This window comes from Oncorhynchus masou, chromosome 27 (genome assembly GCF_036934945.1).
Source record: "Oncorhynchus masou masou isolate Uvic2021 chromosome 27, UVic_Omas_1.1, whole genome shotgun sequence".
Lineage (NCBI taxonomy): Eukaryota > Metazoa > Chordata > Actinopteri > Salmoniformes > Salmonidae > Oncorhynchus > Oncorhynchus masou.
In genome coordinates this window covers 61,193,455-61,265,232 of record NC_088238.1, presented here as the reverse complement: position 1 = coordinate 61,265,232, position 71,778 = coordinate 61,193,455, and the positions used below count along the sequence as shown (strand labels likewise).

The 71,778-nt window shown below is 47.2% G+C and overlaps 1 protein-coding gene, 1 long non-coding RNA gene and 2 other non-coding genes across 5 annotated transcripts; 3 read left to right on the top strand and 1 right to left on the bottom strand.

Moving 5' to 3' along the window:
• The first annotated feature begins 12,356 nt into the window (after positions 1–12,356).
• On the top strand, positions 12,357–27,512 carry LOC135516472 (prospero homeobox protein 1-like). 2 transcript variants are annotated; one of them, XM_064940807.1, is made up of 5 exons: positions 12,357–12,739; positions 20,838–22,496; positions 22,681–22,788; positions 26,918–27,130; positions 27,328–27,512. In XM_064940807.1, the coding sequence occupies exons 2-5, from the start codon at positions 20,871–20,873 to the stop codon at positions 27,499–27,501; spliced, it is 2,121 nt and encodes a 706-aa protein (XP_064796879.1). In that variant the 5' UTR covers positions 12,357–12,739; positions 20,838–20,870; the 3' UTR covers positions 27,502–27,512. The 2 variants fall into 2 exon arrangements, with proteins under 2 accessions (XP_064796879.1, XP_064796880.1); XM_064940808.1 differs by lacking the exon at positions 12,357–12,739 and adding an exon at positions 19,101–19,325.
• A 13,636-nt stretch (positions 27,513–41,148) lies between these two features.
• LOC135516488 (uncharacterized) lies at positions 41,149–48,709 on the top strand. The gene is made up of 3 exons (XR_010451933.1): positions 41,149–41,621; positions 43,796–43,992; positions 48,578–48,709. It is a non-coding gene; the product is annotated as an uncharacterized LOC135516488 (long non-coding RNA).
• An 11,269-nt stretch (positions 48,710–59,978) lies between these two features.
• LOC135516601 (U6 spliceosomal RNA) lies at positions 59,979–60,086 on the top strand. The gene has a single exon (XR_010451948.1). It is a non-coding gene; the product is annotated as a U6 spliceosomal RNA (small nuclear RNA).
• Positions 60,087–68,462: 8,376 nt separating this feature from the next.
• Positions 68,463–68,570, bottom strand: LOC135516602 (U6 spliceosomal RNA). Its single transcript, XR_010451949.1, has one exon. It is a non-coding gene; the product is annotated as a U6 spliceosomal RNA (small nuclear RNA).
• Positions 68,571–71,778: the final 3,208 nt, after the last annotated feature.

The window sequence follows — 71,778 nt, the reverse complement described above, 5'->3', positions numbered from 1 at the left end:
GAGAACTACATTGATTTGGGGGTCACTTATATTGGGAGAAGTGCCTTTCCTCAGCCACAGAGTGTTATATGTGCTACAGTACCATCTCACAACTCGATGAAACCTTCACTCTTGGCGCAGACATTTAGAAACATAACATGCCCATTTGAAAAATAAGCCACGGGAGGTTTTTGAGTGAGAAATAGGACTACTTTCGAGTAGTAAGACATTTATAAAAGCAACAGACACCATTAATAAGAAGGGACTGGAAGTGTCTTATATGGTGAGCTACCGAGTGGCTCGGAAAGGCAAGCCCCATACTATTGTAGAGGACTGGCTGGGACAGGCAAGCCCCATACTATTGTAGAGGACTGGCTGGGACAGACACGCCCCATACTATTGTGGAGGACTGGCTAGGACAGGTAAGCCCCATACTATTGTAGAGGACTGGCTAGGACAGACAAGCCCCATACTATTGTAGAGGACTGGCTGGGACAGACACGCCCCATACTATTGTGGAGGACTGGCTAGGACAGGTAAGCCCCATACTATTGTAGAGGACTGGCTAGGACAGACAAGCCCCATACTATTGTAGAGGACTGGCTAGGACAGACAAGCCCCATACTATTGTAGAGGACTGGCTGGGACAGACAAGCCCCATACTATTGTAGAGGACTGGCTGGGACAGACAAGCCCCATACTATTGTAGAGGACTGGCTAGGACAGACAAGCCCCATACTATTGTAGAGGACTGGCTAGGACAGACAAGCCCCATACTATTGTAGAGGACTGGCTGGGATAGACAAGCCCCATACTATTGTTGAGGACTGGCTAGGACAGACAAGCCCCATACTATTGTAGAGGACTGGCTAGGACAGACAAGCCCTATACTATTGTAGAGGACTGGCTAGGACAGACAAGCCCCATACTATTGTAGAGGACTGGCTGGGACAGACAAGCCCCATACTATTGTAGAGGACTGGCTAGGACAGACAAGCCCCATACTATTGTAGAGGACTGGCTAGGACAGACAAGCCCCATACTATTGTAGAGGACTGGCTGGGACAGACAAGCCCCATACTATTGTGGAGGAGTGGCTAGGACAGGCAAGCCCCATACTATTGTAGAGGACTGGCTAGGACAGACAAGCCCCATACTATTGTAGAGGACTGGCTAGGACAGACAAGCCCCATACTATTGTAGAGGACTGGCTGGGACAGACAAGCCCCATACTATTGTGGAGGAGTGGCTAGGACAGGCAAGCCCCATACTATTGTAGAGGACTGGCTGGGACAGGCAAGCCCCATACTATTGTGGAGGACTGGCTAGGACAGACAAGCCCCATACTATTGTAGAGGACTGGCTGGGACAGACAAGCCCCATACTATTGTGGAGGAGTGGCTAGGACAGGCAAGCCCCATACTATTGTAGAGGACTGGCTGGGACAGGCAAGCCCCATACTATTGTGGAGGACTGGCTAGGACAGACAAGCCCCATACTATTGTAGAGGACTGGCTGGGACAGGCAAGCCCCATACTATTGTAGAGGACTGGCTGGGACAGGCAAGCCCCATACTATTGTAGAGGACTGGCTAGGACAGGCAAGCCCCATACTATTGTGGAGGACTGGCTAGGAGAGACAAGCCCCATACTATTGTAGAGGACTGGCTAGGACAGGCAAGCCCCATACTATTGTGGAGGACTGGCTAGGACAGGCAAGCCCCATACTATTGTAGAGGACTGGCTAGGAGAGGCAAGCCCCATACTATTGTAGAGGACTGGCTGGGACAGGCAAGCCCCATACTATTGTAGAGGACTGGCTGGGACAGGCAAGCCCCATACTATTGTAGAGGACTGGCTAGGACAGGCAAGCCCCATACTATTGTAGAGGACTGGCTGGGACAGGCAAGCCCCATACTATTGTAGAGGACTGGCTAGGACAGACAAGACCCATACATCCAGTCTTTCAGCATGACAATGATCCCAAACACACTGCCCGGGCAACGAAGGAGTGGCTTCGTAAGAAGCATTTCAAGGTCCTGGAGTGGCCTAGCCAGTCTCCAGATCTCAACCCCATAGAAAATCTTTGGAGGGAGTTGAAAGTCTGTGTTGCCCAGCAACAGCACCAAAACATCACTGCTCTAGAGGAGATCTGCATGGAGGAATGGGCCAAAATACCAGCAACAGTGTGTCAAAACCTTGTGAAGACTTACAGAAAACGTTTGACCTCTGTCATTGCCAACAAAGGGTATATAACAAAGTATTGAGATAAACTTTTGTTATTGACCAAATAAATTCATTTAAAAATCCTACAATGTGATTGAGGATTTTTTTTTCTCATTTTGTCTGTCATAGTTGAAGTGTACCAATGATGAAAATTACAGGCCTCTCTCATCTTTTTAAGTGGGAGAACTTGAACAATTGGTGGCTGACTAAATACTGTTTTGCCCCACTGTATATAATCTTAATTCCATTCCTTTACTTTAGATTTGTGTGAAATAGGTGTAACAGTATAGACTTTACGTCCGTCCCCTCGCCCCGACCCGGGCGCGAACCAGGGACGCTCTTCACACGTCAACAGTCACCCTCGAAGCATCGCTCCACAAAAGCCACGGCCCTTGCAGAGCAAGGGGAACCACTACTTCAAGGTCTCAGAGCAAGTGACGTCACAGATTGATACGCCACTAGCGAGCACCACCGCTAACTAGCTAGCTATTTCACATCGGCTACACTCACTCCCCTTTTGACCTCCTCCTCTTTCCGCAGCAATCAGTGATCCATGTCAACAGCATCAATGTAAATCAATGTCGTGAACTTGTTAGATATTACTGTACTGTTGGAACTAGAAGCACAAGCATTTCACTCCACTCGCAATAACATCTACTAACTATGTGTATGTGACCAATAACATCTGCTAACCATGTGACCAATAACATCTGCTAACCATGGGACCAATAACATCTGTTAACCATGTGTATGGGACCAATAACATCTGTTAACCATGTGACCAATAACATCTGCTAACCATGTGACCAATAACATCTGTTAACCATGGGACCAATAACATCTGTTAACCATGGGACCAATAACATCTGTTAACCATGGGACCAATAACATCTGTTAACCATGTGACCAATAACATCTGTTAACCATGTGACCAATAACATCTGTTAACCATGTGACCAATAACATCTGTTAACCATGTGACCAATAACATCTGCTAACCATGTGACCAATAACATCTGTTAACCATGTGACCAATAACATCTGTTAACCATGTGTATGGGACCAATAACATCTGTTAACCATGGGACCAATAACATCTGCTAACCATGTGTATGGGACCAATAACAATTTATTTGATTTGCACATGAATTACAGACACACAAACACTTGCCTAAGCGATACTTTACTGACTCTACTTTTACATATATGTAAAACTCACACATCCTGTAGGCAAACTCAACCCCAACTCACTCACAAATGCACTGTACACACAGATATGCGCACACACCTTCCAATGACCTATATGTGTTACCGGATCCCCCACCCCCTAACACACACACGTTGACACACACACACACACACCTCAGTGGTCTGTTCTGCTGTGAAATGAGGAATGAGCATAATGTTTTTCCTTCATACACACAGCGATTATTGGAAAAAAGCACTTGACACACGCACCCTCTGTTTCTATTCTCTCGACTTCCTCTCTCCCTCTCATCCCTCCCTCCCTCTCTCATCCCTCCCTCTCTCATCCCTCCCTCCCTCTCTCATCCCTCCCTCCCTCTCTCATCCCTCCCTCTCTTTTCCCCTTTATCCCTCTCTCATCCCTCCCTCCCTCTCTCATCCCTCCCTCCTCCCTCCCTCTCTCATCCCTCCCTCTCTCATCCCTCCCTCCCTCTCTCATCCCTCCCTCTCTCATCCCTCCCTCCCTCCCTCTCTCATCCCTCCCTCCCTCTCTCATCCCTCCCTCCTCCCTCCCTCTCTCCTCCCTCCCTCCCTCTCTCATCCCTCTCACCTACCTCCCTCTCTCATCCCTCCCTCCCTCTCTCATCCCTCCCTCCCTCTCTCTCATCCCTCCCTCCCTCTCTCATCCCTCCCTCCCTCTCTCCTCCCTCACTCTCTCATCCCTCTCTCCTCCCTCATCCCTCTCTCCTCCCTCCCTCTCTCCTCCCTCCCTCTCTCATCCCTCTCACCTACCTCCCTCTCTCATCCCTCCCTCCCCCTCTCATCCCTCCCTCCCTCTCTCATCCCTCCCTCCCTCTCTCCCCTCACTCTCTCATCCCTCTCTCCTCCCTCATCCCTCTCTCCTCCCTCCCTCTCTCCTCCCTCCCTCTCATCCCTCCCTCCCTCTCTCCCCTCCCTCACTCTCTCATCCCTCTCTCCTCCCTCATCCCTCTCTCCTCCCTCCCTCTCTCCCTCCCTCATCCCTCTCTCCTCCCTCCCTCTCTCTCCTCCCTCCCTCTCTCCTCCCCCCCTCATCCCTCTCTCCTCCCTCCCTCTCCCTCCCTCCCTCTCTCCCTCCCTCCCTCCCTCTCTCCTCCCTCACTCTCTCATCCCTCTCTCCTCCCTCATCCCTCTCTCCTCCCTCCCTCTCTCCTCCCTCCCTCTCTCATCCCTCCCTCCCTCTCTCCTCCCTCACTCTCTCATCCCTCTCTCCTCCCTCATCCCTCTCTCCTCCCTCCCTCTCTCCTCCCTCATCCCTCTCTCCTCCCTCCCTCTCTCCTCCCTCCCTCTCTCCTCCCTCATCCCTCTCTCCTCCTTCCCTCTCTCCTCCCTCCCTCTCTCATCCCTCCCTCCCTCTCTCCTCCCTCACTCTCTCATCCCTCTCTCCTCCCTCATCCCTCTCTCCTCCCTCCCTCTCTCCTCCCTCATCCCTCTCTCATCCCTCCCTCCCTCTCATCCCTCCCTCCCTCTCTCATCCCTCCCTCCCTCTCTCATCCCTCCCTCCCTCTCTCATCCCTCCCTCCCTCTCTCATCCCTCCCTCCCTCTCATCCCTCCCCCTCTCTCATCCCTCCCTCCCTCTCATCCCTCCCTCCCCCTCTCTCATCCCTCCCTCCCTCTCTCATCCCTCCCTCCCTCTCTCATCCCTCCCTCCCTCTCTCATCCCTCCCTCCCTCTCTCATCCCTCCCTCCCTCTCTCATCCCTCCCCTCTCCTCTCTCATCCCTCCCTCCCTCCCTCTCTCATCCCTCCCTCCCTCTCTCATCCCTCCCTCCCTCTCTCATCCCTCCCTCCCTCTCTCATCCCTCCCTCCCTCTCTCATCCCTCCCTCCCTCTCTCCTCCCTCATCCCTCTCTCATCCCTCCCTCCCTCTCTCCTCCCTCATCCCTCTCTCATCCCTCCCTCCCTCTCTCCTCCCTCATCCTCTCTCATCCCTCCCTCCCTCTCATCCCTCCCTCCCTCCCTCTCTCATCCCTCCCTCCCTCTCTCATCCCTCCCTCCCTCTCTCATCCCTCCCTCCTCCCTCCCTCCCTCTCTCATCCCTCCCTCTCTCATCCCTCCCTCCCTCTCTCATCCCTCCCTCTCTCATCCCTCCCTCCCTCTCTCATCCCTCCCTCCCTCTCTCATCCCTCCCTCCTCCCTCCCTCTCTCCTCCCTCCCTCCCTCTCTCATCCCTCTCACCTTCCTCCCTCTCTCATCCCTCCCTCCCTCTCTCATCCCTCCCTCCCTCTCTCATCCCTCCCTCCCTCTCTCATCCCTCTCCCTCCCTCTCTCCTCCCTCACTCTCTCATCCCTCTCTCCTCCCTCATCCCTCTCTCCTCCCTCCCTCTCTCCTCCCTCCCTCTCTCATCCCTCTCACCTACCTCCCTCTCTCATCCCTCCCTCCCTCTCTCATCCCTCCCTCCCTCTCCCATCCCTCCCTCCCTCTCTCCTCCCTCACTCTCTCATCCCTCTCTCCTCCCTCATCCCTCTCTCCTCCCTCCCTCTCTCCCCTCCCTCCCTCTCTCATCCCTCCCTCCCTCTCTCCTCCCTCACTCTCTCATCCCTCTCCTCCCTCATCCCTCTCTCCTCCCTCCCTCCCTCTCCCTCCCTCATCCCTCTCTCCCTCCCTCCCTCTCTCCTCCCTCCCTCTCTCCTCCCTCATCCCTCTCTCCTCCCTCCTCCCTCTCCCTCCCTCCCTCTCTCATCCCTCCCTCCCTCTCTCCTCCCTCACTCTCTCATCCCTCTCTCCTCCCTCATCCCTCTCTCCTCCCTCCCTCTCTCCTCCCTCCCTCTCTCATCCCTCCCTCCCTCTCCTCCCTCACTCTCTCATCCCTCTCTCCTCCCTCATCCCTCTCTCCTCCCTCCCTCTCTCCTCCCTCCCTCTCTCCTCCCTCCCTCTCTCCTCCCTCATCCCTCTCTCCTCCTTCCCTCTCTCCTCCCTCCCTCTCCCCTCCCTCCCTCTCCCCTCCCTCACTCTCTCATCCCTCTCTCCTCCCTCATCCCTCTCTCCTCCTCCCTCTCTCCCTCCTCATCCCTCTCTCATCCCTCCCTCCCTCTCTCATCCCTCCCTCCCTCTCTCATCCCATCCCTCCCTCTCTCTCATCCCTCCCTCCCTCTCTCATCCCTCCCTCCCTCTCTCATCCCTCCCTCCCTCTCTCATCCCTCCCTCCCTCTCTCATCCCTCTCTCCCTCTCTCATCCCTCCCTCCCTCTCTCATCCCTCCCTCCCTCTCTCATCCCTCCCTCCCTCTCTCATCCATCCCTCCCTCTCTCATCCCTCCCTCCCTCTCTCATCCCTCCCTCCCTCTCATCCCTCCCTCCCTCTCTCATCCCTCCCTCCCTCTCTCATCCCTCCCTCCCTCTCTCATCCCTCTCTCCCTCTCTCATCCCTCCCTCCCTCTCTCATCCCTCCCTCCCTCTCTCATCCCTCCCTCCCTCTCTCATCCCTCCCTCCCTCTCTCATCCCTCCCTCCCTCTCTCATCCCTCATCCCTCTCTCATCCCTCCCTCCCTCTCTCCTCCCTCATCCCTCTCTCATCCCTCCCTCCCTCTCTCCTCCCTCATCCCTCTCTCATCCCTCCCTCCCTCTCTCATCCCTCCCTCCCTCTCTCCTCCCCCTCATCCCTCTCTCATCCCTCCCTCCCTCTCTCATCCCTCCCTCCCTCTCTCATCCCTCCCTCCCTCTCTCATCCCTCCCTCCCTCTCTCCTCCCTCATCCCTCTCTCCTCCCTCCCTCTCTCCTCCCTCCCTCTCTCCTCCCTCATCCCTCTCTCCTCCTTCCCTCTCTCCTCCCTCCCTCTCTCATCCCTCCCTCCCTCCTCCTCCCTCACTCTCTCATCCCTCTCTCCTCCCTCATCCCTCTCCCCCTCCCTCCCTCTCCTCCCCCTCATCCCTCTCTCATCCCTCCCTCCCTCTCTCATCCCTCCCTCCTCTCTCATCCCTCCCTCCCTCTCTCATCCCTCCCTCCCTCTCTCATCCCCCTCCCTCCCTCTCTCATCCCTCTCTCCCTCTCTCATCCCTCCCTCCCTCTCTCATCCCTCCCTCCCTCTCTCATCCCTCTCTCCCTCTCTCATCCCTCCCTCCCTCTCTCATCCCTCCCTCCCTCCCTCTCTCATCCCTCCCTCCCTCTCTCATCCCTCCCTCCCTCTCTCATCCCTCTCTCCCTCTCTCATCCCTCCCTCCCTCTCTCATCCCTCCCTCCCTCTCTCATCCCTCCCTCCCTCTCTCATCCCTCCCTCCCTCTCTCCTCCCTCATCCCTCTCTCATCCCTCCCTCCCTCTCTCCTCCCTCATCCCTCTCTCATCCCTCCCTCCCTCTCTCCTCCCTCATCCCTCTCTCATCCCTCCCTCCCCTCTCTCATCCCTCCCTCCCTCTCTCCTCCCTCATCCCTCTCTCATCCCTCCCTCCCTCTCTCATCCCTCCCTCCCTCTCTCATCCCTCCCTCCCTCTCTCATCCCTCCCTCCCTCTCTCATCCCTCCCTCCTCCCTCCCTCTCTCATCCCTCCCTCTCTCATCCCTCCCTCCCTCTCTCATCCCTCCCTCTCTCATCCCTCCCCCTCCCTCTCTCATCCCTCCCTCCCTCTCTCATCCCTCCCTCCTCCCTCCCTCTCTCCTCCCTCCCTCCCTCTCTCATCCCTCTCACCTACCTCCCTCTCTCATCCCTCCCTCCCTCTCTCATCCCTCCCTCCCTCTCTCATCCCTCCCTCCCTCTCTCATCCCTCCCTCCCTCTCTCCTCCCTCACTCTCTCATCCCTCTCTCCTCCCTCATCCCTCTCTCCTCCCTCCCTCTCTCCTCCCTCCCTCTCTCATCCCTCTCACCTACCTCCCTCTCTCATCCCTCCCTCCCTCTCTCATCCCTCCCCCTCCCTCTCTCATCCCTCCCTCCCTCTCTCCTCCCTCACTCTCTCATCCCTCTCTCCTCCCTCATCCCTCTCTCCTCCCTCCCTCTCTCCTCCCTCCCTCTCTCATCCCTCCCTCCCTCTCTCCTCCCTCACTCTCTCATCCCTCTCTCCTCCCTCATCCCTCTCTCCTCCCTCCCTCTCTCCTCCCTCATCCCTCTCTCCTCCCTCCCTCTCTCCCTCCCTCCCTCTCCCTCCCTCATCCCTCTCTCCTCCCTCCCTCTCTCCTCCCTCCCTCTCTCATCCCTCCCTCCCTCTCTCCTCCCCCTCACTCTCTCATCCCTCTCTCCTCCCTCATCCCTCTCTCCTCCCTCCCTCTCTCCTCCCTCCCTCTCTCATCCCTCCCTCCCTCTCTCCTCCCTCACTCTCTCATCCCTCTCTCCTCCCTCATCCCTCTCTCCTCCCTCCCTCTCTCCTCCCTCATCCCTCTCTCCTCCCTCCCTCTCTCCTCCCTCCCTCTCTCCTCCCTCATCCCTCTCTCCTCCTTCCCTCTCTCCTCCCTCCCTCTCTCATCCCTCCCTCCCTCTCTCCTCCCTCACTCTCTCATCCCTCTCTCCTCCCTCATCCCTCTCTCCTCCCTCCCTCTCTCCTCCCTCATCCCTCTCTCATCCCTCCCTCCCTCTCTCATCCCTCCCTCCCTCTCTCATCCCTCCCTCCCTCTCTCATCCCTCCCTCCCTCTCTCATCCCTCCCTCCCTCTCTCATCCCTCCCTCCCTCTCTCATCCCTCTCTCCCTCTCTCATCCCTCCCTCCCTCTCTCATCCCTCCCTCCCTCTCTCATCCCTCCCTCCCTCCCTCTCTCATCCCTCCCTCCCTCTCTCATCCCTCCCTCCCTCTCTCATCCCTCCCTCCCTCTCTCATCCCTCTCTCCCTCTCTCATCCCTCCCTCCCTCTCTCATCCCTCCCTCCCTCTCTCATCCCTCCCTCCCTCTCTCATCCCTCCCTCCCTCTCTCATCCCTCCCTCCCTCTCTCATCCCTCCCTCCCTCTCTCCTCCCTCATCCCTCTCTCATCCCTCCCTCCCTCTCTCCTCCCTCATCCCTCTCTCATCCCTCCCTCCCTCTCTCCTCCCTCATCCCTCTCTCATCCCTCCCTCCCTCTCTCCTCTCTCATCCCTCCCTCCCTCTCTCATCCCTCCCTCCCTCTCTCATCCCTCCCTCCCTCTCTCATCCCTCCCTCCCTCTCTCATCCCTCCCTCCCTCTCTCATCCCTCCCTCCCTCTCTCATCCCTCCCTCCCTCTCTCATCCCTCCCTCCCTCTCTCATCCCTCCCTCTCTTTTCCCCTTTATCCCTCTCTGTCACCTTGCCTAAGGCTGTTTGAGTGCCCTCTCCTCCCTCCCTCCTCTCTCCCTCCTCCCTCACTCTCTCATCCCTCTCTCCTCCCTCATCCCTCTCTCCTCCCTCATCCCTCTCTCCTCCCTCCCTCTCTCCTCCCTCATCCCTCTCTCCTCCCTCCCTCTCTCCTCCCTCATCCCTCTCTCCTCCCTCCCTCTCTCTCTCATCCCTCCCTCTCTCTCTCATCCCGCTCTCTGGGATGCCCTATTTTTCCATTCCTGGCGCTGCTGTGTTTCCAGAGTGATATTGAAGTGTTAGATCATCAAACACACACACTGTGTTACACCATCAGTCATTGGATGAGCTGCTTGATGTTGGGCAAGTGGTTGACATGTTACAGACCTCAGAAAGAGGCAGCGCACACACACACACACAGAGAGAGCGAGAGAGAGAGACACACACACACAGAGAGAGCGAGAGACACACACAGAGAGAGCGAGAGAGAGAGACACACACACACAGAGCGAGAGAGAGAGACACACACACACAGAGCGAAAGAGAGACACACACAGAGAGAGCGAGAGAGAGAGACACACACACAGAGCGAGAGAGAGAGACACACACACACAGAGCGAAAGAGAGACACACACATACACACAAAGCGAGAGAGACACACGCAGAGAGAGAGAGAGACGCACAGAGAGAGACACACACACACAGAGAGAGAGAGAGACACACACAAAGAGAGAGAGACACACACACACAGAGCGAAAGAGAGACACACACATACACACAAAGCGAGAGAGACACACAGAGAGAGAGAGAGACACACACAAAGAGAGACACACACACACAGAGAGAGAGAGAGACACACACAAAGAGAGACACACACAGAGAGAGAGAGACACACACATACACACAAAGCGAGAGAGACACACACAGAGAGAGAGAGACACACACAAAGAGAGACACACACACAGAGAGAGAGAGAGAGACACACACACACAGAGAGAGAGACACACACACAGAGAGAGAGAGACACACACAAAGAGAGAGAGACACACAGAGAGAGAGACACACACACAGAGAGAGACACACACACAGAGAGAGAGAGAGACACACACAAAGAGAGAGAGACACACAGAGAGAGAGACACACACACAGAGAGAGACACACACACAGAGAGAGAGAGAGACACACACAAAGAGAGAGAGACACACAGAGAGAGAGACACACACACAGAGAGAGAGACACACACAAAGAGAGAGAGAGAGACACACACAAAGAGAGAGACACACACAGAGAGAGAGAGACACACACACAGAGAGAGAGACACACACAGAGAGAGAGACACACACAAAGAGAGAGAGAGAGACACACACAAAGAGAGAGAGACACACAGAGAGAGAGACACACACACAGAGAGAGACACACACAAAGAGAGAGAGACACACACACAGAGAGAGAGACACACACAAAGAGAGAGAGACACACACAGAGAGAGAGAGACACACACACAGAGAGAGAGACACACACACAGAGAGAGAGACACACACAAAGAGAGAGAGACACACACAAAGAGAGAGAGACACACACAGAGAGAGAGACACACACACAGAGAGAGAGACACAGAGATACACATCATCCTCCTCTCTGCTCTGTGCCAAAATATAATGTAACTAAGCTAGCTATCTGTGAAAGGGTTTATGGTCAGTTAAATACACTGGCTAAATAAATCTGTCCCCACACACAGAGGAAAAACACACTCTCTCTCACACACTTCATCATTTCTCTGCATACGCTGTTGTTAATCCAGACAAATGGCCCTCTCTCAGGCATCTTTTGTTACCGACATTGTTACCATAACAACCACAACCTTTTGTTTTTTTCTTTTTGGGGGGGGGGGGGGCTTACACTGAAGAGGAGAGATGGAGGATGGGAGGGATGAGGGACAGAGTGAGGCAGGTGTGTGTTACGGGCTACAGACGACAGTAGATGAACAGGTGAGATGATGATTGCTATTTGTTAGTGAGTCATTAACCCTTCTATCAACCACAAGGCCCTAAAAGCTGACAGGACCCTGGCATTAACCAAGCCAAGGTGACAATAAAACACATTGTCCATGTAGCCAATAAAGTTGTCCATATTTGCTGTCTGGGCCCTTCATGTGAATAAATGCTGTCTACAAATAAATCAATGTTTTTCTTCTAGAGATAACCCCCCAAAAAATAGTTAAAATTTGACTCCTTCAAGCGAGGCTATGAGTTTCGGCTGTCAGTCATTCGTTTTATCCCAAATTACACCCTATTTCCTTGACCGGGACCTAAAATCAGGGTGTCATTTGGGACTGATTAAAATCTGTCAAACTGTAGTCTAAACCAACTGTTTATAATGGTCGTTTTAAAGAGCCAATGAGAGACCGAGGGAATGTGAACTCTGCTCTGTGATAGGACAGGAGCCAGGATTCCACTACTGGGATATCTGCCCACGTGGAGAGTGAGTATGAAGTTTAGTTGCCCCAGTAACTAACTACCCCCTGGATATACCCTCAGTCCTACAGCCACAAATATATATATATATAAATAATCCCAGTGAATTTCAGTTTTGGCAAGTCGTTAGTTCATCCTATATCACGTAGCTATACTTTAGTCTACTTAATGGACAGAGAGAAAGAGGAGATAGGGAACAAGGCAAGTCGTTAGTTCATCCTATATCACGTAGCTATACTTTAGTCTACATAATGGACAGAGAGGAAGAGGAGATAGGGAACAAGGGGGTTAATGCCAGCCGTGCTGTGAAGTGGACAACAGCTCGCGAGCCCGCCCTCGCGCACCTTTTCAAAGCGTGTCACGGGGAGATACTGTATGTTAGGAAGCTAGAGATAGACAGAGAGATATAGGAATAACAGATGGAGAGAGGGACAGAGTTAGAAAGAGAGAGGGGGGTTGACAACGAGGAGCAGCAATAACAGGAAACACAGCGCGCAGGGCTTTGCTTTCCTACGGAGCGGATGCACTGACCAGAGCAAACAGAAGGGCACGAGAGGAGCGGTAGCAGACAGATAAACGGGAAGAGGAACACTAGAACACCTCAGAACTAACCGGTTCTAACATTCTCACAGAGAGAGAAGAGTCGGTTTCCGTGCGGGGTGTTATCCAATTGAGTGAGTTATTGTTTTAAGTCAATTCTACTTTTGGTTTGTCTACACTTGACTACTCCGTATGTCCTTTGCTGTGAGTGCACTGACCTGTGTGTGCGCGTGTCCGTCCATGTTTATGTAGCCTAGCCTATTATCAACTGCGACATACTGTACGTGCACCGATAATTAATGGAAGGCAGCTGCTCATTATGGAGGACTAAACCTGGCATAATTAGAAATGAATGAAAGCACACAAATAGATAAATACATAAATAAATGCTCATATAAACAGATGAATGAATGCAAACAGATGAATAATTAATAGCAGTTTATTTTTGTTATTTTAATTGATATGATTTGTTTCTGTATTTCTTCCTCCAATATGATAATGAGGGGGGCGTCAACCAAATATATGGAGCTGTTATCTAACACACCATTGGTTGATCAATGCCACAGTGCCGTTGCACTTGCCTGGGCTGCGTTCAGTATGACATAACGTTGTTCAACATTTAAAGATCATGTTTAACATTAGCACCTCCCACCCCCCCAAAAAAACAATCATGTGCAGAGCATACATGTATCAGTGTCACTATATTTTCCTGACATTAGAAATTGGAGATAAAATCTATTTTATGCTGCTGTGCCGAAACACGCACCGTGAAAACAAACAAATGGAACATTGTCCTTGCTTGACGTAGAATCGGGTGAACAACTTTGGAACACTGAGCCATTGACTGACTAGCTACACCAGGTAGCAGTGTTATGAGTGGGTTTCTTCTGACAATAAGACACCGGGCTACAGCCATATGGTTTTGAACCTAGAAGAAGACCGAGGGACGGGAGTAGGCGAGAAGGAGTCGGCCGGGATTGGTGAGAGGAATGTCCAGTTGGACAGAAAAGCACGGTAAGCTAATGTTACAAGCTAACTAGCTTGGCTACAACTGAAAGTTGAGTTGGCTGGCTAGCTAGTTGCATTTTACAGTCAGACTCTACATTTTACACTGAAGTAGCTAGCTAGCTGCGTTTTACAGTCACTCTACATTTTTACACTTAGGTAGCTAGCTAGCTAGCTGTGTTTTACAGTCACTCTACATTTTACACTTAGGTAGCTAGCTGCGTTTTACAGTCACTCTACATTTTTACACTTAGCTAGCTAGCTAGCTAGCTATCTAGCTGCGTTTTACAGTCACTCTACATTTTACTCTTAGGTAGCTAGATAGCTGTGTTTTACAGTCCCTCTACATTTTACACGTAAGTAGCTAGCTAGCTGCATTTTACAGTCACTCTACATTTTACACTTAGGTAGCTAGCTAGCTGCGTTTTACAGTCACTCTACATTTTTACACTTACGTAGCTAGCTAGCTGCGTTTTACAGTCACTCTACATTTTTACACTTAGGTAGCTAGCTAGCTGCGTTTTACAGTCCCTCTACATTTTTACACTTAGGTAGCTAGCTAGCTGCGTTTTACAGTCACTCTACATTTTACACTTCGCTAGCTAGTTAGCTAGCTAGATAATGAACTAAACTTCAAGTATCATAAAATATGACTATCTAGCTAGCTACGGTAGCTAAATGATCTGTCAGATGTAAAGCAAGCAGGATCGTGTCAGAAGCAATGCGTGTTGGCGAGCTCACGTTAGCGAGCTCACGTTAGCTAGTCGCGTTTTATTAGTCGTATGTACAGGGTACGCACGGTATTCGTGGTCCAATGATATGCTTACTTGCAGGTTCCTTCTCGACAATGCAACAACAATACTAAATAAAAGAGAAGAATTTGCACATAAAGTAAATGGCTCAGTAGAATATAATACATATTTTAGCCAAAGTATAATACAGGAAGGCACAATTTATAGTGTGTGTGTGTGTGTGTGTGTGTGTGTGTGTTTGTGTGTGTGTGTGTGTGTGTGGAGAATCAGAGCAGGTAGTCAGTCCAGTTCAACTGTTCAGCAAGTCTGATGGCTTGGAGACAGAAACGGTCTCTGAGCCTTTTGGTATCAGACCTCATGCTCCGATACCGTTTGCTCGACGGTAAAAGGAGAGAACAGCTCGTGGCTGTGGTCCTTGACGCTGTGCGCCTTCCTCAGGCACCGTTTCGAGGAGAGGTCCTGGATGGGTGGGAGCACCGTCCCAGTGACGTACTGGGCCCGCTGGAGGGGCCTTGCGGTCGTGGAAGGAGCAATTCCCGTACCAGGCCATGATGCAAATGCTCTCAATGCTGCAGCGGGAGTATTTGGAGAGGACCTGGGGTGGAATGCCAAATTTCTTCAGCCCCCTTAGGAAGTAGAGACGCTGTTGCAACCTCTTGACAAGACTGATGGTTGATCCATGACAAGTCCTCTGTGATGTGGACGCTGACAAACTTAAAACTCATCATTCTCTCTACTCCCATAGATGTGGATTGGAGCATGTCCCCCCTCTGCTTCCCGAAGTCAACAATCAACTCATGACACCACAATGCCAGTTCACTTACCTCCTCCCTATAGGCTGACTCGTAGTTGTTGGTTATCGGGCCTACAACCGTGGTGTCATCATGGAGACGAGATAATGGCGTTTGCGTCGTGCAAAACCCCACAGTCGTTGGAGAACAGGAAGTAGAGCAGAGGACTGAGGACACACCCCTGAGGGGCCCCTAAGGGAGTACAGCAGAGGTCTGAGGACACACCCCTGGGGGGCCCCTAAGGGAGTACAGCAGAGGACTGAGGACACATCCCTGGGGGGCACCTAAGGGAGTACAGCAGAGGACTGAGGACACACCCCTGGGGTGCACCTGTGTTAAGAGTCAGTGTGGAGGAGGTGTTGTTGCCAACCCTCTTTCAGATGTAACTCGGAGGTGTAGCCTACTTTCTGAATTAAAGCCATCGTGGATACCTCATTTAAGAGGGATGTAAATTAGGCTAGCTAGCTAGCTAGGCTAATTCTATACATCCATTTTTGAAGCAGTTGGGCTGCAAAATTAGGTCTCAGCGATCACAGGCATCGAAACTAGCAGCTAACCTAGCAGCTAACCTAGCAGTTAACCACAGTCAAATAAGGAAGATGCTGCCATGATGGAAGAGGTCCCTTATATGAAGCTAGCCACAATAAGGATTAGCCACAATAGTGGAATTTGCTGTTCGCCATAGCAATTGTTAGTGAGATGAGACGTGGTGCCATAATAAAAATAACAGCTTAGCAAACTATAGATTTAATGATTTCTTGGAGCCTGAAGGAGATGTATGGCTGCATCTAAGGCAGGAGATGTGTCTGCATCCAGGTTGAGGCTTGCTTCCAGCAGGAACACTCCCGTGTCAGTAAGTCATGATGTTATTGTTTTCTTTTACATTGCACCATAACAAGTTCCTCGGTGTCCACATCACTAAGGACCTATCATGGTCCAAACACACTTAAGCAGTGGTGAAGAGGGCACGACAACGCCTCTTTCCCCTTCAGGAGGCTAAAAATATTTGGTATTGGCCCCTCAGATCTTCAAAATGTTATACAGCTGCACCATTGAGAGCATCTTGACTGGCTGCATCACCGCCTGGTGTGGCACCTGCATGGCATCCGACCAGAAGGTGGCCCAAGTAATTTTTATCTTTGCATAGTTGGGAAAGGGCTTGTAAGTAAGCATTTCACTGTGACGTTTACGCCTGTTTTATTTGACGCATGACAAATAACATTTTATTTTATTTTTGATAGTAGGCAGGGGACCCTGTGCTAGTGGGAGGGCAGCTCTCTTTCTAGGAGACTCGACACCTCTATCCGTCACACTTCAGGTGCTAGATACAGACTGGTCCAAGGACACCCAGAGCCAGTCCCTGCGATCTCTCCAGAGCACTGTTAAATATGTTGTACTCCGAGTAAACCTCCTTCACTGTGGCGGCAGGTAGCCTAGTGGTTAGAGTGTTTGGGCCAGTAACCGCAAGGTTGCTAGATTGAATCCCAGAGCGTGACAAGGTAAATAATCTGTTGTTCTGCCCACTGAACAAGGCTGTTAAACCCACTGTTCCTAGGCTGTCATTGTATATAACAGTTTGTTTTTAACTGACTTGTCTAGTTAAATGAAAAAATTATTCACTGTGGCAGTCTGCCCGTGTGATGACAGTATATTATCCAGGGACAGTTGTTGGATTGTGTTTGATCCTCATGCTCTCTCCTCCCTGGACAAGTTTCTGAGACTTTTAGCAAAACCCAACATGTGTCCATCCCTCTGTCCCCAGGTGAGTCTGCTGGGCTGTGGGAACTTTAGAGCAACAAACCTACCACCCTGTTGTCAGCTAGCAACACATCAACAAAACCTACCACCCTGTTGTCAGCTAGCAACACATCAACAAAACCTATCACCCTGTTGTCAGCTAGCAACACATCAACAAAACCTACCACCCTGTTGTCAGCTAGCAACACATCAACAAAACCTACCACCCTGTTGTCAGCTAGCAACACATCAACAAAACCTACCACCCTGTTGTCAGCTAGCAACACATCAACAAAACCTACCACCCTGTTGTCAGCTAGCAACACATCAACAAACCTACCACCCTGTTGTCAGCTAGCAACACATCAACAAAACCTACCACCCTGTTGTCAGCTAGCAACACATCAACAAAACCTACCACCCTGTTGTCAGCTAGCAACACATCAACAAACCTACCACCCTGTTGTCAGCTAGCAACACATCAACAAAACCTACCACCCTGTTGTCAGCTAGCAACACATCAACAAAACCTACCACCCTGTTGTCAGCTAGCAACACATCAACAAACCTACCACCCTGTTGTCAGCTAGCAACACATCAACAAAATCTACCACCCTGTTGTCAGCTAGCAACACATCAACAAAACCTACCACCCTGTTGTCAGCTAGCAACACATCAACAAACCTACCACCCTGTTGTCAGCTAGCAACACATCAACAAAACCTACCACCCTGTTGTCAGCTAGCAACACATCAACAAAACCTACCACCCTGTTGTCAGCTAGCAACACATCAACAAACCTACCACCCTGTTGTCAGCTAGCAACACATCAACAAAACCTACCACCCTGTTGTCAGCTAGCAACACATCAACAAAACCTACCACCCTGTTGTCAGCTAGCAACACATCAACAAAACCTACCACCCTGTTGTCAGCTAGCAACACATCAACAAAACCTACCACCCTGTTGTCAGCTAGCAACACATTAACAAACCTACCACCCTGTTGTCAGCTAGCAACACATCAACAGACCTACCACCCTGTTGTCAGCTAGCAACACATCAACAGACCTACCACCCTGTTGTCAGCTAGCAACACATCAACAGACCTACCACCCTGTTGTCAGCTAGCAACACATCAACAGACCTACCACCCTGTTGTCAGCTAGCAACACATCAACAAACCTACCACCCTGTTGTCAGCTAGCAACACATCAACAAAATCTACCACCCTGTTGTCAGCTAGCAACACATCAACAAAACCTACCACCCTGTTGTCAGCTAGCAACACATCAACAGACCTACCACCCTGTTGTCAGCTAGCAACACATCAACAGACCTACCACCCTGTTGTCAGCTAGCAACACATCAACAAACCTACCACCCTGTTGTCAGCTAGCAACACATCAACAAAACCTACCACCCTGTTGTCAGCTAGCAACACATCAACAGACCTACCACCCTGTTGTCAGCTAGCAACACATCAACAGACCTACCACCCTGTTGTCAGCTAGCAACACATCAACAGACCTACCACCCTGTATCCACAGACTGTTTCGAGGAAGGATGCAACTATCACTGCTTTCAAAGGCCACAGTCAAGTTTTTTTGTATAAACAACGTTTTAAAAATGTTTTATTGTTAATTATAAAAACAAAATTCAAACTTTTGTGGTATAAGAGCTTGTGATTCAAAAGGTCTAAGGTAAATTTAAGTCTCATGTCAGGGGGTAAATTCCTTTTTATTCATGTATTTCTGACACAACACAGGCTTGTCAACTAAAATAGATATCCCAGACAAGACTGAAGAATGGTACAAGTCGACAAAGTGACGATAAGTCAGTGCTTGTGTCCGCAGCTGTTGGTACGAATTTGAGTGGTTACAATACCGCACATGCTGAGAGACTACTGCTGCAATCCCCAAGTAAGGCCCTTGTTTCCGGGTACCACTGAAGGCCACAGTCTTCAGCCAAGGCAGCTTGAACATGTCACACATCCAAGCCCATTTCACAGCATTCAGTGGCCTGATCCGTTGATTACCTTTCATCACCAAAGACGCGTCAGCATTTACTGCGCATGTTGCTGGACGATTCAATCTCTTTTTGTTAGTGTCATTGATGTATGGAAATTCAAAATACAACATTCAGTTCATAAGCTTTGACTGTAATACCTCTAAGGATCGGGGTAGGCAACCCGCAGGCACTTCATGTTTGTGTGTGTGTGTGTGTTGAATTCAGGAAATCACTGAACAAATCAATTAGCACAGTTGGGGCCTCCCGGGTGGCACAGTGGTGAAGGGCGCTGTACTGCAGCGCTAGCTGTGCCACCAGAGACTCTGGGATCGCGCCCAGGCTCCGTCGCAACCAGCCGCGACCAAGAGGTCCGTGGTGCGATGCACAATTGGCCCAACGTCGTCCGGGTTAGGGAGGGCTTGGCCGGTAGGGATAACAGATATTAGCATTGTAGCTGATATTAGCATTGTAGCTCATGTTAGCATTGTAGCTCATATTAGCATTGTAGCTCATATTAGCATTGTAGCTCATATTGCAGGACTTGGATTGTGGTGAAATCACCTCCCCAGTCAGTCCATTTGTACCTATTGGACATTAATATTGCAATGTACAGACTTTTATTACATTTATTACAATGTACATTACTTTTATTACATGTCTGTTGATGTGTTGCTAGCTGACAACAGGGTGGTAGGTCTGTTGATGTGTTGCTAGCTGACAACAGGGTGGTAGGTCTGTTGATGTTTTGCAAGCTGACATGTATAACCTTTTTATTTAACTAGGCAAGTCAGTTAAGAACAAATTCTTATTTACAATGACGACTTCTACCCCATTTTATGGACCCAATAGGTATTAGCCTAGTCAGTGACACCCAAACGAACACAACTGTGAAAAGAGAAATAATTTGAATAATTGATATTCACCTATTTTTAAACTGTTGGATTATATAGTTAATGTTGCAACGGAATTATAATAACCCCCTACCATGGTGACTGATGTGACCTGTTCGCTGTAGGGTTAAACTGCCACGCATTTAGTTGAATGAATTTATGGATTATAGCTAGACTAAAATCCTATTTAAAATGTCACTTTTCTCTTTTGTCTCTCTGTCTCTGTGTGTGTGTGTGTGTGTCTACTTGCCTGTCTCTTTCTGCCTGCCTGTCTCTCTGTGTGTCTGCCTGTCTCCCTGTGTGTCTGTCTGTCTCTCTGTCTCTCTGTCTGTGTGTCTACTTGCCTGTTTCTTTCTGCCTGCCTGTCTCTCTGTGTCTGTCTGTCTCTCTGTGTGTGTGTGTGTGTGTGTCTGCTTGCCTGTCTCTTTCTGTCTGCCTGTCTCTCTCTCTGTCTGTCTCTCTGTGTGTGTCTGCTTGCCTGTCTCTGTCTGCCTGTCTGTCTCTCTCTCTGTCTGTCTCTCTGTGTGTGTGTCTGCCTGCCTGTCTCTTTCTGCCTGCCTGTCTCTTTCTGCCTGCCTGTCCGGCATGTTATGTGATAGAAGTACAGTAAAATGCGTGTGTGTTGTTATCACTGTCGAGTAGGACTACTGCTTTCACACTGCTACCTCTCTACCTCCACTGTTGTCATCTCTCTCTGTCGTGTGTGTGTGTGTGGGGGGGGGGGCGCACTGTTGGGGTAAAACATCTGAATAAACAGTCAGATCTCCCTCGATAAATTCTAACTGTGTTCTAAATTCTAACTGTGTTCTAAATTCTAACTGTGTTCTAAATTCTAACTGTGTTCTAAATTCTAACTGTGTTCTAAATTCTAAATTCTAACTGTGTTCTAAATTCTAAATTCTAACTGTGTTATGGGTTTACTCAGTTTGTCACACCTGAGTGTTCCAGGTGCCTGACATTTGGTGTAAGGTACGGTCACAATGGGGTTCCTATCACTTTTAAACACAAACTTGATTTCTAACCAGTTTAATATTTTCTCTCTTTCCAGAAACAGTCATTGACGAGGGGAATAGAAGGTTCCATGGATTCCCCTTGTGATCTGTTTGGTCGTCCCTTTGACCTTTACCCTGACCCCTCCACCACCCTTGACCTCCCCAGACACCTCACACCCTCTGGAGGGGGGCACGGTGCACCCTACCCTGGAGCCAACCCCTCCTACCCCCTCATCCACCACCTGCTGCAGCCTGGTGGAGCCCCCATGAGGTCTGGGGGGGAATTACACCTAGACAGATATAACAGGGAAGAGGAAGGGATGGAGGAAGAAAAGGAGGGGATGGGTGGACGCTTGGTAGAGGTGGGGGGGAAGAGGCTGAGCGGTGACGCCCTAGTGGCGGACTGGAGTTATGACATGATGAGAGTGAAGCGATTGAGACTGGAGAGTCTAGTTAAAGGAGATGGAGAGATAGGCTTAGAGGAAGAAGAGGTGGAGAAAGGGAGGAGGAGTGCGGAGAGGGGGAACAGGGAGAAAGGGAGGAGAAGGGAGAGAGAGGAGCTGAAGGAACAGTTGGAAGAGGCGAGAGAAAGACTGAAGGCCTTGCAGGAGAAAGTATGGAAAGCATTCGGAGAGAGACCCGCTCAGGAGGAGAAGAGGTGGACCGGAGGAGAGCAGGAGGAGGATGGTGATGGAGAGACGGACAAAGAGGAGGAGGAGACAGCAGAAGAGGAGGTGGGAGAAATAGACGATCTCTCTCTTCCCTTCATCCCCTCTTCTCCCCATTTCCCAGGCATCGCTAAACGAGACCGAAAAGCAAGGGACCATGAGAAAAGGAGTGAAGAACAGAGGAACGCGAATGGAGGAGGCGGGGTGTTTTTGGAGGGGGTTCTGGAGAGGGTGGCAGTGTGGATGGGGTGCGGGGTGATGAGGGGGGAATGGGAGCGTTTTGGAGGGGAGCAGAAGTTTGCCCAAGCTTTGAAACAGGAACTGGGAAGCGCTGTAGCTCGAGTCGTCGATAGGGTCCTCCGTCTATACACCCAAAACGAACCTCTACCTCCCTCCATTCATCCTTTCACCCTGTCACCCAGAGAGGGAGGGAACGAGGGAGGAGGCAGAGGAGGAGTGTGGGCAGCCCTGAGAGAGAGGAGGGAGAGAGAACGGGGTGGAGGTTCACCTCCCCACTCGAACAGAGCTCCGCCCCCCCACCACCAGGAACAATCTGAAGCGTTGCCGTTGATTACCCGTCGCCCCGACAACCGCCGAAACCATCTTCTACCCCTCAACAACCACCCTAACAACCGAACTAAAAACCCTCTTCTCCCTCCTCAACCCTTCCCCCCTCTCTGCCAGCCTCACCCCCCTCACCACCACACCCACCCCGCCCTCCTCCCCCCCTCCTCTTGTCATAAGGACTCCTCCCCCTTCCTCCCGCCCTCCTCCTGCCCGCTCCCCCTCCCCCTCCTCCACTACACCATGCAGCAGCTCTTCACTCGTTCTCTCTCTCACCTTCATCCTCTCCACAAAGGGAACGTTATGAACCCTTTCCCCTGCCTCCTCACCCCATCCTCCTCTTCCTCTCGTCCCTCCTTCCCTCCCCTCGCTGTGATGGAGGGATTGGACCGGCTGGAACGTCATCATGAGAGGGAGGGAGGGATGAGAGGAGGAGGAAGGGACGGCGGGATGGATTCTGGGATGTATCTCGGCCCGGGTTCAATATCCTTTTTTTTGGAGGAGGAGTGAGAACGTGTGTGTGTGTGTGTGTGTGTGTGTGTGTGTGTGTGTGTGTGTGTGTGTGTGTGTGTGTGTGTGTGTGTGTGTGTGTGTGTGTGTGTGTGTGTGTGTGTGTGTGTGTGTGTGTGTGTGTGTAATCTCCGTGCTACTCCTTAACTGTGGTCACTTTCAGGAGGGTTTGTCCCCCTGTCATCTGAAGAAAGCCAAACTGATGTTCTTCTACGCTAGATACCCCAGCTCTAACACGCTCAAGACTTACTTCCCTGATGTCAAGGTATTACACACACACACACACACATGGACTCTACAAGACGTTGAAAGCGTTCCACAGGGATGCTGGCTCATGTTGACTTCAATGCTTCCCACAAGTTGTGTCAAGTTGGCTGGATGTCCTTTGGGTGTCGGACCATTCTTGATAAACACAGGAAACTGTGGAAAAACCCAGCAGCGTTGTAGTTCTTGACACAAACCATCGCGCCTTGCACCGCGTTCAAAGGCACTTAAATATTATGTCTTGCCCGTTCACCTTCTGAATGGCACACAGACACAATCCATGTCTCAATTGTCTCAAGGCTTAAAATCATTTGTTTAACACAGACTCAATCTTTTTTTGTTTCGAGGCTTAAAAGTCCTTCTTTAACCCGTTTCCCTTCATCTACACGGATTGAAGTGACGTCAAAAAGGGATCGTAGCTTTTCAGCTGGAATCACCTGGTCCGTCTGTCATTGGGGCGGCAGGTAGCCTAGTGGTTAGAGTGTAGAGGGGGCAGGTAGCCTAGTGGTTAGAGTGTAGAGGTGGCAGGGTAGTCTAGTGGTTAGAGTGTAGAGGGGGCAGGTAGCCTAGGTGGATAGAGTGTTAGAGGGGCCAGGTAGCCTAGTGGTTAGAGTGTAGAGGAGGCAGGTAGCCTAGTGGTTAGAGTGTAGAGGAGGCAGGGTAGTCTAGTGGTTAGAGTGTAGAGGGGGCAGGTAGCCTAGTGGTTAGAGTGTAGAGGGGGCAGGTAGCCTAGTGGTTAGAGTGTAGAGGGGCCAGCTAGCCTAGTGGTTAGAGTGTAGAGGAGGTAGGGTAGCCTAGTGGTTAGAGTGTAGAGGAGGTAGGGTAGCCTAGTGGTTAGAGTGTAGAGGCGGCAGGGTAGCCTAGTGGTTAGAGTGTAGAGGGGGCAGGTAGCCTAGTGGTTAGAGTGTAGAGGGGGCAGGTAGCCTAGTGGTTAGAGTGTAGAGGGGGCAGGTAGCCTAGTGGTTAGAGTGTAGAGGGAGCAGGGTAGCCTAGTGGTTAGAGTGTAGAGGTGGCAGGGTAGCCTAGTGGTTAGAGTGTAGAGGCGGCAGGGTAGCCTAGTGGTTAGAGTGTAGAGGCGGCAGGGTAGCCTAGTGGTTAGGGTGTTAGACTAGTAACCGAAAGGTTGCAAGTTCGAATCCCCGAGCTGACAAGGTACAAATCTGTCGTTCTGCCCCTGAACAGGCAGTTAACCCACTGTTCCTAGGCCGTCATTGAAAATAAGAATTAGTTCGTCACTAACTTGCCTGGTTAAATAAAGGTAAAATAAAGATAAAATGAAATGGAAAGAGCAGGTGTTCCTAATATTTTGTACGGTCAGTGAGCCCTTCCCTGATGTCAAGGTATTCAGTTTCAGTGCAGTATAATCAACTACAACTAAACTTTGATACAGTTGTATTGTATCAGTCTGTGATCTCTGGACATTCCTCTCTCTCTCTTTCTCTCTCCATTACACTCTCTCTCCCTCTCTCCATTACACTCTCTCTTTCTCTCTCCATTACACTCTCTCTCCATTACACTCTCTCTTTCTCTCTCCATTACACTCTCTCTCCATTACACTCTCTCTTTCTCTCTCCATTACACTCTCTCTCCATTACACTCTCTCTTTCTCTCTCCATTACTCACTCTCTCCATTACACTCTCTCTTTCTCTCTCCATTACACTCTCTCTCCATTACACTCTCTCTCCCTCTCTCCATTACTCTCTCTCTTTCTCTCTCCATTACTCTCTCTCTTTCTCTCTCCATTACTCTCTCTCTTTCTCTCTCCATTTTCTCTCTCTTTCTCTCTCCATTACTCTCTCTCTTTCTCTCTCTTTCTCTCTCCATTACTCTCTCTTTCTCTCTCCATTACTCTCTTTCTCTCCATTACTCTCTCCATTACTCTCTCTTTCTCTCTCTTTCTCTCTCCATTACTCTCTCTTTCTCTCTCGTTCTCTCTCCATTACTGTCTTTCTCTCCATTTCTCTCTCTCTTTCTCTCTCCATTACTCTCACTCTTTCTCTCTCCATTACTCTCTTTCTCTCCATTACTCTCTCTCTCTCTCTTTCTCTCTCCATTACTCTCTCTTTCTCTTTCTCTCTCCATTTCTCTCTTTCTCTCTCCATTACTCTCTCTCTCCATTACTCTCTCTCCTCATCTCTTTTTCTCTCTCCATTACTCTCTCTCTCTCTTTCTCTCTCCATTACTCTCTCTCTCTCCTCATCTCTTTTTCTCTCTCCATTACTCTCTCTCTCTCTTTCCATTACTCTCTTTCTCTTCATCTCTCTCTCTCCATTACTCTCTCTCCTCATCTCTCTTTCTCTCTCCATTACTCTCTCTCCATTACTCTCTTTCTCTCTCCATTTCTCTTTCTCCCTCCATTACTCTCTCTCTTTCTCTCTCCATTTCTCTCTCTTTCTCTCTCCATTTCTCTCTTTCTCTCTCCATTACTCTCTCTCTTTCTCTCTCCATTACTCTCTCTTTCTCTCTCCATTACTCTCTCTCTTTCTCTCTCCATTACTCTCTCTTTCTCTCTCCATTTCTCTCTTTCTCTCTCCATTACTCTCTCTCTTTCTCCATTACTCTCTCTTTCTCTCTCCATTACTCTCTCTTTCTCTCATCTCTCTCTTTCTCTCCATTTCTCTTTCTCTCTCCATTTCTCTCCATTTCTCTCTTTTTCTCTCCATTACTCTCTCTTTCTCTCTCCCTCCATTACTCTCTCTCTCCTCATCTCTCTTTCTCTCTTTCTCTCTCCATTACTCTCTCTCTTTCTCTCTCCATTTCTCTCTCTTTCTCTCTCCATTACTCTCTCTCTTTCTCTCTCCATTTCTCTCTTTTTCTCTCCATTACTCTCTCTCTTTCTCTCTCCCTCCATTACTCTCTCTCTCCTCATCTCTCTTTCTCTCTCTCCATTACTCTCTCTCCATTACTCTCTCTCTCTCTTTCTCTCTCCATTTCTCTCTCTTTCTCTCTCCATTTCTCTCTCTTTCTCTCTCCATTACTCTCACTCTTTCTCTCTCCATTTCTCTCTTTCTCTCTCCCTCCATTACTCTCTCTCTCCTCATCTCTCTTTCTCTCTCTCCATTACTCTCTCTCTCCTCATCTCTCTTTCTCTCTCTCCATTACTCTCTCTCCATTACTCTCTCTCTCTCTTTCTCTCTCCATTACTCTCTCTCTCCTCATCTCTTTTTCTCTCTCCATTACTCTCTTTCTCTTCATCTCTTTCTCTCTCCATTACTCTCTCTTTCTCTCTCTCCATTACTCTCTCTCTCCTCATCTCTCTTTCTCTCTCTCCATTACTCTCTCTCCATTACTCTCTCTTTCTCCTCATCTCTTTTTCTCTCTTTCCATTACTCTCTTTCTCTTCATCTCTTTCTCTCCATTACTCTCTCTCTTTCTCACTCCATTACTCTCTCTCTTTCTCTCTCTTTTTCTCTCTCCATTACTCTCTCTCTTTCTCTCTCCATTACTCTCTCTCTTCTCTCTCCATTACTCTCTCTCTCTCCTCATCTCTCTTTCTCTCTCCATTTTTCTCTCTCTCCTCATCTCTCTTTCTCTCTCCATTTCTCTCTCTCTCCTCATCTCTCTTTCTCTCTCCATTTCTCTTTCTCTCTCCATTACTCTCTCTCTTTCTCTCTCCATTACTCTCTCTCTTTCTCTCTCCATTACTCTCTCTCTCTCCATTACTCTCTCTCTCTCCTCATCTCTCTTTCACTCTCCATTTCTCTTTCTCTCTCCATTACTCTCTCTCTCTCCATTACTCTCTCTCTTTCTCTCTCCATTACTCTCTCTCTCTCCTCATCTCTTTTTCTCTCCATTACTCTGTCTCTCTTCATCTCTCTTTCTCTCCATTACTCTCTCTCTCCTCATCTCTCTTTCTCTCCATTACTCTCTCTCTCCTCATCTCTCTTTCTCTCTCTCCATTACTCTCTCTCTCCTCATCTCTCTTTCTCTCTATCCATTACTCTCTCTCCATTACTCTCTCTCATCTCTCTTTCTCTCCATTACTCTCTCTCTCTCTCAATTACTCTTTCTCTCCATTACTCTCTCTCTCTCTTCATCTCACGTACTCTCCATTACTCTCTCTCTCTTCATTACTCTCTCTCTCTCCATTACACTCTCTCTCTCTCCATTTCTCTTTCACACCTGTTAGTTCAACCGCTGCGTGACCTCCCAGCTCATCAAGTGGTTCAGTAACTTCCGTGAGTTCTTCTACATCCAGATGGAACGCTTCGCCAGACAGGCTGCCCGCGACGGTGCACCCTGCCTGGGGAGAGAGGGCAGAGAGCCCCCTCTCCGCCTGGGGAGAGACACGGAGCTCTATCGCATACTGAACATGCATTATAACAAGAGCAACGACTACCAAGTAAGTGTGAGGGGTGTAGGGACTAGCTATCTGTCACTGTGTATCTCTCTTATACATGCACATTGAACGTCTCTCTCTCTCACCCTCCCCCTCTCCTTCCTCCTCTCTCTCTATTTCTCTCCCGGCACCTTCTCTCTCTCTCTCTCTATTTCTCTCTCTATTTTTCTCTCTCTCTGTCTCTCTCTGTCTCTCTCTAGGTTCCTAACAGGTTTGTGGAGATAGCAGAGTTAGCACTGAGAGAGTTCTACATGGCGATACAGACTGGGAGAGATAGTGACCCCTGCTGGAAGAAATCCATCTACAAGATTGTCTGTAAACTAGACAGCCCTGTTCCAGATAGTTTTAGACTGCCTGAATGTCCAATGGGCTGAGGAGAGGACACACACACCGCAAGGGACACACAATGCGCAAGGGACACACACACATGGAAAACACACACACACACAATGCGCAAGGGACACACACACACACCCACAATGCGCAAGGGACACACACACACACACAATGCGCACACACAAGGACACACACACACGGACCACACACACACACACACGGAACACACACAAACCGCAAGGGACACACACACACATGGACACACACACACAAACCGCAAAGGGACACCACACACACACACACACACACACACACACTGATGCAAGAACACACACAATGAGCTGACGAATAAAATGTCAAATATATCACTAGTATAAATACACACATTGGACTAAAGGTGTTTTAATGGAGAGGTTTACTGTCTATTAACTACTGCACTGTGTGTTCTGCCCTGAATGTCTCTGGTTGTCTGTCGCTTATAGTTCGCTTGCTCTTATTGGCTGTGTTACTCAATACCACATCTGGGTTCAAATAGTATTTAGCTTTTTCTTCTTTTTTTTTTGCTCGCTTGGACTGCCAGACTATTATATTAGTTCCATTGCTACTGGTAAACTCAAAACACAGAAAGTATTTGAAATGATTTCAAATGGCATGTGAGGCCATAGAGTTGGACAGAGTTCTCGTCTTTTGTAATGATTTCAGATAGCATGTGAGGCCATAGAGTTGGACAGAGTTCTCGTCTTTTGTAATGATTTCAGATAGCATGTGAGGCCATAGAGTTGGACAGAGTTCTCGTCTTTTGTAATGATTTCAGATAGCATGTGAACTCACAGAAGTAAAGAGGTCTCCTCTTTGTATCTGTGCCATTGTGGTGTCTGTGACAGAATGGGCAGCGCCATTGACGCTGTCTCCATTTTTATGCTATATCCATCCTAAACAAATCATGTGTGTCATTAAGTTATCATGACCACAAGATGGCGGTGATATAGATTAAAGTCATTTAAAAAAATTAAAAAACATGGCACCAAATTTAAAAAAGAAGACAATGGTTTGATCATTGGCTGATTGCTCACAACCCATTAGTATCCCCACCCAGTTGACTACTTTAAAATGGTGGAAAACCCTCACTGTATATATATGTGTGTGTGTATGTAGTGTGTGTGTGTGTGTGTGTGTGTATGTGTGTGTGTGTGTGTGTGTGTGTGTGTGTGTGTGTGTGTGTTTATGATGTATGTCTTTGGAGGTTTATATGAACATTGTTAATCTGTGATGCGCATTCCAGCAGTTTTAAATAGAAATACAAGAATTCAGAATAGTAATTCAATTAATTATATTTCCTTTGGTTTGTTACATGATTCGTTTATACTATATATTACAAGATCTGTGCCTCAACTTTTTTTCTTTTTTTTGATGCTATTACACACACTTTTCATGTTATGATGTAATTCTGGTAATAAATGAAGGGTTGATCTGATTAATAGGGGAAAATAAAAGGCTTGAAGAAGATAAAATGGGGTGTGACTATGTGTTCTTTCCCCGTGACACTATGAATGGGCAACCTCTCTCTCTCTCTCTGTTTGTCTCTCTCTCTCCCCTTGTCACGGCTTTCGTTGTGGGAAGGAGGAGCGGACCAAAATGCAGCGTGGTTGTGATTCATTTTATTTTAATAGAGAGACTATACACGACTAAATTAACAAAATAACAAACGTGCGAAAACCGAAAACAAGCCCTATCTGGTGCAAAACACAGAGACAGGAACAATCACCCACAAACACACAGTGAAACCCAGGCTACCTAAATATGGTTCCCAATCAGAGACAATGACTAACACCTGCCTCTGATTGAGAACCATATCAGGCCAGACATAGAAATAGACAAACAAGACATCCAACATAGAATGCCCACTCAGATCACACCCTGACCAACCAAAACATAGAAACATACAAATAAACTATGGTCAGGGTGTGACACTCCTCCCTCCTCTCTCTCTCTCTCTCTCTCTCTCTCTCTCTCTCTCCTCTCTGTGTGCCTCTCTCCTCCCTCCCTCTTCTTTCTCTTTCTCCCCTCTCTGTGTGTCTCTCTCTCCTCCCTCCTCTCTCTCTCCTCTCTCTGTGTGTCTCTCTCCTCCCTCCCCTCTCTCCTATCTCCCGTTCTCTCTTTCTCTCCTCTCTTTCTCTCCTCTTCTCCTCTCTTCTCTCTCTCTTTCCCCTCTCTCTCTCTCCTCTTCTCTCTCTCTTCTCTCTCTCATTCCCCTCTCTCTCCTCTTCTCTCTCTCTTCTCCCCTCTCTTTCTCTCTCTCCTCTCTCTCCTCTCTCCCTCAAAGTCCTCCAGGTAGAGTGTGACCCTGTGTCAGGTGGTCAGACTTAGTCGTGGATTGAGCTGCTTAAAACACCCCGTCATAGGAGTATTAGTGTGTCGGCTCCCAGACTGAGCAAACTGCAACACACACAGGTCTTTCCAGATATGTATCCAACCCAGGACTAAATTGTTCTCTCTTATATCAGACCTGTGGTCGCTGGCTTCCCAGAAGCTAGCACATAATGTTCTGAGAACCATGTGTTTTGTTAAGAGCTTGGTGAGAGAGTGTGGTTGTCCTATGGTTATCTTGCATATAACTTCTCACAACTTTCTGGGAATGGAGCAGGACAGTTGCTTGGTTTCGGGAACATTCTCAGGACATGAATGATAGGGCAACATTTTTTTTGGGGATTTCCGCCTAAATTAATTTCCAGCCTAAATAGATATACCCAAATGTAGTTTTATTTCATGATGGCCAGAACCAACTGGTAATGTTGCATACTGTACAGTGCCTTGCGAAAGTATTCGGCCCCCTTGAACTTTGCGACCTTTTGCCACATTTCAGGCTTCAAACATAAAGATATAAAACTGTATTTTTTTGTGAAGAATCAACAACAAGTGGGACACAATCATGAAGTGGAATGACATTTATTGGATATTTCAAACTTTTTTAACAAATCAAAAACTGAAAAATTGGGCGTGCAAAATTATTCAGCCCCCTTAAGTTAATACTTTGTAGCGCCTGTACTGTACTGTACTGACCTAACCAATCAGTGGCCAACTTTATGTTTTGAATCATTGTCTTGTTGGAAGACAAATCTCCGTCTCAGTCTCAGGTCTTTTGCAGACACCATCAGGTTTTCTTCCAGAATGGTCCTGTATTTGGCTCCATCCATCTTCCCATGAATTTTAACCATCTTACCTGTCCCTGCTGAAGAAAAGCAGGCCCAAACCATGATGCTGCCACCACCATGTTTTACAGTGGGGATGGTGTGTTCAGGGTGATGTGCTGTGTTGCTTTTACGCCAAACATAACGTTTTGCATTGTTGCCAAAAAGTTCAATTTTGGTTTCATCTGACCAGAGCACCTTCTTCCACATGTTTGGAGTGTCTCCCAGGTGGCTTGTGGGAAACTTTAAACAACACTATTTATGGATATCTTTAAGAAATGGCTTTCTTCTTGCACTCTTCCATAAAGGCCAGATTTGTGCAATATACGACTGATTGTTGTCCTGTGGACAGAGTCTCCCACCCCAGCTGTAGATCTCTGCAGTTCATCCAGAGTGATCATGGGCCTCTTGGCTGCATCTCTGATCAGTCTTCTCCTTGTATGAGCTGAAAGTTTAGAGGGACAGCCAGGTCTTGGTAGATTTGCAGTGGTCTGATACTCCTTCCATTTCTATATTATCGCTTGCACAGTGCTCCTTGGGATGTTTAACGCTTGGGAAATCTTTTTGTATCCATATCCGGCTTTAAACTTCTTCACAACTGTATCTCGGACCTGCCTGGTGTGTTCCTTGTTCTTAATGATGCTCTCTGCGCTTTTAACGGACCTCTGAGACTATCACAGTGCAGGTGCATTTATACGGAGACTTGATTACACACAGGTGGATTGTATTTATCATCATTAGTCATTTAGGTCAACATTGGATCATTCAGAGATCCTCACTGAACTTCTGGAGAGAGTTTGCTACACTGAAAGTAAATGGGCTGAATAATTTTGCACGCCCAATTTTTCAGTTTTTGATTTGTTAAAAAGTTTGAAATATTCAATAAATGTCGTTCCACTTCATGATTGTGTCCCACTTGTTGTTGATTCTTCACAAAAAAATACAGTTTTATATCTTTATGTTTGAAGCCTGAAATGTGGCAAAAGGTCGCAAAGTTCAAGGGGGCCGAATAATTTTGCAAGGCACTGTAGTTTCAGAAAGTTCTTGAAATCACCTGTCTGGTACAAAATGTGTTTTACATTCCTGATCTCTTCTCACTTTTGAGGACACAAGTTCAAGTACATAGTACAAATATAATGAAAATATGAAAAATCCAATATGATTTCAACAGAAGTGGGGCAATAGGACTTGAAATGACTGAACCGCTTTCTAAATATAATAAAAATCTAATTATAAAATGACTTACTGTAAGATTTCACCTTTCTTATAACTGGCAAATAAATATGATCACATTTAGTGACGGAACAATATTGGTACCATTTCATATAGCTGACGACAGAGAATGTTCTCCTAAATGTCCCCACTGAGAGGCGCAGAAACACTATTCAAATCTGTGCAAACTCGTTGCAACTTCAGCTTTAAGTACAAAGTGATTTCTAACACGTTTGAGATAAGACCCATATGCAGATAGCGTTGCAGAAACAAAAGGTTTATTGCTAACAACAGGGGCAGGCAAACGACAGGTCAAGGTCAGGTCACTGGAACACTAGAACACTAGAACACTAGAATACTAGAACACTAGAACACTAGAATACTAGAACACTAGACCACTAGAACACTAGAATACTAGAACACTAGAACACTAGACCACTAGAACACTAGAACAGGGGTCAATAATCCAGAGAAGGTCAACAGGGTCCAGAACAACAGGTAGTCTCAGGGTCAGGGGTCAATAATCCAGTTAGGTGGGGTAAGGTACAGAACGGCAGGCAGGCTCAGGATCAGGGCAGGCAGAACGGTCAAAACCGGGAAGGACTAGAAAACAGGAGCAGGGAAACAGGCAGTAGTGTAACAGTATAACTTTATATCGTCCCCTCACCCATACCCGGACACGAATCAGGGACTCTCTGTACACATCAACAACAGTCGCCCTCGAAGCATCGTTACCCATCGCTCCACAAAAGCCGCGGCCTTTGCAGAGCAAGGGAAACTACTACTTCAAGGTCTCAGAGCAAGTGACGTCACCGATTGAAACGCTATTTAGCGCGCACCACCGCTAACTAGCTAGCCATTTCACTTCCGTTACAGTAGCAGGGAAAAACACGGGTAGATTTGACGAACAAATCTAACTGGCAACAGACAAACAGAGAACACAGGTATAAATACACAGGGGATAATGGGGAAGATGGGTGACACCTGGAGGGAGGTGGAGACAAGAACAAAGACAAGTGAAACAGATCAGGGCGTGACAGATTTAGTCTGTCTGTGACCAAGAGAAAGTGGTCTTGTTTAAATTCAATGAAATGATTTAGTATTTTTTCATTTTGAAAGCTCTAAATCCACATGAGAATATCATAGTGAGATGAAGCAACAACTGCTGAATTCACAAGACTGTCATCTTCCATTTGCCGTCTCCCAGCCTGGGCTTCCGTCACTCAGAGGGAGAGTAAATCAATTATTTGTCTGGATAGGCCAGAACATGTGACACGTAACTCGCTATGCAAATGTGGGGTGTGAAACCTGAGATTTTATGTCAGCTCCCTTGAGAGATTGGTAGTGGAGAGCAGGTAGATGGGCTTTCTGGCACTATCATGCACGGGACCCTACGACGTTCACAGAGCGCTTTTTACACCAACAAAATGTCAGTCAGAATTGGTCCAAAACCAGTAAAAAAAACAGATATAGGGGACTTAATATTGACAAATACAAAAAAAAAAACATTCTTGCTATTTCATTACTTTAACCTCTTGAAACTCTAGGGGCGCAATTTCATTTTTGGATGAAGAACGTTCCCGTTTTAAACAAGATATTTTGTCACAAAAAGATGCTCGACTATGCATATAATTGATATCTTTGGAAAGAAAACACTCTGAATATTCCAGAACTGCAAAGATATTGTCTGTGGGTGCCCTAGAACGGGAGCTACAGGCAAAACCAAGATGAAACGGCAACCAGGAAACCAGCAGGATTTTTGAGGCTCCGTTTTCCATTGTCTCCTTATATGGCTGTGAATGCGAGAGGAATGAGCCTGCCCTTTCTGTCGTTTCCCCAAGGTGTCTGCAGCATTGTGACGTATTTGTAGGCATATCATTGGAAGATTGACCATAAGAGACTACATTTTCCAGGTGTCCGCCCGGTGTCCTCCGTCGAAATTGGTGTATCTTTTTCAGCTGCTGGTATTTTTCCATGCGATTCTGAGGGGAAAGCAGGCTTCCACAAACTGCATATCAATGAAGAGATATGTGAAAAAATACCTTGAGGATTGATTCTAAACAACGTTTGCCATGTTTCGGTCGATATTATGGAGTTAATTTGGAAAAGGTTTGACGTTTTGGTGACTGAATTTTCGTTTAGTTTCGGTAGCCAAATGTGATGTACAAAACGGAGTGATTTCTCCTACACAAAGATTCTTTCAGGAAAAACTGAACATTTGCTATGTAACTGAGAGTCTCCTCATTGAAAACATCCGAAGCTCTTCAAAGGTAAATGATTTTATTTATTTGGTTATCTGGTTTTTGTGAAAATGCTAAATGCTACGCAAAATGCTAAGCTAGCTTGCAATACTCTTACACAAATGCTTGATTTGCTATGGTTCAAAAGCATATTTTGAAAATCTGAGATGACAGTGTTGTTAAGAAAAGGCTAAGCTTGAGAGCAGGCATATTATTTTCATTTCATTTGCGATTTTCAGAAATCGTTAACGTTGCGTTATGCTAATGAGCCTGAGGCTGTATTCACAATCCCGGATCCGGGATGGGGAGTATCAAGATTAAATGGAGGATCGAAAAGTTGTTAGATATACATTTCACCTGGGAGCATGAGCAGCATTTTGCTCTCTGTTTTCCATTATTATTATATTTTTTTATCTTATTTATTTTTGTTTTTTACCCCCTTTTTCGTGGTATCCAATTGGTAGTTACAGTCTTGTCTCAATGCTGCAACTCCGTACGGACTCGGGAGAGGTGAAGGTCGGGAACTGTGCGTCCTCCAAAACACAACCCAACCAAGCCTCTTGACACAATGTCCACTTAACCTGGAAGTCAGCCACACCAATGTTTCGGACGAATCACCCTACACCCGGCCCACCGCAGGAGTCACTAGCGCACAACGGGACAAGGACATCCCTGCCAGCCAAACCCTTCCCTAACCCAGACGATGCGCCGCCCCATGGGTCTCCCGGTCGTGGCCAGCTGCAACAGAGCCTGGACTCGAACCCAGAATCTCTAGTGGCACAGCTAGCATGCCTTAGACCACTGCTTCACTCGGGAGGCCCTGTTTTCTGTTTGCCTACAACTCCAGCACCTGTGGAATGTACCTAGATATGCGTATGTTCTTCAGCTTTTGTACAGCTTCAGCAGATACCCAGCTCATTTATGGATGAGCTGGGCTCTTTGTGATTAACAGGGGACTATTTAGTGGGCTCGGTAGGACAGTTATTTTCAGGTCCATAAATTCTTGAGTGCAGTTCTGCGGAGTGATCTAACACCCAAAGCCCTCACTACCTCGACTGCAATAACAGCCTGGCGGCGTGTCTCAAGTTTTAAAAATAGCTGGACCCTCGAACTCTCATTATGGCGATACATCCCTGCTATGGAAAACATTGAATGGGGAGGAAAGTTTTGTTTATGAACTAGAACCACGTGCTTGTTTCCATTGCTCAAGGCATTGAATGTTTCACATATAGTGTAGAAGCAGTGATACTATCGTAAGGGAAGGTTGGTGGTGATACTGTAGGGCAGCCCCTAAAGTGACTCTTCTTATCAACTGTATGCAAGAATTTCCTCTGTTTTCTTAGGAATTCAACATTCTCTGTGTTGGTCTTGCCAACCCCCACTGTCACAACATGTAGGTCTGATATCTGATTGGCAGTTAACTTTACAGTAATACTATTGGTCAACAGCTCAGGTTTTGAATCCAAAAAACTCAGATGCTTATAAAAGGGTCTATAGGATTAATTGTTCTCTTATTTGTTCCTGGATTGCTGTGGTGAGACACTTTTTCTTTCTATGGGTGCCTTTCATGTGAATCCATTCATTTTACAAAGTAATTAAATACCCTTGTATTTAGAATTCCATTCTCAGAGATTTCTTCATTGATCCTTTAAGAAAAACAGTCTCATTGCATATTCATATTTATCATATGGAGTCAGATGAAGATAATTAATTGAATAGGCTAATTACTTAGTCTTAATTCGAGTCACATGTGGTGTATATATAATATACTGCATATTCAAATATAAAATATTAATGTCCACTACAATACCACATTCTAAAATGTTAATTATTAGGCATAGCACACCATTACCAATGACTACATCGCAGTGCTAGCTGTGCCACTAGAGATTCTGGGTTCGAGTCCAGGCTCTGTCGCAGCTGGCCGAGACCAGGAGACCCATGGTGAGGCGCACAATTGGCCCAGCATCGTCCGGGTTATGTCCTTGTCCCGTTGCGCACTAGTGACTCCTGTGGTGGGCCGGGTGTACGCTGTTTCATCCGACACATTGGTGTGGCTGGCTTCCAGGTTAAGTGGGCATTGTGTCAAGAAGCAGTGCGGCTAGGTTGGGTTGTGTTTCGGGGGACGCACGGCTCCCGACCTTCGCCTCTCTCGGTTGTAGCATTGAAACAAGACTGTATGCATGTCAACATTAGAAGCCTCCTCCCTAAGTTAGTTTTACTCATTGCTTTAGCACACTCTGCCAACCCAGATGTCCTAGCTGCATCTGAATCCTGGCTTAGGAAGACCACCAAAAACCCTGAAATTTCCATCCCTAACTATAACATTTTCCGTCAAGATAGAACTGCCAAAGGGAGCAGAGTTGCAATCGACTGCAGAGAGAGCCTGCAGAGTTCTGTCTTACTATCCAGGTCTGTGCCCAAACAATTTGAGCTTCTACTTATAAAAATCCACCTTTCCAGAAACAGGTCTCTCACTGATGCTTCTTGCTATAGACCCCCATCAGCCTCCAGCTGTGTCCTGGACACCATATGTGAATTGATTGCCCACCCATCTATCTTCAGAGTTCGTGCTGTTAGGTGACCTAAACTGGGACATGCTTAAAACTTCTTGACGCTACCCATCCCGTTAGCGGGATCATTTTCGTCAGCAACCGCTGAATAGCATAGCGCAACGGTCAAATAATATTACTAAAAAATATTAATATTCATGAAATCACAAGTGCAATATTGCAAAAGACAGCTTAGCCTTTTGTTAATCCACCTGTTATCTCAGATTTTGAAATTATGCCTTACAGCGATAGCAATCCAAGCGTTTGTGTAAGTTTATCGATAACATAACATTATGTACACTAAGCATTAACTTCATGCGACGAGCAATCCCGTATCCGGGATCCTATTTATAGCCTCAAGCTCATTAGCATAACGCAACATTAACTATTCATGAAAATCGCAAATGAAATTAAATAAATATATTTGCTCTCAAGCTTAGACTTTTGTTAACAACACTGTCATCTCAGATTTTCAAAATATGCTATTGAACTATAGCTAAACAAGCATTTGTGTAAGAGTATTGATAGCTAGCATAGCTATAAGCCTAGAATTCAGCCAGCAACATTTTCACAAAAACAAGAAAATCATTCAAATAAAATAATTTACCTTTGAAGAACTTCTGATGTTTTCAATGAGGAGACTCTCAGTTAGATAGCAAATGTTCAGTTTTTCAAAAAATATGATTTGTGTAGGACAAATCGCTCCGTTTTGTTCATCACGTTTGGCCATGAAAAAAACCTGTATCCAGTTATAGCCTCAAGCTCATTAGCATAACGCAATGTTAACTATTCATAAAAATCGCAAATGAAATGAAATAAATATATTTGCTCTCAAGCTTAGCCTTTTGTTAACAGAACGTTTCCTAAAAGTTCAAACATTGTTAATTACCATTTTGGTAATGGTCTAGGAACGTTCTCCAACTGGTTTGACATTGGGAAGGTTCTCATTTTTTCTTTTGGAAAAGTTTTATTGGTACAATTCCTTTAAAAACAGCTCATACATTTTTTACATCATTTATACACATAAAAAAGGCAAAAAAGCATAAAACACAGCATTTGAAAGTTACATTTAAATTTGTTAAAACGTACATGTTGTTAAAACCAATGAAAACAACTATGAATAAAAGTACTTTCCTTATAAAAACATCAAATCTGTAAAAGCCATTTAAAATGTGTACTAATGATCTAACAAGGGTAAAACATTTTTAAGACATGAAAAACATGTTAAAAAGCCACTTTGTTAAAAGGCTGTCTTCAGTCCCTTGTACAGGAGCGGGGTGAGTCTTTATCAAGCTCACCTCATCCTGCTCTTCTGAATGGATCATCGTCCCGTCCTTCGGGGCCCAGAGGGGATCCCTCCCCTAAGCGCATCGCCCTAGGTGCCGCAGCGCTGTCAGGCCGTGGCCGCCGGGACCCTAGGGTGTTGTGGGGACCCTTCGCTTGGGGTTGAGGCCCCCTTTCTTCCGTACCACCTCAGGGCTTCCGTGGCTACCATGGCCACTGCCTGGGGGGTGGTCTCTACGTTTTTTCAAGCTACCAGCAGGTTACGGGAGGACCACAGTGCTTCCTTCAGGCACGTGAGGGTGGACCAGAGCTTGGTGAAGGTCTTCGATGGAATGGGCCTTCGGCCCACCCCATACAGCACGAGCTGAGGTGTTAGGTCCTCCCCTGCTGGCAGACACGAGGTGATCAGGGGGCCTGCTTCCTGCCACAGGTCCCTGGCGGCTCTGCACTCCCAGAGCATGTGCCTCACCGACTCTTCTTGGCCGCAGCCTGGTCGGGGGCACGCGGATGTCCTCGCCATGCCCCGTGAGTGCATAACGGCCCTGACCGGGAGGATCTCGTGGGCGGCCATCCAGGACAGGTCCCGATGCCGATTCAGGAGAGCAGGATGGGCCACGTTGCGCCAAACCGTTGTATCTCCCTCCTCATTGTCTTTTTTTTTTTTTTACCATCTCAAAATAGGATGCTGCCCCTTTAAGACAATTGTGTTCCATACAGATCTATAGCTGTAGCAGGCTAGCCTTTAGCCAGAACAAACGCTAAAGTGTATTTTTGTAGGTTAATTCTTGCATTCCCACAACTTTTAAGGAACCAAATGTGTTTGTTTCGTTTCTACTTTGATAGTGTGCTCAACCATTTATCTCAGGCAAACTATTGGGCCTTTATTTATTGGATGAAAAATGTATAGCTGATGCTCTCCTTCTCCCTTCTCACTGTCTCCTCCCCTCTCCCTGATGCTCTCAATCTCCCTCCTCATTGGCTCCTCCCCTCTCCCTGATGCTCTCAATCTCCCTCCTCATTGGCTCCTCCCCTTTCCCTGATGCTCTCCCTCACTCTTCTCATTGTCTCCTCCCTCCTCCCTGATGCTCTCAATCTCTCTTCTCATTGTCTCCTCCCCTCTCCCTGATGCTCTCCCTCCTCATTGTCTCCTCCCTCCTCCCTGATGCTCTCCTTCTCCCTTCTCACTGTCTCCTCCCCTCTCCCTGATGCTCTCAATCTCCCTCCTCATTGTCTCCTCCCCTCTCCCTGATGCTCTCAATCTCTCTTCTCATTGTCTCCTCCCCTCTCCCTGATGCTCTCAATCTTTGTTCTCATTGTCTCCTCCCCTCTCCCTGATGCTCTCCCTCCTCATTGTCTCCTCCCCTCTCCCTGACCCTCTCCCTCCTCATTGTCTCCTCCCCTCTCCCTGACCCTCTCCCTTCTCATTGTCTCCTCCCTCCTCCCCTCTCCCTGATGCTCATTGGCTCCTCCCCTTTCCCTGATGCTCTCCCTCTCTCTTCTCATTGGCTCCTCCCCTCTCCCTGATGCTCTCCCTCTCTCTTCTCATTAGCTCCTCCCCTCTCCCTGATGCTCTCCCTCCTCATTGTCTCCTCCCTCCTCCCTGATGCTCTCCCTTCTCATTGGCTCCTCCCCTCTTCCTGATGCTCTCCCTCACTCTTCTCATTGTCTCCTCCCTCCTCCCTGATGCTCTCAATCTCCCTTCTCATTGGCTCCTCCCCTCTCCCTGATGCTCTCCCTCTCTTCTCATTAGCTCCTCCCCTCTCCCTGATGCTCTCCCTCCTCATTGTCTCCTCCCTCCTCCCTGATGCTCTCCCTTCTCATTGTCTCCTCCCCTCTCCCTGATGCTCTCCCTCACTCTTCTCATTGTCTCCTCCCTCCTCCCTGATGCTCTCAATCTCCCTCCTCATTGTCTCCTCCCTCCTCCCCTCTCCCTGATGCCCTCCCTCCTCATTGTCTCCTCCCTCCTCCCCTCTCCCTGATGCTCTCCCTTCTCATTGTCTCCTCCCTCCTCCCCTCTCCCTGATGCTCATTGTCTCATCCCCTCGCCCTGATGCTCTCCCTCTCCTCCCCTCTCCCTGATGCTCTCCCTCTCCTCCCCTCTCCCTGATGCTCTCCTTCCTCATTGTCTCCTCCCTCCTCCCCTCTCCCTGATGCTCTCCCTCTCCTCCCCTCTCTCTGATGCTCTCCCTCCTCATTGTCTCCTCCTTCCTCCCCTCTCCCTGATGCTCTCCCTCTCCTCCCCTCTCCCTGATGCTCTCCCTCCTCATTGTCTCCTCCCACCTCCCTTCACCCTGATGCTCTCCCTTCTCATTGTCTCCTCCCCTTTCCCTGATGCTCTCCCTTCTCATTGTCTCCTCCCCTTTCCCTGATGCTCTCCCTCCTCATTGTCTCCTCCCACCTCCCCTCTCCCTGATGCTCTCCCTTCTCATTGTCTCCTCCCCTTTCCCTGATGCTCTCTCTTCTCATTGTCTCCTCCCTCCTCCCCTCTCCCTGATGCTCTCCCTCTCCTCCCCTCTCCCTGATGCTCTCCCTCCTCATTGTCTCCTCCCACCTCCCTTCACCCTGATGCTCTCCCTTCTCATTGTCTCCTCCCCTCTCCCTGATGCTCTCCCTCCTCATTGTCTCCTCCCTCCTCCCCTCTCCCTGATGCTCTCCCTCCTCATTGTCTCCTCCCTCCTCCCCCTCTCCCTGATGCTCTCCCTTCTCATTGATGCTCTCTCTTCTCATTGTCTCCTCCCTCCTCCCCTCTCCCTGATGCTCTCTCTTCTCATTGTCTCCTCCCTCCTCCCCTTTCCCTGATGCTCTCTCTTCTCATTGTCTCCTCCCTCCTCCCCTCTCCCTGATGCTCTCCCTTCTCATTGTCTCCTCCCCTTTCCCTGATGCTCTCTCTTCTCATTGTCTCCTCCCTCCTCCCCTCTCCCTGATGCTCTCTCTTCTCATTGTCTCCTCCCTCCTCCCCTTTCCCTGATGCTCTCTCTTCTCATTGTCTCCTCCCTCCTCCCCTTTCCCTGATGCTCTCTCTTCTCATTGTCTCCTCCCTCCTCCCCTTTCCCTGATGCTCTCTCTTCTCATTGTCTCCTCCCTCCTCCCCTTTCCCTGATGCTCTCTCTTCTCATTGTCTCATCCCTCCTCCTCTCCCCCCATCCCTCTCTACCCCCTCTTTCCCCCTTCCCCATCACTCTTTCCCCCTTCCCCATCACTCTTTCCCCCCCTCCCCCCTTCTCTTAGCCAATATTGTGATTTTGGGGTCTCTAACAAGCACCTATTGCGCATCTAGAAATAGAGAAACAACCACAATATCCATATAAAATTATCTGATGAGATTATCATTCAATTCTTCACACCAGGACAGGGCAGGTCAAAGAGTTGTTCTAGATAGTTATAGTTTATAATGGACATTTCTCGATTTCTCCGGATGCATGCACCGGTGGTTTTCAACTGTGTCGAATGCGCGCTTCGGAGGGAGTTCCAGAACGCAGTTATAAACGGTTGGAGCGCGTCCCGGTTGTCGGCTTGGCTCCGTCTGTCAGTTAGATCCCGGAGAGAGAGAGGGGGCTTGATTGAGTAGGGGACGATGATGGCAATAGCGAAGATACCGTGGCTCCTTCTCCTCGAGATGGGATTGTACGCCAGTTGTTTCGTTTGTGGAATCGTCACGGCAGCTTCTCTCACTATCACACAGGTAAAGAAAGTTAAAAACGTTTGTCTTCTCATGTTAACTTTGCAGACACTGGTAGGCTAATGTTGACATACTGTGTCGATTGGCTGTCTGCTTTGGACTGACTGTTATGTCGCAGTTGTAAAACATTTACTTTGATTTACTTTCCAAACTGACATTTCTTTATTTGAATCACCTGAATAAGTTTGACTGGGGGAGAATAGTAGCCTAATTTGATGTCTTGTGATTGAATAAGCGTATTATACATTAGGAGAAAGCAGGACTCTGAAAGTGTATGCACCTGGTCATATGACTGACTGCCTCGCTGCTTTCTCCTAATTCTGTACCAGTATGGGTACGGGAAAACCCACTTAAATCCTTTTAACGATATATTCATTCGACCAAGGCAGGGCTTAAAGTGGAAATATGTAACCTTTTTTTTTGTGGCGACCAAATTCACATATAAAATGTGAGTTATAAATTCATCATTCTATTTGAAAGCAAGTCCAATAAGATGTCCTGTTATATATGTGCTATCTCTATGCGTACTCTTATTAAATTCTGGTTTTTGCGTCTTTAACTTTCGGTTTTGTACACCAGATTCAAACAGCTGAAACAACAGTATTTTTGGTTATGGAAAATATATTCTCTACACGATACTATGTTATTTTCACGTAAACTGAAATTAGGCAAACTATTAATAGTTTTAGCAACCAGGAAATGCTGCAGCGATTTCTGCATAGTGCAAGTTTAAGCTATTTAACCTGGTTCAAGTTCATGTTCAACCTACAATAGCCAACTGGCCACATTCTATAGTGACACATGACCTCTCTTACAAACAGCTTTCATTTGTTCCTAAATTATTAGTTCTGGGAAGTGACGCAGTCATGTGTAACTATAGTAACGTGGAACTAAAACCCAAGAGCTCTGATACAGACATTTATCATGTGACCTGGCTGCGGTCTCCTGGTGTCAAATTATAAACCGCATGCTTTGAGTCAAGAGCAAAATGACCGAGACAGAGAGAGAGAGAGACAGAGAGAGAGACAGAGAGAGAGACAGAGAGAGAGACAGAGAGAGAGAGAGACAGAGAGAGAGACAGAGAGAGAGACAGAGAGAGAGAGACAGAGAGAGACAGAGAGAGTGTCAAATTATAAACCGCATGCTTTGAGTCAAGAGCAAAAAGACAGAGAGAGAGAGAGAGAGAAGGGGCGTCAATTGGGTATGCTAGCTCGACACCAACCATTTAAAATAGGCTACTAACATCATTCCAATCCCGATTAAAAAACAAATGTAGTTTAGAGGTGTTAGAAGGACTGACTTGACTTTAGGACCATGCGGACTCCTGGGTGCGGGAGGGAAGGCCATTTGTATGGCTGTCTTTATGGATAGCAGAGATCTGTATGTAGTGACGAGATGCTTATGTCTCTGCCCTAACAATATGAGTCATTGTTCCAAAGCAGGGAAGGCATGCAACAAGCTTAGGTCCAAAATAAACCCATAGAAAAGCAATGACGCTTATTTACTATTCCCCTACTGACTCTGGGGTGAGCGTTCAGTCCCCTACTGACTCTGGGGTGAGCGTTAAGTCCCCTACTGACTCTGGGGTGAGCGTTCAGTCCCCTACTGACTCTGGGGTGAGCGTTCAGTCCCCTACTGACTCTGGGGTGAGCGTTCAGTCCCCTACTGACTCTGGGGTGAGCGTTCAGTCCCCTACTGACTCTGGGGTGAATGGTGCTACAGCAACAAAGGTGATAATGGCTGGAGTCAATGTTGCTGTTCCACACAGCATGTTAAAACCTTAAAACGAAATGTATAAATTCACTAATTAAGCTTTGCCATTCCGTGGTTTAGCTGAAATGATGCCCCTGAGAGAGAGAGAGACACAGCCAGACAGACAGGACAGAGGGACAGACAGGACAGAGGTATGGACGGACAGACAGACAGGACAGAGGGACAGACAGACAGACAGACAGACAGACAGGACAGAGGGACAGACAGACAGACAGACAGACAGACAGGACAGAGGGACAGACAGACAGACTGGACAGAGGGACAGAGAGTTCTTTGAAGCATTATGACAGGTCATGTTGTCAATTTTGTGGATTTTCAGTACATTTAAACTAACAATGGCTGGTGATCTCTCTCTCTCCCTCCCTACCCCTCCTCGCCCCCCTACCCCTCCTCTCTCTGTCCAGGGAAGTTTCAGTGGTCTCTGTATCCTTTACGGGACAGTAAATCACAACTCGTCATCAGACTCCCTATTGGTCCAGACCTCCAGCTCTCCCTCGCTCTGTTACTTTGTCTCTGCTATCTCAGTGTGTGTAGCAGTGTTCTGTTTCTCTGTATCACTGTACTGGATATATACATGCTGGCTGGATGGAGGGGTTAACAGGTGAGTGTTTCTCTACATATCACTGTACATGTCTATCTATATACAGAGCATTCAGAAAGTATTCAGACCCCTTGACTTTTTCCCTATTTTGTTAGGTTTCAACCTTATTCTAAAATTGATTAAATTGCCCCCCCCCCCCCAATCAATGTACACACAATATAATGACAAAGCATAATTTTTTTTATTTTTTTATTTCACCTTTATTTAACCAGGTAGTCAAGTTGAGAACAAGTTCTCATTTACAATTGCGACCTGGCCAAGATCAAGCAAAGCAGTTCGACACATACAACGACACAGAGTTACACATGGAGTAAAACAAACATACAGTCAATAATACAGTAGAAACAAGTCTATATACGATGTGAGCAAATGAGGTGAGATAAGGGAGGTAAAGGCAAAAAAAGGCCATGGTGGCAAAGTAAATACAATATAGCAAGTACAACACTGGAATGGTAGATTTGCAATGGAAGAATGTGCAAAGTAGAAATAAAAATAATGGGGTGCAAAGGAGCAAAATAAATACATCAATTAAATACAGTAGGGAAAGAGGTAGTTGTTTGGGCTAAATTATAGATGGGCTATGTACAGGTGCAGTAATATGTGAGCTGCTCTGACAGCTGGTGCTTAAAGCTAGTGAGGGAGATAAGTGTTTCCAGTTTCAGAGATTTTTTTAGTAGTTCGTACCAGTCATTGGCAGCAGAGAACTGGAAGGAGAGGAGGAGCAAAAATGACGAAGCAAAAACAGGATTTTAGATATGTTTGTTAATGTTAATGTTTGTTTAAAAAAAACTGAAAGTCCGGGCTCTAGCTGGGCCACTCAAGGACATTCAGAGACTCCAGCACTGTCTTGGCTGTGTGCTTGGCTGTGTTTCATCAGACCAGAGAGTCTTGTTTCTCATGGTCTGAGAGTCTTTGGGTGTCTTTTGGAAAACTCCAAGCAGGCTGCCATGTGCCTTTTACTGAGGAGTGGCTTCCATCTGGCCACTCTACTATAAAGGCCTGATTGGTGGAGTGCTGCAGATATGGGAGAACCTTCCAGAAGGACAGCCATCTCCACAGAGGAAATCTGGAGCTCTGTCAGAGTGACCATCAGGTTCTTGGTTACCTCCCTGACCAAGACCCTTCTCCCCCCGATTGCTCAGTTTGGCCGGGCGGCCAGCTCTAGGAAAAGTCTTGGTGGTCCCGAACTTCTTCCATTTAAGAATGATGGAGGCCACTGTGTTCTTGGGGACCTTCAATGCTGCAGATCTGTGCCTCAACACAATCTTGTCTCTAAGCTCTACGGACAATTCCTTTGACTTCATGGCTTGGTTTTTGCTCTGACATGCACGGTCAACTGTGGGACCTTATATAGACAGGTGTGTGCCTTTCCAAATCATGTCCAATCAATTTAATGTACCACAGATGGACTCCAATCAAGTTGTAGAAACATCTCAAGGACGATCAATGGAAACAGGATGCACCTGAGCTCATTTTCGATTCTCCTAGCGAAGGGTCTGAATGCTTATGTCAATACGGTATCTGTTTTTTTATTTCATAAATTAGCAAACATTTCTTAAAACCTGTTTTCGCTTTGTCATTATGGGGTATTGTGTGTAAATTACTGAGTTAAAAAATATATTTTTTTTTAGAATAAGGCTGTAAAGTAACAAAATGTGTAAAAAGTCAAGGGGTCTGAATACTTTCTGACTGTGACAAATTAACCATTTTCCTTTATCGTTTTTTTCCCATAAAAATAATGTTAAAAGAAATCTCAATTCCATGTCAAGTCACAATGCAGAATAATGGTCCTATTACTGTAACCGCCAGGGCCGGGCAGCGACGTTATATCTACCTCAGTCAGATACCCTTGTTTGTTTGTCTGGAACCTTCTCTGGTGATGGTTTCAAAGCGCCACTGAACGGGCACCTCTGACGCGAGACTAACAGCCATCACTAAGCAACCAAAACTGTCAAATCAAATCATCTGGAACGGAGGAGACGGATTAGTTGTCGTACTTCCTAAGAAAAGAAAAAAACACCGGCATCTTTCATCGCGAGCTAGCGAGGGACTGAGATAGAGGGGAGGGGCTCAGTATAGGCAGGTCGGCCACCAGTCTGACAGTCAGAAATGCGCTCTGTATCTCTTAACGCTTAACGGAATGCTGTATTTCGCTTTGAATAAACTAGGATATTCTACACTCAACAGACCGAAGACTGAACACACACATCATTAGCGAAGAGAAAGAGAAAGCTGCACTGTGATTTTAATATTGGGGGGCTGCTTTTACATAGGGATTTTTTTAAATGTAAAATAAGTACTTCAGGTCCGTTATCTTCTTCCCCAGAGTCAGATGAACTTGTGGATACCACTTTTATGTCCCCGTGTCCAGTATGAAGGAAGTTAGAGGTAGTTTTGCGAGACAATGCTATCTAGTGTTAGCGCGCAATGACTGGGAGTCTATGGGTATCTGCTAGCATTCCATTTCATTAACAAGGATTATTTGCATTTAAAAGTTTCAATTCGCTAGTCAGAAAAGTCCTTATAGCCCTCTCCCACTAGAATGAACGATAAGCGTCTTCTATTGCTCTCTATTGATAGGCTAGGTGCCTGTCAGTCACAAAGCCAGCGATGTCCCGCCTCTCGGTACCTGTGTTAATAGGCTCGGTGCCTGTCAGTCACAAAGCCAGCGATGTCCCGCCTCTCGGTACCTGTGTTAATAGGCTAGGTGCCTGTCAGTCACAAAGCCAGCGATGTCCCGCCTCTCGGTACCTGTGTTAATAGGCTAGGTGCCTGTCAGTCACAAAGCCAGCGATGTCCCGCCTCTCGGCACCTGTGTTAATAGGCTAGGTGCCTGTCAGTCACAAAGCCAGCGATGTCCCGCCTCTCGGTACCTGTGTTAATAGGCTAGGTGCCTGTCAGTCACAAAGCCATCGATGTCCCGCCTCTCGGTACCTGTGTTAATAGGCTAGGTGCCTGTCAGTCACAAAGCCAGCGATGTCCCGCCTCTCGGTACCTGTGTTAATAGGCTCGGTGCCTGTCAGTCACAAAGCCAGCGATGTCCCGCCTCCCGGTACCTGTGTTAATAGGCTCGGTGCCTGTCAGTCACAAAGCCAGCGATGTCCCGCCTCTCGGTACCTGTGTTAAAAATAGAGCTCAGTCTGCAGTTTCTTCCCGTTCTGTGGATTTCCTTCCTCCCTACTGCATGTAGAAGTTGCCATTTTTAACCCATTATTATGTGCAACATTCCGCAATGTCTGTCTAACCTTATGACCTGTGTTAATGGCTGGTGTGTCTGTCACAAAGTCGATGTGACCGTCATTCGTTTCCGTGTGTTAATGTGTGGTGTTTCTGTCATGGCGTGTGTGTGTGTGTCTCTGCATGGAATGTGTGTGTGTTTCTGTATGGTGTGAATGTGTGTGTGTGTTTCTGTATGGTGTGTGTGTGTGTGTTTCTGTATGTCTGTGTGTGTGTTTCTGTATGGTGTGTCTTGTGTGTGTTTCTGTATGGTGTGTGTTTCTGTATGATGTGTGTGTGTTTCTGTATGGTGTGTGTGTGTGTTTCTGTATGGTGTGTGTGTGTGTGTCTGTATGGTGTGTGTGTGTATGTGTGTGTGTGTGTTTCTGTATGGTGTGTGTGTGTTGTATGGTCTGTGTGTGTGTGTTTCTGTATGGTGTGTGTATGGTGTGTCTGTGTGTGTCTGTATGGTGTGTGTATGGTGTGTGTGTCTGTGTGTGTGTGTTTCTGTATGGTGTGTGTGTGTGTATGGTGTGTGTGTTTCTGTATGGTGTGTCTGTATGGTGTGTGTGTGTGTTTCTGTATGGTGTGTGTGTGTCTGTATGGTGTGTGTGTCTGTGTGTGTGTGTTTCTGTATGGTGTGTGTGTGGTGTGTGTGTGTGTGTCTGTATGGTGTGTGTGTGTGTCTGTGTGTGTGTGTGTCTGGTGTGTGTGTTTCTGTATGGTGTGTGTGTGTGTTGTCTGTATGGTGTGTGTGTGTGTTTCTGTATGGTGTGTGTGTGTGTGTCTGTATGGTGTGTGTGTGTGTGTGTGTGTGTGTGTGTGTGTGTGTGTGTGTGTGTGTGTATGGTGTGTGTGTTTCTGTATGGTGTGTGTGTGTGTCTGTATGGTGTGTGTGTGTGTGTGTGTGTGTGGTGTGTGTGTGTGTGTGTGTATGGTGTGTGTGTGTGTCTGTATGGTGTGTGTGTGTGTGTCTGTATGGTGTGTGTGTGTGTGTGTATGGTGTGTGTGTGTGTGTATGGTGTGTGTGTGTGTTTCTGTATGGTGTGTTTCTGTATGGTGTGTGTTTCTGTATGGTGTGTTTCTGTATGGTGTGTGTTTCTGTATGGTGTGTTTCTGTATGGTGTGTTTCTGTATGGTGTGTGTTTCTGTATGGTGTGTTTCTGTATGGTGTGTGTTTCTGTATGGTGTGTTTCTGTATGGTGTGTTTCTGTATGGTGTGTGTTTCTGTATGGTGTGTTTCTGTATGGTGTGTTTCTGTATGGTGTGTGTTTCTGTATGGTGTGTTTCTGTATGGTGTGTGTGTGTCTGTATGGTGTGTGTGTGTGTGTGTATGGTGTGTCTGTATGGTGTGTGTGTGTGTTTCCAGAGAGCGTCTATGGCTGACCGTGACCCTGGTGGTGTGTGGAGTGTTTCTCTTCTTCCTCCTGCTGACGGGCTGTGTGTTGAAAAGAGGAAGAGACTCTCTGTGTGACTCTGTCCTACACGCTGTCCCCAACATCACCAGGTACACATCTACCTAAACTTGTATTCGCAGTAGCTTTTCTTCATATAAAATCTCTAAATGGTTTGTGGGTACAACCACCAATATGACTCTAAATGGTTTGTGGGTACAACCACCAATATGACTCTAAATGGTTTGTGGGTACAACCACCAATATGACTCTAAATGGTTTGTGGGTACAACCACCAATATGACTCTAAATGGTTTGTGGGTACAACCACCAATATGACTCTAAATGGTTTGTGGGTACAACCACCAATATGACTCTAAATGGTTTGTGGGTACAACCACCAATATGACTCTAAATGGTTTGTGGGTACAGCTACCAATATGACTCTAAATGGTTTGTGGGTACAGCCACCAATATGACTCTAAATGGTTTGTGGGTACAACCACCAATATGACTCTAAATGGTTTGTGGGTACAACCACCAATATGACTCTAAATGGTTTGTGGGTACAACCACCAATATGACTCTAAATAGTTTGTGGGTACAACCACCAATATGACTCTAAATGGTTTGTGGGTACAACCACCAATATGACTCTAAATGGTTTGTGGGTACAACCACCAATATGACTCTAAATGGTTTGTGGGTACAACCACCAATATGACTCTAACTGGTTTGTGGGTACAGCTACTACCAATATGACTCTAAATGGTTTGTGGGTACAACCACCAATATGACTCTAAATGGTTTGTGGGTACAACCACCAATATGACTAAATGGTTTGTGGGTACAACCACCAATATGACTCTAAATGGTTTGTGGGTACAACCACCAATATGACTCTAAATGGTTTGTGGGTACAACCACCAATATGACTCGAACTGGTTTGTGGGTACAACCACCAATATGACTCTAAATGGTTTGTGGGTACTGCTACTACCAATATGACTCTAAATGTTTGTGTGGTAAACTTCTACTACCAAATGAATGAACTGGTTTTCTACAGCTACTACCAATATGACTCTAACTGGTTTGTCTAGGACCTGGATCCAATATGACTCTAAATGGTTTGTGGGTACTGTTACTACAATATGACTCTAAATGGTTTGGGGTCAGTATTAATATGACTTAAATGGTTTGTGGGTCAACCACCAATATGACTCTAACTGGTTTACACTGGACTGTACTACCAATATGACTCTAAATGGTTTGTAACAGACCACCAATATGACTCTAAATGGTTTGTATTAACAGACATACCACTGGACTCTAACTGGTTTGTGGGTACAGCTACTACCAATATGACTCTAAATGGTTTGGGGTACTGCACTACCAATATACTCTAAATGGTTTGTGGGTACAACCACCAATATGACTCTAAATGGTTTGTGAGTACTTACTACCAATATGACTCTAAATGGTTTGTGGGTACAGTAGTTTTGGGCAGTAGTGTATAAACTTAGATGTTTGTAAAGTGTGTAAACATTCCAGAGTTGCAAATGAATGAATTCTGGATTTTCTCCATCTATCTAGCTGTGAAGACTGGACTCAGTCTAGGACCTGGATCAGTCCTTACACTGGAACACAGTTCTACACTGGACTGTACAACGTCTGGGGTCAGTATTAGCACAGTTATACACTGGACTGTACAGGTCTGGGGTCAGCATTAACAGAGTTATACACTGGTCTGTACAGGTCTGGGGTCTGCATTAACATAGTTATACACTGGACTGTACAGGTCTGGGGTCTGCATTAACAGAGTTATACACTGGACTGTACAGGTCTGGGGTCTGCATTAACAGAGTTATACACTGGACTGTACAGGTCTGGGGTCAGTATTAACACACTTATCTGACATCACCACCACTTGTCTTCTTCTTCTTCTTCTCTCTCCAGACTGCGGTGTGGGTGAACTTCTTTTTCTGGATTCTGATTGGCGTGCTGGTGGTGATCCAGAGAGGTCAAGGGTTCGAGTTTAGAATGACGGCGGCCGACCCTTGGCCACGCCCTCTGAGACAGAACCTTTCTTCCCACGCCAGGCCCGCCCCAGTGACTCATAACCGTCTCAACCTTACGACCTGTTGGCTAGACACATGTGGATGTGCGCAAACACATGACGGAGACACGCCGACACACACACACACACACACTCCTCACTGTCTGACCTGTTAGGGTGAGGTTCATTCATTCTCTACTATGTATGTTTGAGAGCGTCCTCCTCACACACACACGCTCCTGGGGTCAGTGTCTATGCAGATCTCTGGTTCTGAGTACTGCGCCCCAGTGAAGCAGAGATGGCCTAGCTGATTTAAGGAAGCATCTGTCTCTTCAAGGATATAACAAAAATATACTAATGGTAACACGTAGAGCCACTGTAGCTTTCTCTGTGGTCCCTCCATCCACAGTCTCTGTGGTCCCTCCATCCACAGTCTCTGTGGTCCCTCCATCCACAGTCCTTTCTCTGTGGTCCCTCCATCCACAGTCCTTTCTCTCCACAGTGTGGTCACTCCATCCACAGTCTTTCTCTGTGGTCCCTCCATCCACAGTCCTTTCTCTGTGGTCCCCACAGTCCATCCACAGTCTTTCTCTGTGGTCCTCCATCCATCTCTGTGGTCTCTCCATCAGTCTCTGTGGTCCCTCCATCCACAGTCCTTTCTCTGTGGTCCCTCCATCCACATCCACAGTCCTTTCTCTTCCTATCCACAGTTCATCCACAGGTGGTCCTCCATCCACAGATGTCCTTTCTCTGTGGTCACTCCATCCACAGTCTCTGTGTCCCTCCATCCACAGTCCTTTCTCTGTGTGTCCATCCACAGTGTGTGTGTGACAGGGACATCAATCTTCTCAGATAATATCAGTGCCTTGCACTATATGTGTGTGTGTGTCCCACTAGGGACCACTGCCAAACCAAGGCAACAGCACCACAGTCAGCTTTCAGCAATGTCACCCTGTCCTCCAGACAGACCTTATAATGCCTTACTGACCACTGACACAAAGCAACCATTTTGTTACAGGGTTCCCTTTCTGCCTGCACTTAATTTTTTTTATTTTTTATTAAAAAGCAAAAACATTAAGTATGTAATTTAGTTTGAGTGAATGAATTATTGTTTTTATACAGAATATTTTTACAGAACTTTATGAAAACAGGTATCGACCATCTAATAAAGAGACATTTTTTTATTTGTCAGATATTCTTAATTCTTTCATTCATTTTTTTGTTCTATATTTCATTCTGGGTTGGGCAACCTTAGTGCTGCTGTAGAGTTCAAGGGTGTACAGTTTTTTTTTTTAAATTATCTAGCACCACATTAACACACCAGGAGTTTTGATTGGACAGATTGGGAATAATGCTGTGTAGACAGTCTGATTTAGAGACTTGACACATGGAGCAGACAAAATACTTCCCGAAATTACAATGTTTAACTGTTACTGAGGTTTATACCTTGTAAAACGAGAACAGATTAGGATTGAATGGCGGGGACCCGGTCACCGAGATTTACCGCCCAAAACCCACTCCCTTTCCCAGGTTAAATTACTGCAACAAACTGGGAAATTATAATACATTATTTATATGAACAGCGTGGCGTGAAATGGACCTGCTAAATGATATGCAATGTCTAAATCTGTCTTCTCCCATGATAAATCAACGTTTAGGGTGGGGGACACAGCCCATCTCAGTATGGAGCGCGGTTCACAATGCACGTGTAGACCCATCACCTCGTCATTGTAACTTGTTGTAATTGTGACAGGTAGGCCGACATTTTCTGCAGCCATTTTCTTTTTAATTGTAAAGATTTTTATTTATTTTTCTATTGCAGCTGCAGTTTTAAAACTAAAAATTGCTTGAATTTCTTTGCTTTACATCTGCAAAGATGAGCACTCGTCTTTCGCTCTCCATCCAAAATAGATAATCCTGTTCTGGATTGATTTATAGTCGTATACAGTGCCGATTTTAGCATGTAAATCTTGGTGGGGCAAACTCAACAAATGTTTTGGGGGATGCCAGCAAAGCCACTACACAACACAACACTAAACAATACAGTAAGTGCACAAGAACGGTGACAAACTGTTAGGGCCTACAAAAAGCAGGTCCCAACAGCGGAGTGATCTTCAGGTCGGAGCTCTAGCAAGAGGCAGAGTTGGATGACCATTCAAAACGTATTTTCCTCACTGAAGTCTGAGATTTCCCAGTTCCCGTTGTTTTGAACGCGGCAGAAGTAATGCTGAATTGACAGAGACCCTCAAACCCAGACTTGGACCACACAACAACTCCACTGAATAGCAGGCTATTGATTGTTTTGCAATTCTTGCTGTTAGCCACTGATTCCTTCCAAACAACTCATTGTTGAATTTGTGAGTTTCAACATGTTGTGTAATGTTTATGTCCAATGGCCGATGAGCACCGATACATTTTATCTATAATTTCACTTCGTATGACAAGGATTGAAAAGAATTTGCCAGTAGATTGACTTGATTCATGATGATGACTGCTTGTTTAGCTTGCTAGCTAAGACTTTGATGTTGACATGATCAGCCCAATCAAAGCTATGGTAGATATAACGTGATTTGACATCACTTTATCTGTGGCCAATGACCTTGAGCCTTCTTGAATGAGCACTTCTAATGGAACTCTATGGCAGCACCCAAGGAGCTTGAATTTTTTTTTTAGCTCTACCTGTAGATTTTCGTGGTGAAGTAGTGTCCCCATGAGTGACAGAACACTGAGCCAATCACAGCGCAAACTGGAGAACATTACCAAACCCAACACTCCGTATTTTCCTCTGGCTGCTCCACCACCACAGAAAGCACTGAGCTTGGCTGAAACAACTGCATTTTGGAGCTGCTCTACTCAAGAAAGAAAAGTAGAGACCATGTTTGTATGCGGCTTTATAAAATGATTATTTTTTTTTGATTGTTTGCAAACTGATATGCGACACGTATTAATGCCAAAATAACTAAACAGGGAGGGCTCAAAACAGGCGGGGCCCTGCCCTGATTGGCAGGACGCCACTGGCCCTATATAGACGTCCGAGCCATCTGTAAACAATAAGTAGATGTCCTAACCGACCGGCCAAAATAGTTAACAATACATTTGTGGAGTGTTGAAATACGAGTTTTAAAGACTTCAACCTTTAACTTCCGACTTTTTATACAGTTTATATATCCAGTTGAAGTTGGAGGTTTACATACACCTTCGCCAAATACATTTAAACTCAGTTTTTCATCATTCCTGACAATGCATCCTAGGAGAAATTCAATGTTTTAGGTCAGTTAGGATCACCACTTTATCTTAAGAATGTGAAATGTCAGAATAATGGTAGAGAGAATGATTTCAGCTTTTATTTCTTTCATCATATTCCCAGTGGGTCAGAAGTTTACATACACTCAATTAGTATTTGGTAGCATTGCCTTTAAATATATTTAACTTGGGTCAAACATTTCAGGTAGCCTTCCACAAGCTTCCCACAATAAGTTGGGTGAATTTTGGCCCATTCCTCTTGACAGAGCTGGTGTAACTGAGTCAGGTTTGTAGGCCTCCTTGCTCGCACATTCTTTTATAGGATTGAGGTCAGAGCTTTGTGATGGCCATTCCAATACCTTGACTTTGTTGTCCTTAAGCCATTTTGCCATAACTTTGGAAATTTGCTTGGGGTCATTGTTCATTTGGAAGGTTTAACTTCCTGACTGATGTCTTGAGATGTTGCTTCAATATATCCACATAATTTTCCTACCTTTATTTTGTGAAGTGCACCAGTCCCTCCAAACATGCCACCCCTGTTCTTCATGGTTGGGATGATGTTCTTCGATGGTCATTATGGCCAAACAGTTCTATTTTTGTTTCATCAGACCTGAGGACATTTCTCCAAAAAGTATGATCTTTGTCCAGATGTGCAGTTGCAAACCGTAGTCTGGCTTTTTTATGGCGTTTTTTGGAGCAGTGGCTTTCTCCTTGCTGAGCGGCCTTTCAGGTTATGTCGATATAGGACTCGTTTTACTGTGGATATAGATACTTTTGTACCTGTTTCCTCCAGCATCTTCACAAGGTCCTTTGCTGTTGTTCTGGGATTTGCAGTTTCACACCAAAGTGTGTTAATCTCTAGGAGACAGAATGCGTCTCCTTCCTGAGCAGTATGATGGCTGTGTGGTCCCATGGTGTTTATACTTGCATACTATTGTTTGTACAGATGAACGTGGTACCTTCAAGCGTTTGGAAATTGCTCCCAATGATTAACTAGACTTGTGGAGGTCTACCATTTTTTTCTGAGGTCTTGGCTGATTTCTTTAGATTTTCCCATGAAGTCAAGCAAAGAGGTTCTGAGTTTGAAGCTAGGCCTTGAAATACATCCACAGGTTCACATCCACAGGTTCACCTCCAATTGACTCAAATGACGCCAATTAGCCTAACAGAAGCTTCTAAAGCCATGACATAATTTTCTGGAATTTTCCAAGCTGTTTAAAGGCACATTCAACTTAGTGTATGTTGACTTCTGACCGACTGGAATTGTGATACAGTGAATTATAAGTGAAAAAATCTGTCTGTAAACAATTGTTGGAAAAATTACTTTTTAAGAAATTTGTAGAGGGTTGAAAAGCGAGCATAATAAACCTAAGTGTATGAAAATAACTGGTCTATTGTTTAGGGACATAAGATAGATATATATTAGAGAACAGGAAATACATTAATTATAGATGTCCAGCCCTAAATACATTAATTATAGATGTCCTAGCTTTTAATTATAGATGTCCTAGCCCTAAATACATTAATTATAGATGTCCTAGCCCTAAATATATATATAATGTCCTAGCCCTAAATACATTAATTATAGATGTCCTAGCCCTAAATACATTAATTATAGATGTCCTAGCCCTAAATATATATAGATGTCCTAGCCCTAAATATATATAGATGTCCTAGCCCTAAATATATATAGATGTCCTAGCCCTAAATATATATAGATGTCCTAGCCCTAAATATATATAGATGTCCTAGCATACCTCTTTCATCATTCAATTCAGTATTAGCCTTATATTTAGTCCATTATGGATTATGTCTAATAAGTTCTAATTTATAGCTTCTGTCTTTGTTTAATACCCATGCCTGAGCCATGTCCAGCTCCTTGGCTCTTGGTCCCATGCAGGAAAAACTAAAATAGCTTGTTGGGTATTATTTTCTTTTAATTTCAAAATAGAAGGATCCTTCTTTTCTATCAATGTTAATACGCAGCCAATAGAACTCTAGTTTGAAATAATCTATGACCTGACAGACTATAGCAGTTATTTTATTCAGACCCATAAACATTCAGTCTCCGTGAAGAGAATTGAGGGCCTAAATAGCGAGCATAATAACTGCTAATGAAGAATAGGGTCTATTGTTTAGGGACAGAAGATAGATAGCGTTAGAGAACAGGAGACATTAGACTTAAGTTGACCATCCCGGGTCTCTGTCGGAGCTTTGTTATCCAGCCGTTCTTATTTTCTCACTCTCCTTCTCTCCCCTCATTTCCCTTTAGAGTGTCTTGCTGAGTTTGCGGTGCATTCGATCACTGGCCTCCATCTGTGCCTTGCTGTCCAGCAGTTGTTCTAGCTGTCTTCTCATCTGAGCCATGTCATGGTGGTGATGTTAATAAAATCAATCAAATCAAAAATCAATCAATCAACCAAACGTCAGTCAGTCTACCTAAATAATCTATGACCTCACCTGTTCTCTCAAGACGCCGACTCCTCCCGGTCCTTAGACATGGTGGTGATGGTGACACTGGGACTGCATCTTAGAGGTGGAAGAGGGACTCGGACTGCTAGGGAGTCACACTGGTCCTTAGACATGGTGGTGATGGTGATGGGTGGTCTATAGAGGTGGAGAGAGGGACGGATGGGAGGGATTTAGAGACTGGTCCTTAGACATGGTGGTGATGGGTGGTCTATAGAGGTGGAGAGAGGGACGGATGGGAGGGATTTAGAGACTGGTCCTTTGACATGGTGATGATGGTTGGTCTATATAGGTGGAGAGATGGAAGGATGGGAGGGATTTAGAGACTGGTCCTTTGACATGGTGATGATGGGTGGTCTATATAGGTGGAGAGATGGAAGGAAGGAGAGAGAAAGAAGAATTTGTGTCTGAAAAGATTTAAAATGTACATCTGTCTAACGCTCCTCTCTCTAAACACTGGACACTCACTCAAACACTGGAGGGCTGGGCCCCGTACGGCCAGAGGTTAGCCCGGCATCTGAAGCTAACAGGGGCTTGGCTCTCACCACCGAGACCCTGGCATAACAACCAGGGCAGACCGTGTGCATGTTTGCCTGCCTGTCTGTCTGCGTGTGTGAGTATCGTGATGCAGATAGAGACATAGACAGCCAGGCCACCCCCTGTAACCTGTGCGCAAACAAGGTCAAGATGTGTGTGAGTGGAACTCTACAAACAGTCACGCTAACCTATAGGTACCGCTGGACTCTACAAACAGTCATGCTAACCGATAGGTACCGCGGGACTCTACAGTCATGCTAACCGATAGGTACCGCGGGACTCTACAGTCACGCTAACCGATAGGTACCGCGGGACTCTACAAACAGTCATGCTAACCGATAGGTACCGCGGGACTCTACAGTCATGCTAACCTATAGGTACCGCGGGACTCTACAGTCATGCTAACCTATAGGTACTGCGGGACTCTACAGTCACGCTAACCTATAGGTACTGCGGGACTCTACAGTCACGCTAACCGATAGGTACCGTGGGACTCTACAAACAGTCATGCTAACCGATAGGTACCGCGGGACTCTACAGTCATGCTAACCTATAGGTATCGCGGGACTCTACAGTCATGCTAACCTATAGGTACCGTGGGACTCTACAGTCATGCTAACCTATAGGTACCGTGGGACTCTACAGTCATGCTAACCTATAGGTACTGCGGGACTCTACAGTCATGCTAACCTATAGGTACCGCTGGACTCTACAGTCATGCTAACCTATAGGTACCGCGGGACTCTACAGTCATGCTAATATAGGTACCGCTGGACTCTACAGTCATGCTAACCTATAGGTACCGCGGGACTCTACAGTCATGCTAACCTATAGGTACCGCGGGACTCTACAGTCATGCTAACCTATAGGTACCGCTGGACTCTACAGTCATGCTAACCTATAGGTACCGCTGGACTCTACAGTCATGCTAACCTATAGGTACCGCTGGACTCTACAGTCATGCTAACCTATAGGTACCGCGGGACTCTACAAACAGATAGAACTGAGTGATCTGTGTCTTCAAGTGACCTGAAAGAGGCTTTACTCCTGGTTAATCTACCCTTCATCCCCCTTCTCTCTCTCTTCCCTCTCTCTTATTCTCTCTCTCCCTGCTGGCTTTTTCTGGGCTTTCAAACACACGTCAGGTGTTGTACACAAATAAAGACATTAACATTCGAAATTAATTTAAACAGTGAAGTGAACAGCAGCATTCAGTCACACTACAGTCTTTTGTAGGCTATTTGTCCATTAGTTCCATTGCAATTAACAAGACTTGTCTGCAATATTTGACAACATTAAACCTTACCAAAGAACGGCAGGTGACTGTTCAATACGGAGCACCTTGTTCAGGTAGGTAGATCCTCAGCTGGACGTATTATCCCGTGTTCTGGCGGCGCGGGTTCAAATCAACAGCATCTCTTCCCTCCTCTCCCTTCAACAGCGTGTCGTCTTCCCTCTCTCCCTCGAATTTTGCTGGAGCACGCACGTCTGGTGCGCGCAATTTATACGACAAGATGAGAGCGAGTTATTAGCCTACATATGAGTTTATAGGACGATGCCAGCATAGGTGTAATATTTATACTGTAAAGAAAGAATAATGAGTGACACTGACTGCAGACTGACCAGAATAGAAACATCCAACGTTGTTATAAAAACTATTGGTCGCTAAATCTGGAGATGTCGGACAATGTAAAAAAATCTTATAACTGAATTATCTGATTCTGTTCTATTCATCCTGGATATTACTTCTACTGGAATACAGGGAACAGACAGATTATCATCTGCATTTTAAAATGACCAGAAGTAGAAGTAATATCCAGGATGGTAATGACCATCCTGAATATATTACTTCTACTACTGGTCATTACCATCCTGAATATTACTTATATTACTGGTCATTACCATCCTGAATATTACTTCTACTACTGGTCATTACCATGCTGGATATTACGTGTGTGAGTCGTGAGTTATAACGTGTTACCTGCCCACCATGGTCATTACTGCTGCTTTATTCCTTACTGCTGTAATCGGAAAGTGCAAACAATCTTTATGAGACCTCTCTATTTTGGAGTCTTGTCAGAGTTTCTGCTTTCAACATTGTCTTCGAATATATTAGTCAGGGAAACATGGTAGGGTGTTTAAAAACAGATTTACAACTGTGACCTATTTGTGGGGGGAGATAGAGACACGCACGCTGTCAAAAAATAGGAATAAATCCCAAATTGAGGCTTAAATGCCTCGGTTTAGGATTATTATTGGTTTATTTCTACCTTTTTTTCTCCAATATTCTGATTTTGTTACCTACACACCTGGAACAGACGCTATTTAGGTTTACGGGACATTTTAAACAGCGCAGACTGCCTCTTATTTCTTGTTTTATTTGAACATGGCTGTATTTTGTCCAAAATTGCATGACTATGATGTCAAACGTGACAAATTCATAACATTTCTCTGGCAAGGTGATTCGTAGGTTCAATGGTACAGCTCTTATCAGCCCTCTGCACCGCGCCCCCAAGTCTTATTGGAGGTGAATGGAGCTCCATCTGGTGGAGGAAAGCAGTACTGCACCAGCGGACGTCAAAGAGGACCAGCTTTAAATTAAAACAAATCCAAGATGGCGACTTGTGTGAGTATTGAGCACAAATGTATTTTGGTAGTTTCCCCTCTTGTTGGTAAGATTTTCTGCTGTTTTAAAAATGTGAGAGTTCAACAGACACACACTAAGCCCAAGTCCTCTCAGCTCTGAGTAGAAGTGGTTACGAGATACAGATTTCGGCCCAGTTTAGTTTCTACTAGCCTAGCAAAGACTGACGAGGGATAGAGAAGGGGGAAACCACACCAGTCACCGCACGGCCCCGCTACTCTCCATAACCCCCAGCCTGCCCTGCTGCTCGGTAAAAGGCAACTGTTAGCAGCTTTTAGATGGTATATCAGAGAGTTCTGTGTGTACAGAGTTGTTTATTGTTTTAAGCATATTTGAGTCTTATCAGGGTGTTTCCAGAGTATAACCGTGAATGAGACTGCTAATCTAGACTGGTCCTACAAATAATGTCTGTTAAGAGTAACTAGTTGTGCTAGCTTCGGCAGCACATATACTAAAATTGGAACGATACAGAGAAGATTAGCATGGCCCCTTGTGCAAAGATGACACGCAAAATCGTGAAGCGTTCCCAATTTTGTCCCTCTGGGTGTAGTTTTGTCTTTTTCAGACCTTATTCAACTTTGTTTAACTGTATTCATTGTGTGGTGGAGAAAGCAGGCACTTCGTGTGGCTGTTGGCTACCTCTAGTGGTCATGTTGGGTAAGTGCAACAGGACTGCTGAACTAAACACAAAGTCAGACAGCTGTGTCCCTATTGACAGGATATTGTTCACTAGTGGAGCTTGTGCCACCAGGATTTAGCAAATTCAAGGGGTTTATTTTCTACCAAGGATGAACATATTTGTCGACCCGGTGTGGAATCCTGACACGGCTGCTGTATTTAGCCTTGAATCGTTGTTTTTTTAATGAATTTTCTTACCGTGAGAACCTGTCACTTTTTGTCAAGTCGCTCACCCTCGTCAGGATTCGAACTTGTAGAAGGTTTGTCTTAAATGTGTTTAAGCCTAAACACCACAGGAGTTTAATCTTGTTTATGGGTGATTTTGACACTACGGGAACTTCTATGTCTCCAGGTCAATTTGGGGGGCGGGGGTACCTATGATGAAAATTACAGGCCTCTCATCTTTTTAAGAGGGAGAACTTGCACAATTGGTGGCTGACTAAATACTTTTTTTGCCCTACTGTATATATGTTATTCCACAATAGCCTGGTGATGTAACAGTCTAATGTAATTATCTTCCATATTCCTTCAGAACAATTTCCTACAGTTAACGTGTAGGGCACTGCAGGGTTGGGTGACCAGGGCCGCCTGGGACTGCCTCCTGGAGGAATCCAGGTGTGACGGCTACCAGTTTCCTGCATAACTTCAGGAGGGGATCTGCAGCTCGCCGTTGTAGAGGAGAAGGCGCTCCTCTGCAGGATGTTTCAAGGATGGGGTTCAACATCAAGAGCCGTGTGGGAGATCTTCACCTACTTCTTCTAAGACGGTGCAGTTCGTTCCCTGGCAACACCATAGACTACACAATGAGCAACCAAGGGCTCTTTTAAGAGCATACGCACGCTGATCTCTTGTTTGTCCATGGCACTGCATATTTTGATACTATTGCTTTAACTCTGCAATGATGGCATTTTGAAACAAAATCCTTCAGTTTCCTTAATTTGCTGTTTTGTCTTTTAAGGAATCTTCTCTCCATTTTTTTTACACTTCTCTTCCAGTATCTCACGCTGTCTTTTTGTAGATGTTCTGGGTATTGTATAGGATAATTTCTCTTTTCAAAATGTTTGACCTGCGCTGTTTTCAGTGGCATTTCCTAAAAAAACAAAGACTACTTAGTTTGACCTTGGAGCATTTTCTACATGAATTTAATTTAAAACTTGTTTAAATGAGCCTAAACTAAAGGTCAAAAGCAATAAGAAAATGGATTTGTCATTTCCATCATGTTCTGTAATGTCTGCCAGCTACTTTTGTGATGGAAATGACACTTCTACAGTTTCTGAAGAAAAATTACAGGCTGCTTAGCATGCTTTGGCTAGTATTACAGTTAGCATGTGGTTTACACTAAATACACTTTTTTTCAACATTTCTACCACAAATGAAAGAAATTATAGCCCGTTTGGAAATGACTGACAAAAATATTCTCTACACAAACAATATTTACCTCGACGTTTCTTCAACTGTCCGCTGCAGCCATGTGCTTCATTGTCACAATGTTTCCATGGTAACTACATTAACATTTTCTTGAAAACTTAATGAAAGGAGGTATTTGTCCTCGGTGGTTGAAATAACACTACTACCAAACTAAAGGTATATTTTGTGTAAACAAATATAAAGGGCATACTCATAAATATTGATATTGTAATGACCTGACTAGATCATAAAGGAACAATTGTCCAGACAGAGGCTTGAGTTTGCGAATTGACGGTTTATTAAACCAACTTTACACAGGCTACTGTTTGGGCCGTTGCACATGCCAAAAAGATAACAGATAACCCATAAGCCAATCGTGACCTTCTCTTGGGCAGCCCAGACGTAAGAGAGAGAGAATAAAGGCAGAACCTGGTCTTAACTTCCAATGCTCACCCCCTGCCCAACCCCCCTCCACGCCACTCCGCCAACCACCAGGATGCCCGGCATCAGAACATTCCAGGCATTCCCGTGATTGGCAGATAGCAGGTTGACTGACATGTCGGACCCCGCGAACACCGGGTACTGGTCAGTACAACACAACCACATCCTAGCCTAAGACATAACACACAGCTGTCTGTGCGGGTCGCTACACAGCCCCCCACCACAAAGTCCCTCGTCCCCGAGGGAACAAACAAAGTCTCTGAAGCGACCCGGAGGTCTCCTTTGCCTGCGTGGCCGTGATGGTCGCAGAGTGCCCCCCTGGGAACCAGGGGATGAAGGCAGGGATATGGGGGACAAGGAAGCGGGAACGGGTAATACAGTCCGTGGCTCTGGGGAACCACGCGGTGACACAGGGGGGGAGACAGGGGGAGTGGGCTGTCTGGAGCCTTGTCTGCGGCACCTGAGGGTGGGTGCCTGGAGAATGTCATTGCCAGAGAGGGGAATTGTGGGGGTTCCTGGGGTTTGGGGAAAAGAGGCCCCTCTGTATGGGGCTAACCTGTCCCGGTGCAGTGCCACCTTTCTCCCCCTGGGAGGAAGCTGCACCCGGTACACAACCTCCCCTACCCTCTCCAGGACACTGCAGGGTCCCACCCAGTGACTGTCCAACTTGGGGCATCTGCCTCTTTTCCTTAGGGGGCTGTAGACCCAGACCAGCTCCCCAGCCACAAAGTGCCTTCCCCGGGTGTGCACGTCATAGTTCCTTTTCTGCCTCACACCTGCATTCACCAGCTGCTCTCTGGCGAAGGTGTGGGCTGTCTCCAGGCGGTCCTGGAGTCTCCGGGCATACTCCGGCCCCGGAGGAACATGAGGGCTATCCAGGGGCCGACCAAACGCCATCTCCGCAGGGGTGCGGATCTCTCCCCAGCATGAGGAGGGCAGGCGTGCAGGAGGTGGAGTCTTGGACAGCGGAGCGGCATGCCATGAGGACCATAGGCAGGTGCTTGTCCCAGTCACGCTGGTGTTTGGAAGAGACGATGGCCAGCTGCTGTCCAAGCGTTTTGTTGAAGCGCTCCACAAGGCCATCACTTTGAGGATGGAGAGGAGTAGTGCGGGTCTTGTGCATACCCAGCCTCTCACACATGGTGGCGAACACACGGGACTCAAAGTTTCTGCCTTGGTCGCTGTGGATGGACTCTGCAGCTCCAAACCTGCTGAACATCCCCGCTGTCAGGGCGTCGACGATGGTCTCTGCCTCCTGGTCAGGCAGAGCATAGGCCTCGGGCCATTTTGTGAAATAGTCCATGGCCGTGAGCACCCAGCGGTTTCCACTGTCTGTGGTGGGGAACGGCCCAACTACATCCACTCCCACCCTCTCCATGGGAGCCCCCACTGGGAACTGTTGGAGCTGAGCATGAGAGCGGCCTGGGGGCCCTTTCTCGCTGTGCAGTTGTCACAGCGGCGACAAAAGTCCTCCACATCCCTCTTGTGCTGCCCCCAGTAGAAGCCCTGACGGAGACGGCGCAGTGTTTTTGTGACCCCAAAGTGTCCAGTCCCCACCCCCATGAGTACTCTGGAGCACAGCCTCCCGCAATGCTTTTGGGACCACCACCTGCCACCTCTCCTCTCCCGTAGCTGACTCCTTCCATGCCCGCTGTAGCACGCCATCAGCCAGCCGCAGTCTCTCAAACTTCGACCACAACCCTTTGGTCGCGAGTGAGAGCGCTGTCACCTCTTCCCATGGTGGCCTCACCTGCGCCTCTACCCACTGTAGCACTGGCTGTAGGTCTGTGTCCCGTCCCTGCTGCTGCCGCCATTCAGCCACGTCGACAGTCTGCAGCTCGCAGCAGACAGGCTCGCTCGCCCGACACACTGTGGCACAGACACCCTCCTCTGCCCGCAGCTCTCTCTCCCGTCCCTCTCTCCGTTCACAGTGGCGGCAGCCGTCTGCAGTACAGGGCCGACGGGACATGGCGTTGGAGTGGCGTGCCCCTGCCCTGTGCACCACCGTGAAGTCATACGGCTGAAGCTCCTCCAACCAGCGTGCCACCTGCCCCTCTGGCTCTCTGAAAGACATGAGCCACTGGAGAGCAGAGTGGTCAGTCCTTACAGTAAAGGGCAGACCACCCAGGTAGTACTTGAAGTGTTTGACGGAAGCCACAACAGCCAAGAGCTCCCGCCGGGTGACACAGTAGCGGCGCTCATGTTTGTCAAATGTTTTGCTGAAGTACGCCACCACTCTCTCCCCCTCTGGCCCCACCTGGGCCAGCACCCCACCCATGCCCACATTGCTCGCGTCTGTGTCCAGGATAAAGGGCAAGGTGAGGTCAGGGGGCGAGCACGGGGGCCTCGATCAGTGCACGTTTGAGGGTGTTGAACGCCTCCTCACACTCCACTGTCCAAGTGAAAGCCTTGTCCTTCGGCAGCAGGCGGTTCAGTGGAGCAGCAACGCTTGAGAAGCCCCGTACAAACCTCCTGTAGTACGAGGCCAGGCCCAGGAAGCTCTTCAGCTGACGCTGGTCGGTGGGGGTGGGCCAGTCTCTGACAGCCCCTACCTTGTCCTCCATGGTGCTGATCCCCTCCTTCCCCACTCGGTGCCCAAGAAGGACACCTCTCTCCTCATGAAGTGGCACTTCTCGGGGTGGAGCTTCAGACCTGCGGCAGCCACCCTCTCCAGCACACGCCGTAGCGCCTCCAGGGCTGACTGGAAGGAGCTGCCATGGGCCAGGATGTCATCGAGGTATACCAGACACTGCTGTCGGGGGATGCCATCCAGCACCCTGTCCATCAAACGCTCAAAAGTAGCTGGAGCGTTGCACAGGCCAAAGCACAGGACCTTGAACTGCCAGTGTCCTCTGTTAGTGGAGAACGCAGTTTTGGCTCTGGCCTCTGGGGAGAGGGGCACCTGCCAGTAGCCACTTCGGAGGTCTAGTGAGGAGAACCAGGAGGACCCCTAACCAGGTCCAGCGACTCATCGATACGTGGTATGGGGTATGAGTCCTTCCTGGTTACCTCATTCAGCCGCCTGTAGTCCGCACAGAACCTCAGCTTGCCCCCTTCTTCGGAACCATGACGACTGGCGCCGCCCAGGGGCTGTCTGAGGGCTCAATGAAGTCTGCCCGCTGCATCTCCAACACAGCCTTGTCTGCCGCCTCCTGGCGTGCCAGCGGGATACGGCGGGGACGCATCTTGATGGGTCGAGCATCACTTGTGTCGATCTCATGCTGCACCAGATGAGTCTGACCCACCTCTTCCTCACTCAACGCAAAGCTGTCTCTGAATTCAAACAGCAACTGCCACAACCGTTCCTGCTGCTCGGGGTCAAGACCAACACAGTTCCTCCCCCATATCTCCCTCACTGCAGACAGTGTCCTCTCCTCTCCCATCTGGGGTAGCTGGGCTGGGGGTTGCGGCCCGGGCTCACAGAGGGCTGTGTCATGGAGGTAGCTGGGGGAATGTAACACACCGCCGTAGGTGACAGGGGGACTGGGGAAAAGTCACACACAGCTGTGGGGGAGGGGGCGCAGCCATGAGTCTCTGCTGCTTTAACTGTTGGAGTAAAGGGTTTGTTGGGTTGAGTGAATGTGACATTAGGGGGGCCATGGTGACTTCCGTCCCTCCCTGGAAGCTCAGTGTGCCCCTATTTAGGTCTAACTGGCAGCCTGTGCTCCTAAGAAAGTCCAACCCCAGGATACAAGGGTCCTGCACAGCCGCCACCCACACAGGATGACGCACAGTCCTGCCCCCTACTGTCAGAGTCATTATTCCCTTCCCTTTCATGGGTGCCAGCTCACCTGTGACTGTGCGGAGCTGCACAGTTGTAGGCTCACACTGAGTCCAACCTGGCACAATATCTGGCCTCACCAGGGTTACTGTGGACCCAGTGTCCACCAGGGCGGAGCAGGGCACCCCCTCCACAGTGACAGGGACATGACAAAAGTCCCCAACACAGGTCCGGCCCACCACAACAACAGGCTCCATCCGCTTGCCCTCGTCTGCTTCTGGGGGAAGTGGAGCCTTGCTTCCCCGTCTGTGCAGGTGGGCTCCTCCTGAAGATGATGGTGGTTGGGATAGAAAGCCAGGGGTCCGCACTACCCGGTCTATGCGGACCCCGAGCCGTTTCCCTGAGCTCTGGGGGACATGGGGCAATCTCGGCGCAGATGGCCTGGCTGGCCACAACCCCAGCAGACCCTGGGACCAGGGCTTGTGTTTCGTGCCGCCTGTAGCGACACAGCCCGAATGAGTTTTGTCATTTCGGCCACCCAAGCAGGCTTTTCCGGCTCCGGGCTGCTCTGCCCCCCAGCTCGCACAGAGGGTGTGTCTCCCTGCACCCCCACCAAAGCCCCAGCTGAAGCCCCAGCCCACACCAGCTCCCTCTCCAAAGCCATCTCCAAGGCTGTCTGCAATGACTCAGGATGAGCCAGCTGGGTCTGTATGCGCAGCTCCGTAGGAGAGAGCGCCCGTATGAACTGGTCCCGTGCTAGCTCGCTCTGCACGGAGGGGGCATGTGAGCATATGCCCGCCGAGAGAGGCTCTCAATGTCATTAGCTAGCCCCGTAGAGGCTCTCCAGGCTGCCTGCATCTATTACTCAGTTCGGAGCGCAGTAGCCCGGGCTGTACACACTGTCCATAGCGCCTCCTCAGTGCTCCCACTAAAGCACCATAATCATGCCTGTCCTCGGGGCTAATCAATATCAAACAGGCCAGAGCTTCATCCGTGAGGCATAAAGCCAACTGCAGTGCCCTTTCTTCATCCGACCACCCCTAAAATAGCTAACAGTTCAAACTGAGCATGAAAAGCTTCCCAATCCGCCTTACCGGAATACTTCGGGGTCTTAACAGATACGGACGCAGCCGGGAACTGGGCGCCGCCATGTTTGTTTACATCCTGAGCCCCAGATTCCTCGTCACGCCGCGTCGACGTCGCCACTTCGGTCCGCCCACCAGAATCCGCGCGAAATACAGTCGACGAAGCACTCATGCCTGCTTCAGCCGCCATCGCTCTAACGTCCTCCCTCAAGCGGCCTCTGCGCTCCGACGCCCTGGCGATCTCCTCAGACAGAACCCCCGACGTCCATTCACACGCACCTCCTTGGCCATAATCGTCCCCTACCTCCACCTTCACTTTCGGATTCCTCGACGCATTTTCAACCCCCGTTCTCACCTACGGTAGCTAGCCACATAAGTCAGCTAGCTAGCTGGCTAACTTGTATCAACGTTTTTACTTCTGACACCAATGTAATGACCTGACTAGATCATAAAGGAACAATTGTCCAGACAGAGGCTTGAGTTTGCGAATTGACGGTTTATTAAACCAACTTTACACAGGCTACTGTTTGGGCCGTTGCACACGCCAAAAAGATAACAGATAACCCATAAGCCAATCGTGACCTTCTCTTGGGCAGCCCAGACGTAAGAGAGAGAATAAAGGCTGAACCTGGTCTTAACTTCCAATGCTCACCCCCTGCCCAACCCCCTCCACGCCACTCCGCCAACCACCAGGATGCCCGGCATCAGAACATTCCAGGCATTCCCGTGATTGGCAGATAGCAGGTTGACTGACATGTCGGACCCCGCGAACACCGGGTACTGGTCAGTACAACACAACCACATCCTAGCCTAAGACATAACACACAGCTGTCTGTGCGGGTCGCTACAATATATTTTATTTCATCGATTCTTTCTCTAGTAGATACCAATTACACATTATATAAATGTTATTTCATAGAAAAACATAGTAGATGCTCAAAAGTCTGGGTCAGGGACAAGGGCGAAACAGTGACATTTAGGTATAAAATGCATCTGACAAGTAGCTATAAATACTTGGTGTTAAAAAAGTATGGGGTAATTGAAATGTGAATATAAACTTTTAATCAAAACCCCCCCAAATTGACCCGGAGACATAGAAGTTCCCGTAGTCTCAAAATCACCCATAAACAAAAATAAACTCCTGTGGTGTTTAGGCTTAAACACATTTAAGACAAACCTTCTACAAGTTCGAATCCTGACGAGGGTGAGCGACTTGACAACAAGTGACAGGTTCTCACGGTAAGAAAATTCATTAAAAAAACAACGATTCAAGGCTAAATACAGCAGCCGTGTCAGGATTCCACACCGTGTCGACAAATATGTTCATCCTTAGTAGAAAATAAACCCCTTGAATTTGCTAAACCCTGGTGGCACAAGCTCCACTAGTGAACAATATCCTGTCAATAGGGACACAGCTGTCTGACTTTGTGTTTAGTTCAGCAGTCCTGTTGCACTTACCCAACATGACCACTAGAGGTAGCCAACAGCCACACGAAGTGCCTGCTTTCTCCACCACACAATGAATACAGTAAACAAAGTTGAATAAGGTCTGAAAAAGACAAAACTACACCCAGAGGGACAAAATTGGGAACGCTTCACGATTTTGCGTGTCATCTTTGCACAAGGGGCCATGCTAATCTTCTCTGTATCATTCCAATTTTAGTATATGTGCTGCCGAAGCTAGCACAACTAGTTACTCTTAACAGACATTATTTGTAGGACCAGTCTAGATTAGCAGTCTCATTCACGGATATATGCTGGAAACACCCTGATAAGACTCAAATATGCTTAAAACAATTAACACAACTCTATACACACAGAGCTCTCTGATGTACCATCTAAAAGCTGCTAACAGTTGCCTTTTACCGAGGAGCAGGGCAGCCTGGGGGTTATGGAGAGTAGCGGGGCCGTGCGGTGACTGGTGTGGTTTCCCCCTTCTCTATCCCTCGTCAGTCTTTGCTAGGCTAGTAGAAGCTAAACTGGGCCGAAATCTGTATCTCGTAATCACTTCTACTCAGAGCTGAGAGGACTTGGTCTTAGTGTGTGTCTGTTGAACTCTCACATTTTTAAAACAGCAGAAAATCTTACCAACAAGAGGGGAAACTATACCAAAATACATTTGTGCTCTATACTCACACAAGTCGCCATCTTGGATTTGTTTTAATTTTTAAGCTGGTCCTCTTTGACGTCCCCTGGTGCAGTACTGCTTTCCTCCACCAGATGGAGCTCCATTCACCTCCAATAAGACTTGGGGGCGCGGTGCAGAGGGCTGATAAGAGCTGTTCCATTGAACCTACGAAACACCTTGCCAGAGAAATGTTGTGAATTTGTCACGTTTGACATCACAGTCCTGCAATTTTGGACAAAATTACAACCATGTTCAAATAAAACAAGAAATAAGAAGCAGTCTGCGCTGTTTAAAATGTCCCGTAAACCTAAATAGCATCTGTTCCAGTTGTGTAGGTAACAAAATCAGAATATTGGAGAAAATAAAAATCCTAAACCGAGGCATTTAAGCCTCAATTTGGGATTTATTCCTTTTTCACACACAAATAGCAGTGAAATCAGACTTGGCCAGGTCGCATTTGTAAATTAGAACTTATTCTCCACTGGCCGAACAGGTTAAATAATAAAAATAAAAAATCACACACAAATGTTTCCCTTGACTAAAATTAGAACTTATTCTCCACTGAATGTTAAAAAAATAAACACTCACTAATATATTGGGATTGATTCCTCCAAAATAGATTTACTGAGATTGTTTGCACTTTACAATTACAGTAAGGAATAAGGCAGCAGTAATGATGTCCGAGCCATTGAAGGGAGATGCATGGCCATAGATGGCTAATTAGGGCTTTTTCAACAACAGTAGCAAGCAAGTCCTGTCTTAGGTCAGTTAGGATCACACTTTATTTTAAGAATGTGAAATGTCAGAATAATAGTAGAGAGAATGATTTATTTCAGCTTTTATTTATTTCGTGGGTCTTTGTATTTGGTAGCATTGCCTTTAAATATGTTTATCTCGGGTCAAACATTCCAGTCCTTAGGATTGAGGTCAGAGCATTTTACCTTGACTTTGTTGTCCTTAAGCCATTTTACCACAACTTTGGAAGTATGCTTGGGTCATTGTTCATTTGGAAGACCCATTTGCGACCAAGCTTTAACTTCCTGACTGATGTCTTGAGATGTTGCTTCAATATATCCACATAATTTTCCTACCTCATGATGCCATCTATTTTGTGAAGTGCACCAGTCCCTCCTGCAGCAAAGCACCCCCTCAACATGATGCTGCCACCCCCGTGCTTCACGGTTGGGATGGTGTTTTTCGGCTTGCAAGCCTCCCCATTTTTCCTCCAAACATGACGATGGTCATTATGGCCAAACAGATCTATTTTTGTTTCATCAGACCTGGGGACATTTCTCCAAAAAGTATGATCTTTGTCCCCATGTGCAATTGCAAGCCGTTGTCTGACTTTTTTATGGCGGTTTTGGAGCAGTGTCTTCATCCTTGCTGAGCGGCCTTTCAGGTTATGTTGATATGGGACTCGTTTTACTGCGGATATAGATACTTTTGTACCTGTTTCCTCCAATATCTTTACAATGTCCTCTGCTGTTGTTCTGGGATTGATTTGCACTTTTCGCATAAAATTACGTTCATCTCTAGGAGACAGAACACGTCTCCTTCCTGAGCGGTATGACGGCTGCGTTGTCTCATGGTGTTTATACTTGTGTACTATTGTTTGTACAGATGAACGTGGTACCTTCAGGCATTTGGAAATTGCTTCCAAGGAAGAACCAGACTTGTGGAGGTCTACAATTTTTTTCTGATTTCTTTAGATTTTCCCATGAATGCAAGCAAAGGGGAACTGAGTTTGAAGGTAGGCCTTGAACTGTACATCCACAGGTACACCTCCATTTGACTCAAATGACGTCAATTAGAAGCTTCTAAAGCCATGACATCATTTTCTGGAATTTTCGAAGCTGTTTAAAGGCACAGTCATCCTAGTGTATGTAAACTTCTGACCAACTGGAATTGTGATACAGTGAATTATAAGTGAAATAATCTGTCTGTAAACAATTGCTGTAAAAAGTCCTGGTGTCATGCACGATGTAGATGTCCTAAATGACTTGCCAAAACTATAGTTTGTTTACAAGAAATTTGTGGAGTGGTTTAAAACCAAGTTTTAATGACTCCAATCTAAGTGTTTGTAAACTTCAGACTTCAACTGTGCATGTACAGATTACCTCAATTCGCCTGTACCCCTGCACACTGACTCGGTACCGGTGCCCCCTGTATATAGCCTCGTTATTGTTATTCTTATTGTGTTACTTCTTATTTTAGTCTACTTGGTAAATATTTTCTTCTTCTTGAACTGCACTGTTGGTTAATGCCTTGTAGGTAAGCATTTCACTGTGAAGTCTACGCTTGTTGTGTTTGGTGCATGTGACTAATAAAGTTTGATTGATGTGTGAATAACCACAAGGCAAAGGAATTATATTCTGGTATATCAAGCAGGTTGACATTATTATTGGTAACAATCATCGTTATCAGCTGTACCACAAACATAGTTGTCAACACCAACATCGTTGTCAACACCAACATTGTTGTCAACACCAACATCGTTGTCAACACTAACATCGTTGACATCACCAACATCGTTATCGTCAACACCAATATCGTTCACCAATATCGTTGTCAACACCAACATCGTTGTCATCGTCAACACCAACATCGTTGTCAACACCAACATCGTCAACACCAACATCGTTGTCAACACCAACATCGTTGTCAACACCAACATCGTTGTCAACACCAACATCGTTGTCAACACCAACATCGTTGTCAACACCAAACACCAACATCATTGTCAACACCAACATCGTTGACAGCACAA

Bases quoted from the DNA above. Each gene is read 5' to 3' on its own strand.
- LOC135516472 (XM_064940807.1), top strand. From the start codon at position 20,871: ATGGATTCCCCTTGTGATCTGTTTGGTCGTCCCTTTGACCTTTACCCT. The intron at 22,497-22,680 runs ATATCCTTTTTT...AACTGTGGTCAC, and splicing joins TGTATCTCGGCCCGGGTTCA to TTTCAGGAGGGTTTGTCCCC. The intron at 27,131-27,327 runs GTAAGTGTGAGG...GTCTCTCTCTAG, and splicing joins ACAAGAGCAACGACTACCAA to GTTCCTAACAGGTTTGTGGA.